Source organism: Aquarana catesbeiana, linkage group LG01 (assembly GCF_042186555.1).
Source record: "Aquarana catesbeiana isolate 2022-GZ linkage group LG01, ASM4218655v1, whole genome shotgun sequence".
NCBI lineage: Eukaryota > Metazoa > Chordata > Amphibia > Anura > Ranidae > Aquarana > Aquarana catesbeiana.
In genome coordinates, this window is record NC_133324.1 from 952,249,007 (window position 1) to 952,321,095 (window position 72,089).

Below are 72,089 nucleotides of genomic sequence, written 5' to 3' on the forward strand. Positions count from 1 at the left end.
GCCGCTAGGATTGCTTTTACATGAAAGCCGACCGCTGGCTGAAAAGAATGATACCAAGATGATACCTAAACCTGCAGGCATCATTCGTGTATAACCACTAAAATTCGTGAATGGCATACCTGAAGACAAAAAAATGGTTAACAATAAAACACAGTAAATGGTAAAGTATAAAAAATTGCATACCTGAAAAGCAAACATGATAAAACATAATAACAATAAAACATTGCAGAATAGAATACAGTAAAAAAGAGCAGAACAATAGAGAGAGAATAGAGAGAGAGAGAGAACAATAAAACCACAACTATTTTTTTTATTTTATATATATTTTTCTTTTTTTTTACACTTTTTTTTGTAACTAACTTTTATAACTGTAACCAGTTATAGTTATAACCTGTAACTAACTGTAACTAACTGTAACAAACCTGTTCCAGGTTCGGGTCTCTCAAAATGCGATGGCATCTTGGGAGACCCTGTGAAAGTGTGCCTAGTCTGTGCAATGCTGTACCCTACGCTAATACTCAACTAGTGTATGGTAGCGTTCAAAACATTCACCAAATGCAAAGACCAGGATTATCAGGACAGAAGGGACAATAATAGCGGGTGTCACGCCTATATCCGCGCTTGCTGCAGACAAGACATCTTTTTTGAGGGGGTTTGTTGGGTAGGGGTACTCGGGAGGACATAAAGAAAATGCCTCCCATGCAGCTAACTGCATTTGGTTGGGGATGTGAATGGGGGAAGTACGGGCGCTGCAGAAGTGGTGGGTTCCCAATTAGGATTGGCGAATGCAGCAGGAAGGGCATTATGGGCATGACGGGCCTGTTTGTCTTCTTCTTGGTGGCAGCGGGACACTACTTGTGCTTGCCACCTCACCAGCTTGAACTGCACTTATGGGACTCGCCACGTCACCAAGTGTTACTGCAGTGCTGGTTTGACTACGACCGGGGTGTACTAGGCCGCTGGTGCTTGCCAGTTCACCAAAACGCTACCAAAAAAACTGTTAGCAATTGCAGGGATCAGGCCTGACTCTGCGAACGCTGCAGTTATGTGTTTAGTGTTTTGTAAGTGACAGTGATTGATTGATACTGCACTTGGGTGGGCTGGGCCGGGCGGAGGGGCAAAACGCAGGTGCTAGCAGGTATCTGGGCTGATCCCGCTAACACTGCATTTTTGGGAACCCTAAACTGGTGGGGACGCTAGTATAGATCTGATTGGATCAGATATTGATCCGTTCAGATACTATACCACTAAGGGAGGCGTATGCTGCGTGCGTGGGTGTTAGCGGTACTGGCGCTAATCTGCCGCTGCCTGGGGTGACGCATATCACCGCCGGGCGATCAGGGGGCTAAACCTTTATTCGGTAATAAACTGCGGGTGCCCTGACACTGTAAAAAATAAACGAACTAACCAGCGTCACCCGTAACGGTTATATGGTGATCAGTGGTGAAAGGGTTAACTAGGGGGCAATCAAGGGGTTATTAGGTAGTATATGGGGGTCCCTGACGCTATAAAACGCTGACGGCGTACCTAAGTATTTACCTCATTAACTAGCGTCACCAGCGACACTAATACAGCGATCAGAAAAACGATCGCTTAGTGACACTGGCGACAGGGGGTGATCAAGGGGTTAAAACTTTATTAGGGGGGGTTAGTGGGGTACCCTAGACCTAAAGGGGGCTAACACTAACTGCCCTACCACACTAACTGTCACAAACTGACACCATGCAGTAATCAGAAAAAAAAACTGCTTGGTGTCAGTGTGACGGGGGGGGGGAGGGGTGCTCGGGGGGGGGGGATCGGGGTGTAAAGTGGGGTGTTTTGTGTGCCTGGCATGTTCTACTGTGTGTGTATGTGTTGTGCACTCACTCGGATGTCTTCTCTCCTCGGCGCCGGAACGGAAAATGCCGAGCTGAGGAGAGATGACATCATTTCCTTTGCCGCTGTTTAGCTGGCCTCCCACTCACCTCCGACCGCCTCGGGCACCGGGGGGGTCTGATTGGACCCCCCGCCCACGGGAGGCAGATCACGTACAGGTACCTGATTCTGCCTGCCCGTGCCATTCTGCTGACGTATATCGTCGTGTGGCGGTCGGCAAGTGGTTAACAACCAGCTAATCTTCACACAGAATTCTAATCGGTCAATCATTTTTCGACCAATCTGAATTAGAATCGTTCCGAACATTAGAAATCCGTTAGAGAATGAACATACAAAATTAAATTAAAAGAATTTCAACAACATTCATTCCTATTTCATTTATATAAACAGAATCCACCCTCCAATGGTGCAGATGGATAGCGGCGCTAACTATAACAATGATGCAAAAAAAAAAAAAATTGCTTGTAACCCCACCGTCCTTAGTACCTTGGGGTGAGTTAGAGATGTGCTGAATCTCAAAGGTGGTGCATCATAACTTAGCACTCACTCTTATAACACATATAGTATTAGTGATCTAAATAAATAGAACACTCCCGTGTGTACAACAAAATAAATGCCCCCCAATATTCCAACTAATATGTGATTAATATATATTACCATAAACCACATGAAAAAATACAAATAATTCCTACAATATATAATCACTTGAAAAATATATAAAAAAATATAAAAATATATAAAAACTGAAAATAAAATAGTATATGAAACCTAAAAATAAAAATAAAATAATATAATAAATAAATAAAGTCCAAAGTTAAATCAAAAAAATTCAAAAATAGTCCACAAAAACAGTGATGATAATGTGTGACAAGAAAACACCACTCCAAGAAGAAAGTGCAGGTGTCCTCAAAATTGTTCTGCTGTGATCCGCAAATTTCACCACACCTCAGTGACGTGATTCCACTCCCTCCTGAAATTCAAACTCACCAGCTATTAAGGCCTCCCACTCTCGTGTTTGGCCGAACAGAGCCTCAACCCGCTCTCATGGGGGTTCGCATGCGTTCCAGATCTCCACTGCTACACACTGGCTTTCCTCTTCATAATCGTCAATTCATATATGAGATAAAAGAAATGCTCCAATAGTGTAGTATCGTTAAAAAGATCAATTTATTCACACTAAAACTGCGTCAAATGAACTCACGTTCAAATAAAAACTGGTAGGCAAAACACACTTCACAGTAGTATGGAAAACAGCCCGGCACACTGAACAGGATACAAAGCGAAACCACAACACACGGCCACGGCGGACCCAGGGGGTATGGAAGCTGGAGTGCGTCTCACCCGCCTGCAGCGACCCGTCCCTCAGCCGATCCCCGCTCCGTCACACGTCACTCCTTCCTCTAATCCAGTGGTTCTCAACTCCGGTCCTCAGGACCCACGAACAGGCCAGGTTTGCAAGATAACTGAAATACATCACAGGTGATATAATTTGCTGCTCAGTGATTGCAGTATTCTAGTCTGCATCTCCCCAAGGCAATACTTAAAATCTGGCCTGTTAGTGGGTCCTGAGGACTGGAGTTGAGAACCACTGCTCTAATCTAAGTGTTAGATTGCCAGACAGCTACGCCCCGACATGTTTCGTGACCAGCACTTATTCATGGGTTTGGCTTTCTGGCAAGGCAATCACTACTTTATGCAAATTGAATGGGCTCAGATTACTCTGCGTCCACACCCTTCCTGTGTCCCCGTGACCGAGATATATGCAATTTCTCCCCATAGAACATGACTAATACAAGGTGAATACATTTAGATCGCATTCCAAAAGTAGAAAAAAAAGGTCACCATCCATGTTCACCTTCTATAACATGGAGCACAATCTCTCTTATGGCCCATACACACGGTCGGACATTGATCGGACAATACCGACAACAAAATCCTAGGTGAGGTAGAAAGAAATCCTGGATAGCCGCACTCTGGGGTAAGGACATCTTTATTTCAATAAAATCCAAACATACAGTCAATTGCAGAGACGTACAGGGTGGTAGACTGCTAACGCGTTTCACATCATTTGGATGCTTATGCGTAGGATTTCTAGGATTTTTTCTAGGATTTCTAGGATTTTTTCCGACTGATGTTGTCTCAAACTTGTGTTGCATACGCACGGTCACACACACATTGTCGGAAAATCCGATCATTCTGAACGCGGTGACGTAAAACACGTATGTCGGGACTATAAACGGGGCAGTAGCCAATAGCTTTCATCTCTTTATTTGTTCTGAGCATGCGTGGCACTTTGTGCGTCGGATTTGTGTACACACGATCGGAAATTCCGACAATTTTGTTGTCGGATTTTGTTGTCGGAAAGTTTTATAGCCTGCTCTCAAACTTTGTGTGTCGGAAAATCCGATGGAAAATGTGAGATGGAGCCCACACACGGTCGGAATTTCCGATAACAAGGTCCTATCACACATTTTCCATGTGAAATCCGACCGTGTGTACAGGGCATTAAAGTGCTTTATAACTTATATTAATACCTTGTGACAAAAATATAAAATAATACATCAACATATATAATTTTACTCAAACTAAATGAATTAAATATAACATTACCTCCTAGCGTCCACAAAAGAATTACATAAATACTACAAATATTATATAGTGCCAAAAAAAATTTTTTTCATTTTTTATGTGCACATATAACAAATAATAAGTGATAATTGACTAAATGTGAAAAATACCAGTAATCAAACATATTCCAATCTTACAGTGCTACTAAGTGTATTTAATAATGTCCCAATATCTTAATATAAAGCGCTCAATGCGCCAAAATAATATATATAAAAAATATATAAAAATTATATATATAAAAAAACTCCACTGTTATTACTCCAATGACTTGAGATAAAAAACTTGAATTACTGAACAAATCACTAATGTGGAGGGAGAGACGTTTGAGATCAGAGATTTTATCACATGTAACTCCTCCTTTGTAGTTTACCTATTGTGGTGCCCATGTGGGCTATTCTATGTAGGGCGCACCAAGAGGTTATTAAAGGTGCGGATTGCTGAACATCTAGCGAACATTAAGAAAGGCTTCCAATATCACAGTGTGTCTCTCCATTTCAAGGAGAAACACAACCAGGACCCAAGTCTGTTACAGTTTTATGGTTTGGATGTGGTCTATTAGACTTGGAGAGGGTCCAATCGGGTCAGGGATCTCTCTCAGAGAGAAACCTGATGGATCTTCCTGCTGAAATGTTTATTCCCTGGAGGAATGAACATTGAGCTGGATTTGAACTGCTTTATCAGTAACTCCTAGGGATTATCCATTATCAGTAATACATCTGGTTACCAATATCTTGAGGATATATGTATACAGGTTCTAGTTCCCTCCATGGATGGTTTACACACATACGTATATAGGATCTAATAAAAGAATTGTTGAAATAATAACTCATTTTGTACACCACGTAAGATCTGTTCCAGCAGATTTGTTCAGTAATTCAAGTTTTTTATCTCAAGTCACTGGAGTAATAACAGTGGAGTTTTTTATATATATAATTTTTATATTTTTTTTATATATATTTTTATATATATTATTTTGGCGCATTGAGCGCTTTATATTAAGATATTGGGACATTATTAAATACACTTAATAGCACTGTAAGATTGGAATATGTTTGATTACTGGTATTTTTCACATTTAGTCAATTATCACTTATTATTTGTTATATGTGCACATAAAAAAATGAACATTTTTTTTGCCACTATATAATATTTGTAGTATTTATGTAATTCTTTTGTGGACAGTAGGAGGTAATATTATATTTAATACATTTAGTTTGAGTAAAATTATATATGTTGATGTATTATTTTATATTTTTGTCATAATATAAGTTATAAAGCACTTTAAGAGAGATTGCGCTCCATGTTATAGAAGGTGAACATGGATGGTGACTCTTTTTTTGCTACTTTTAGAATGCGATCTAAATGTATTCACCTTGTATTAGTCATGTTCTATGGGTAGAAATTGCATATATCTCGGTCACGGGGACACAGGAAGGGTGTGGACGCAGAGTAATCTGCGCCCCACCCATTCGATTTGCATAAAGTAGTGATTGCCTTGCCAGAAAGCCAAGCCCATGAATAAGTGCTGGTCACGAAACATGTCGGGGCGTAGCTGTCTGGCAATCTAACACTTAGATTAGAGGAAAGAGTGACGGGTAACGGAGCGGGGATCGGCCGAGGGGCGGGTGGCTGCAGGCGGGTGAGACGCACTCCAGCTTCCATACTCCCTGGGTCCGCCGTGGCCGTGTGTTGTGGTTTCGCTTTGTATCCTGTTCAGTGTGCCGGGCTGTTTTCCATACCACTGTGAAGTGTGTTTTGCCTACCAGTTTTTATTTGAATGTGAGTTCATTTGACGCAGTTTTAGTGTGAATAAATTGATCTTTTTAACTATACTACACTATTGGAGCATTTCTTTTATCTCATATATGAATTCACGATTATGAGGAGGAAAGCCAGTGTGTAGCAGTGGAGATCTGGAACGCATGTTAACCCCCATGAGAGTGGGTTGAGGCTCTGTTCAGCCAAACACGAGAGTGGGAGGCCTTAATAGCTGGTGAGTTTGAATTTCAGGAGGGAGTGGAATCACGTCACTGAGGTGTGGTGAAATTTGCGGATCACAGCAGAACGATTTTGAGGACACCTGCACTTTCTTCTTGGAGTGGTGTTTTCTTGTCACACATTATCATCACTGTTTTTGTGGACTATTTTTGAATTTTTTTGATTTCACTTTGGACTTTATTTATTTATTATATTATTTTATTTTTAGTTTTAGTTTTCATATACTATTTTATTTTCAGTTTTTATATATTTTTATATATTTTTCAAGTGATTATATATTGTAGGAACTATTTGTATTTTTTCACGTGGTTTATGGTAATATATATTAATCACATATTAGTTGGAATATTGGGGGGCATTTATTTTGTTGTACACACGGGAGTGTTCTATTCATTTAGATCATTAATACTATATGTGTTATAAGAGTGAGTGCTAAGTTATGATGCACCACCTTTGAGATTCAGCACATCTCTAACTCACCCCAAGGTACTAAGGACGGTGGGGTTTCAAGCTATTTTTTTTTTTTCCATCATTGTTATAGTTAGCGCCGCTATCCATCTGCACCATTGGAGGGTGGATTCTGTTTATATATGATTTGATATTTAAGTGGCAGCTCTATTTTGTGCTCTCTATTTCATCTAGCGCAGAGGTGGTAGTGCAGGTTTAGGCGGACTCTCCTGGTTACCTTTCAGTTTACACTATTTCATTTATACTTGGACCGAAACGCATTGCACAGCTCTACTTTAGCCCGCTGTCAGCTGAATCTGAGTCACAGGAGGTCAGAACTAAGCGCACCCAAAGAGCTTTGGCCAGGGCCGCTGATAGAAATCATGGGCCCCCCTACAGCCTATCTGATGGGGCCCTCTTCAGCCCCACCCTCAACCGCACCCCTGGCCCCGCCCCCAGACTCCGCCTATCTTTCTTCCGCCTGTTATAAATTTGATTATTCAAAATGAATATTTATGTATATGTGCAGGGGTGGGTGGCGCTGCCTGTCACCTGGATATTAACCTCCATTGATAAATTACAATTGAAAGTGCACATGCTAAAAAAACACTGTGTGGTATATATTGGGATTAATTACAGTGGTACCTTGGATTACATACCCTTGGTGAGGATGGACGGAGGTGCGTGTGGCTACCGGTTCCTGGGTCATCGCCTGCTTCGTAACGCTTCAAGCCCGTGGGGTGTCCTCGTATGAATCTGTTGGTCAACCTGTTGGTAATCCCATTTCCCAGGAGATCATTATGATTTATTGTTTCTAGGAAATTTGCGAACAATTCCACTGTGCCATCCCATAGGATAATCAAGTCATCTATATACCTCCATAGGATCCATAGGATAATCAAGTCATCTATATACCTCCATAGGAGCCATAGGATAATCAAGTCATCTACATACCTCCATAGGATCCATAGGATAATCAAGTAATCTATATACCTCCATAGGAGCCATAGGATAATCAAGTCATCTATATACCTCCATAGGATCCATAGGATAATCAAGTCATCTATATACCTCCATAGGAGCCATAGGATAATCAAGTCATCTATATACCTCCAGTATAACTTAATCTGGGGTATTCTTTTACCATAGATGTGTCTTTCCTCCCATAACCATGTGAGGAGAGACTCACATGGATGTGGCCTTTATTACCAGCTTTAATACCCAATACCAATCTATGGAACGTATCATTAAGAAGTACTGGCCCATCCTGAAAGAGGATAAGGGGGTTATCCAAGATCCTGCCAAAAAAGCCAAGATTTGTGTACAGGAGGGCAACGGCCCTGAGGAACCACCTAGTCCATGTCATTGACCCCCCTAAAACCGTCAAACTTTTTTCAGATATGAAGGAGTACTTCATACAGCCACTAGGGGTATGACCATTTACCTATAGGATTGGATGCAGGATACCATCCACCTAAATTAGCTGGATGAACCACTCCAAATTCGCCCTGGGATATATTCATACACGTGCGCCGGCACATGAGTCCCACCACCTAATTATGGAGGGCGGACCCTGCACAACCATCTAGTACTTATGACGTGAGGTGTACCAAGATGGCACTGCCTCAGGCGACGTCCTATGACGAAACGCGTAAAGCAGAGCCTAGTACGCACCCACGTCACTTCTGGTTTGCGGAGTTCAGATCGGTGGAACGCACGCTGAACAGGAACTCTTTTGTACTGTATTTTTGAAAACTTCTTTCTGGCCACAGGCTTTGCTGGATTTTATCTTATTTTATACAATAAATTTGGAAACTTTTTATGGAACTTCACTATGAGTGCCCGTCTCTTCCATTCATACAAGGACACCCCACAGGCTTGAAGCAGTACAATGCAGGTGGCGACCCAGGAATCGGTAGCCACAGGCACCTCCGCCCATCCTCACCAGGAGCATAATCGTTGGACACCCTTCGGTCGGATCAAACAGGGAGGAAGACCGGGACTTTCAGATCAGCGGTGTCCTAGGTTGCCATGGAATGGCTTGGTGGGTGGGGGGGAATGGAAAGACTCCTTCCGCTCCTCCCACCACCACCCAGCATATGCAGGAACATCTACCAGCAGCCGGTTCTGCATGTCACAGCCAGCTCTTCTTGTGCCCTATGGCCAGTCCGGGCCCCACCTAGGCTAGCAGGAGCGGCCGAGTGGGGGTGTAAATTAGAAAGAGGTTTTTTTTTTATCCCCTGAACTGTGTGAAGCTACACGGGCACCTCCCCTGCTGGCCGGGCCCGGTACAACAGGGCCGGTTGTACTGGATTATCAGCGGCCCTGTCTTTGGCCATACTTCTCTTTTAATGTTATTGTACTTGGAAAGTCAGACACTCATTGGTTAGTTACTCTTGTTAGACCAGATACTATGTTAGTAGTTATCATATAAATGTTTGAAGGCTCTAAGCCACACGGTTCTATCTAGACATCTGCGGTTCATTTCGTTCCAAATTTTTGTTTTTTGAAAATTCGGATGTATCCGAATTTCTGAATTACAATAGTACCAAATTTAAATGAATCCGAAATAACAAAAAAAAAATTGAATTTCTGTTTTACTCGATAATTTTCTATTCTTTTAATTTCTGTTCTATTCTTTTCTATTATGTTCTATTTTTTCCTATTCTGTTTTATTCTCTTTGGAAATTGGAAAACTTTTCAAATGCGAAAACGATTTGAAATTGATTCAAAAACGTATCCGAATTTCCGAATTACAATAGTACCGAGTTTAAATGAATCCGAAATAAGGAAAAAAAATTTTGCACGAAATTCTAATTTGAAACGTTTTCGAATCGTTTTCAAATACTTTTTAAAATCAAATTGTTTTTGAATTTCCAAAGAGGATAAAATGGAATAGAAAATAAAGGAATAGAATAGAAAAAAATAATAGAATAGAAAATAATATAACAGAAAATAGAAGAATAGAATATAATATCTTTTTTTCTATTCTATTCCATTATATTCTCTTCTTTTATTCTCTATCCTATTTTGTTCTATTTTACTCGATTCTATTCTATTCTTTTATTTTCTGTTGAAAAAAAAATTCGGACGAAATTCCAATTCGATTAGTTTTCGAATCGTTTTCAAATACTTTTTAAAATCGAATCGTTTTCGAATTCAAATCATTTTCAAATTTCCAAAGAGGATAAAATAGAATAGAAAATAAAGGAATAGAATAGAAAAAAAGAATAGAATAGAAAATAATATAACAGAAAATAAAAGAATAGAATATAATATATTTTTTCTATTCTATTCCATTATATTCTCTTCTTTTATTCTCTATCCTATTTTGTTCTGTTTTACTCAATTCTATTCTATTCTTTTATTTTCTGTTGGAAAAAAAAATTCGGACGAAATTCGAATTCGAATCGTTTTCAAATCGTTTTCAAACATTTTTTTAAATCAAATCGTTTTCGAATTCGAATCATTTTCGAATTTCCAAAGAAGATAAAATAGACTAGAAAATAAAGGAATAGAATAGGAAAAAAATAATAGAATAGAAAAGAATATAACAGAAAATAAAAGAATAGAATAGAATATATTTTTTCTATTCTATTCCATTCTATTCTTCTTCTTCTTCTTCTTCTATTTTCTATCCTATTTTGTTCTGTTTTACCTGTGTCTGTTCTATTCTTTTATTTCCTGTTATATTCTTTTCTATCCTATTAAATTTTTTTCTATTCTATTTCATTCTCTTTGGAAATTGAAAAACTTTTCTAATTCGAAAATGATTTGAAATTGATTCAAAAAACGTATCCAAATTTCCAAATTACAATAGTACTGAGTTTAAATTAATCCGAAATAACGAAAAAAAATAAAAAATTACACGAAATTCTAATTTGAAACATTTTCGAATAATTTTCAAATACTTTTTATAATAGAATAGAAAAGAATATAACAGAAAATAGAAGAATAGAATATAATATCTTTTTTCTATTCCATTCCATTCTATTCTCTTCTTTTATTTTCTATCCTATTTTGTTTTGTTTTACTCTATTATATTCTATTCTTTTATTTTCTGTTATATTCTTTTCTATTCTATTCAATTTTTTTCTATTCTATTTTATTCTTTTTGGAAATTGAAAACTTTTCGAATTCGAAAACGATTTGAAATTTGATTCGAAAACGTATCCGAATTTCTGAATTACAATAGTACCGAATTTAAATGAATCCGAAATAACTAAAAAAAATTTTGGACAAAATTCTAATTCGAAACGTTTTTGAATCGTTTTCAAATACATTTTAATTTGAATCATTTTCTATTTCAAATGATTTTCAAATTTCCAAAGAGGATAAAATAGAATAGAAAATAAAGAAATAGAATAGAAAAAAAATAATAGAATAGAAAAGAATATAACAGAAAATAAAAGAATAGAATATAATATCTTTTTTCCTTTCTATTCCATTATAGTCTCTTCTTTTATTTTCTATCCTATTTTGTTCTGTTTTACTCGATTCTATTCTATTCTTTTATTTTCTGTTGAAAAAAAAAATTCGGACGAAATTCGAATTCAAATCATTTTCTAATCGTTTTCAAATATTTTTTTAAATCAAATCGTTTTTGAATTTGAATCCTTTTCAAATTTCCAAAGAGGATAAAATAGGATAGAAAATAAAGTAATAGAATAGAAAAAAAAAATAATAGAATAGAAAAGAATATAACTATTCTATTCCATTCTATTCTCTTCTTTTATTCTCTATCCTGTTTTGTTCTGTACTCAATTCTATTCTATTCTTTTATTTTCTGTTATATTCTTTTCTGATCTATTTTATTCTCTTTGGAAATTGGAAAACTTTTCGAATTAGAAAACAATTCGAATTTGATTCGAAAACATATCCAAATTTCTGAATTACAATAGTACCGAATTTGAAAAAAAAAAATTGGATGAAATTCGAATTTGAATCGTTTTCAAGTAGTTTTTAAATACTTTTTAAAATCGAATCGTTTTCCAATTCAAATCATTTTCGAATTTCCAAAGAGGATAAAATAGAATAGAAAATAAAGGAATAGAAGAGAAAAAAAATAATAGAAGAGAAAAGAATATAACAGAAAATAAAAGAATAGAATATAATATATTTTTTCTATGCTATTCTGTTCTATTCTCTTCTTTTATTTTCTATCCTATTTTGTTCTGTTTTTCTCGATTTTATACTATTCTTTTATTTTCTTTTATATTCTTTTCTATTCTTTGTACTTTTTTCTATTCTATTTTATTTTCTTTTATTCTTTATAAATTGGAAAACTTTTCGAATTTGAAAACGATTCAAAATTGATTCAAAAACGTATCCGAATTTCCTAATTACAATAGTACCGAATTTAAACAAATCCGAAATAACAAAAAAAAATCCAGACCAAATTCGAATTTGAATTGTTTTCGAATACTTTTTAAAATCGAATTGTTTTCGAATTCAAATCAATTCAAAGAGGATAAAATAGAATAGAAAATAAAGGAATAGTATAGAAAAGAAATCCATGCTCCTACTCCAGCAATGTAATCCAATTCTCGATCTCCAGCAATGGATGATCTCCAGCGACTCCAGGGAGTCCAATGACGCAGCGCTAGCTTGACAGCTCTTATGTAGCTGAGGGCGGGGCCATCCGTCACAGGAAAACACGGGAAACATGCGCTACTTTACATAGGTTGGACTTGATGGACTTGTGTCTTTTTTCAACCTCACCTACTATGTAACTATGTAAGAATATAACAGGAAGTAAAAGAATAGAATAGAATATTTTTTTTTTCTATTCTATTCCATTCTTTTATTCTCTATCTTATTTTGTTCTGTTTTACTTGATTATACTCTATTCTTTTTTTTTCCGTGATATTCTTTTTTATTCTGTTCATTTTTTTTAATTCTATTTTATTCTCTTTGGAAATTCTAAAACTCTTGGCATCGATCCGAATTCGAAAAATTCTAATCGACTAGAATACGAAAAAATGAAACGAATTCCGAAAAACAAATTAAACAGATTTATCTAAATGAATTTATGTAAATGACGAATTGAAACGAAACAAAACTAATTTTTTTTTCCGTTCTGCACATGTCTAGTTCCATCTCGTTTACAATGTCGTGACGTTTCCGTTTCTCTCTGTGAAGATTATGGGGGGAAGATTTACTATAACTGGAGCGCTTAGACACTGGTGCAGCTGTGCTTGGCGGCCAATCAGCTTCTGACTTCAGCTTCTTCAATTAAGCTTTGGCAACAAAACCTGGAAGTGGATTCGTTTCTGATCTGATCTGGAGCTGCGCTGGATTTTGCACCCTCCAGTTTTAGTAAATCTCCCCCCATATATCTTTTAGAGCCCTTGCACACTGGGGCGGGGGGCGGCGTCGGCGGTAAAACGCCGCTATTATTAGCGTCGTTTTACCGTCGGTATGTGGCCGCTAGCGGGGCGGTTCTACCCCCCGCTAGCGGCCGAGAAAGGGTTAAATACCACCGCAAAGCGCCTCTGCAGAGGCGCTTTGCCGGCGGTATAGCCGCGCCGTCCCATTGATTTCAATGGGCAGGAGCAGTAAAGGAGTATATACACTCCGCTCCTTCACCACTCCGAAGATGCTGCTGGCAGGACTTTTTTTACCGTCCTGCCAGCGCATCGCTCCAGTGTGCAAGTCCTCGGGGCTTTCACACTGGAATGAAAGTAGCGGCACTTTCGGGGCGGTTTGCAGGCGCTATTATTAGCGCAATAGCGCCTGCAAACCGCCCCAGTGTGCAAGGGCTCTTACTTTGTTCCCCTTTGCTGGCAAATGACTCCTGATTCAAAAATTGCATCAGTTAGTACAAAAATATCTAAAAAAAAAAAAAAAAAAGAAAGAAAGTCAGACACGGATTCTTGTTCGCTAAGCTTCCTGAACATTCACTACTCTATTAATACATTGATCTTGCTGAGGTTGTTGCACAACTTAACCCAAAACGTGACATCTCATTGTAAAATAGTGTAATACTACGGAAGGGGAGGGGGGGTTGGGTTCTGCTTTGTTTGAACATCTGTGGTTGTATGAAGATAAAAGTCTGTATTGGAGAGCCATCTATCTGCGGACTGTGGACTCGGAGTTTGGAGATCTATCATGGATGATTATTATGACCTTCCTACATCTTGGAGGTCACACATACCTTCTGCTGAGCTTCTCCCCTCAGACGGAGGGCTACACTGGTGTCGAGTGACCACAATTTTAATGCAGTTCTGAGAAAGTTTTCCGCACTTTGCGTGATCCATTAAGTGCACTTCTATTCAATACTTTATACTTTACAGTTCATATGAATTAGACATGTGCACTGACCGAAAATGTGTTCATTTTCGTTCATTTTTTTTGCTTTTTTCGAATTTCCGAATTCCGAATCTTCGAACTTTGAATTTTCCCAATTTCCAAATTTTCGAATTTCCAAATTACCGAATTTCCCGAATTTCCAAATTTCCCAAATTTTCAGATTTTCGAATTTCCAAATTTCCCAAATTTTCAGATTTTCGAATTTCCCGAATTTTCAGATTTCCAAGTTTCGAATTTTTGAATTCCGAATTTACAAATTTTCGTATTCCGAATTTCCGAATTTTTGAATGCCAAATTTCCAAATTCCGAATTTCCGAATTTTTGAATTCCAGATTTCCTAATTTTCGTAAATCTGAAAAAAAGAAAGAAAATCAGTAAAATTTGAAATAATAACTAACTAATAATAACTAACTATTAAATTATAGGTATTGGAATTTCCTTTCAAATTTGGCTTTTTGTGAACGTAACGAATACAAATCATGAATTACTGGGTGGTGTGAGGGTAGTCCGATGCCAGTCCGTGCTGGCTATCAGTCCTGCCTATCAGTGCTGCCCATTAATGCCCATCACTGCTGTCCCTCAATGCCCATCAGTGTTGTCCATCAGTGCCACCCATCAATGCCCATCAGTGCCCATCAGTACCGCCTATCAGTGCCCACCAGTGCCACCTATCAGTGCCAATCAGTGCCACCTATTAGTGCCCATCAGTGCCACCTAACAGTGTCATTCAGTGCCACCTATCAGTGCTCATCAGTGCCACCTATCAGTGCCCAAAAGTGCAGCATATTAGTGCCTCCCCATCAGTGCCATCTAATCAGTGCCCATTAGTGCCACCTCATCAGTGCCCATCAGTTCAGCCTATCAGTGCCCATCAGTGAAGGAGAAAAATTACTTAATTACAAAATTTACTGACAGAAACTAAGCAAAAAACTTTTTTTTTTCAAAGTTTTTGGTCTTTTTTTTTTTTTTAGTAAAAAATAAAAAAACCCAGAAGTGATTAATTACCACCAAAATAAAGCTCTATTTGTGTGAAGAAAATGATAAAAATGTCATCTGGGTACAGTGTTGTATGACCGCGCAGTTGTCATTCAAAGTGCGACAGCGCTGAAAGCTGAAAAATGGCCTGGGCAGGAGGGGGGGGGGTGTAAGTGCCCGGTAGGCAAGTGGTTAAAGTCCCCATTTGGAGTTAATTTTCTCTCTAGGAGGCCACGATGTCCGCCGGCCACCCGCGATCGCTCCACGAGAGCCAGAACGGGGATCTGTCAATGTAAACAAACAGATCCCCGTTCTGACAGGAACGTTCAGTGAGATCGTCTGCTCCTAGAGATCAGGATCAGCGATCGGTCTCCTCCCCTAGTCCCCCCCCCCCACAGTTAGAATCACTCCCTAGGGAACACACTTAACCCCTTGATCGCCCCCTAGTGTTAATCTCTTCCCTGCCAGTGTAATTTAAACAGTAATCAGTGCATTTTTATAGCACTGATCGCTGTATAAATGTCACTGGTCCCAAAAATGTGTCAAAAGTGTCTGATTCGTCCACCGCAATGTCGCAGTCCCGATAAAAATCGCTGATCGCCGCTATGACTAGTAAAAATAAATAATAATAAAAGTGCCATAAAAATATCCCCTATTTTGTAGACGCCAAAACTTTTGCGCAATCCCAATCAATATACGCTTATTGGGATTTTTTTACCAAAAATATGTAGAAGAGTATATATCGGCCTAAACTGAGGAAGAAATTCGTTTTTTACATTTTTTGGGGGATATTTATTATAGCAAAAAAGTAAAAAAAATAATGTTTTTCTTTTCAAAATTGTCGCTCTTTTTTTGTTTATAACGCAAAAAATAAAAACCACAGAGATGATCAAATACCACCAAAAGAAAGTTCTATTTGTGGGGAAAAAAAGACATCAATTTTGTTTGGGTGCAGCGTCACACGACCGCGCAATTGTCAGTTAAATCGACGCAGTGCCGTGTCGCAAAAAATGGCCTGGTCATGAAGTGGGAAAATCCTTCCGGTCCTTAAGTGTTAACATAGGGAGCTCTGCTTTATGTATTATTTTGTAACTGATCGGCCTTTCTTGCTTGTAATTGCCCACTTGCATCTCAATTCCTTTCTCCGGTGTAAAGAGGGGGCTGTGAAGGGGACTGGGATACAAGGAGGGGGGCTGTGAAGGGGACTGGGATACAAGGAGGGGGGCTGTGAAGGGGACTGGGATACAAGGAGGGGGGCTGTGAAGGGGACTGGGATACAAGGAGGGGGGCTGTGAAGGGGACTGGGATGCAAGGAGGGGGGCTGTGAAGGGGACTGGGATACAAGGAGGGGGGCTATGAAGGGGACTGGGATACAAGGAGGGGGGCTGTGAAGGGAGATGAGATGCTAGTTAAGGGGGCGCTGTGAAGGGGACTGGGATACAAGGAGGGGGGCTGTGAAGGGGACTGGGATACAAGGAGGGGGCTGTGAAGGGGACTGGGATACAAGGAGGGGGGCTGTGAAGGGGACTGGGATACAAGGAGGGGGCTGTGAAGGGGACTGGGATACAAGGAGGGGGGCTGTGAAGGGGACTGGGATACAAGGAGGGGGGCTGTGAAGGGGACTGGGATGCAAGGAGGGGGGCTGTGAAGGGGACTGGGATACAAGGAGGGGGGCTATGAAGGGGACTGGGATACAAGGAGGGGGGCTGTGAAGGGAGATGAGATGCTAGTTAAGGGGGCGCTGTGAAGGGGACTGGGATACAAGGAGGGGGGCTGTGAAGGGGACTGGGATACAAGGAGGGGGCTGTGAAGGGGACTGGGATACAAGGAGGGGGGCTGTGAAGGGGACTGGGATACAAGGAGGGGGCTGTGAAGGGGACTGGGATACAAGGAGGGGGGCTGTGAAGGGGACTGGGATACAAGGAGGGGGGCTGTGAAGGGGACTGGGATACAAGGAGGGGGCTGTGAAGGGGACTGGGATACAAGGAGGGGGGCTGTGAAGGGGACTGGGATACAAGGAGGGGGGCTGTGAAGGGGACTGGGATGCAAGGAAGGGGGGGTGTGATGTAAAGGGTGAAGGTTTCTGATGTAAGGTGGGGTTCCTGTGATGTGAACGGGGACAGAGGGCATTTAAGTAAAGGAGGTGCTGTGATGTAAAGGGGGATGTGATGTAAAATGGGGGTACTTGGATGCAAAGGGGGGTTGTGATGTAAAGCAGGCACTGTAATGTGAAAGGGGCTGCTGTGGTGTAACGGTGGGCTGTGATGTAAAGGGGAGCACTGTAATGTAAAAGGGACCGCTGTGGTGTAAAGGGAGGGTTGTGATGTAAAGGGGGGGCACTGTAATGTAAAAGGGACCGCTGTGGTGTAAAGGGGAGCTTTGATGTAAAGGGGGGGGCACTGTAATGTGAAAGGGGCTGCTGTGGTGTAAAGGGAAGGACTGATGATGCTGATGTAAAAGGGAAAACTTTAATATTAGGAGGGGGTGGGGGTGGGCTGTGGTGTGACGAAACCAAGTCATTACACTGGCCGGACCTCCGTGAATTTTAATTAAATACCCCTGGCCTATATGAATAGCTACAGACTGAATGGATTGTTTTTGTACAACAGTTTCTAGTAGTGGCCGTGCCTAATCGACCTTCCAATCATATTTTTTTCCCGGGGGGGAAGTAAATTCAAGCGGTTTGTATACCGAACATGTGAAAAGATAAGAAAACCCTGTAAGGCAAAGGCATAATGTGCTAGTATTCACCGCATACTAGCTCATACTAGCTCATTATCCACGCTGAGGGAGCGGACATTCTTCCGGGTTCGCGGCTCCGGCGCTGTGAGTGGCCGGAGCCGTGATGACGTCTTCTTTCCGGCGAGATCCGGCAGCGTCTGCATGCAAAGTGATTATCACCTAAACCATACAGGAGATTAGGAGATATTAAGTTACCTAGAGATAAGCCTTATTTTAGGCTTACCTGTAGGTAAAAATGTAAAATAAAGGTATATACAGCCACTTTAATTGGTAACGTGGTTGTATAAAAAGTCTCTCCATGTATGGCCACCATAGGGAAGATTGCACAGGGATTGTACTATGAGTGGCCTTGCAGTATAAGGGATTGGACCGGATCCTATCACAGGGGGTATCTTCGGTTCTACCAGAACCAATACTCAGCAGAGGCTCTGATCCAGGGAGACTAGCTGGATGGATGGCGACATTCTCCTTGAATCCTCCGAGAGCACGAAGAAAGACGAGTCACAATAACAAATCTGCATTAGTAAAAAAAAAAAAAAAAAATTAAATAAAAAAATAAATAAATAAATAAGTGGCCGGGGGGGATTTCTGTAGCTGTGCTTTTCTCCTTCCTCCTGATAGTAAATGCAGGCGGGAGGGGAGGGGGATTTTTGGCAAGGCTCCCCTATGGAGTGGGAGGGGGAAGAAATGAAAATGAAACTTCTCCCAGGTTAATAAATAGGGAAACTCAGAGACAGGAGGAGATCAGAGCGGGCTGAGTGAGGCTGAGTGATACACAGAGTGGGGTAGTCACTTATCACAGCTGTGTTACATCGCGACCGCATCCTCCACCACCAACTATCATGGATACCCTGAGCTACAAGATCTTCATCATCCTCATCGTCGGGGTCATACTCAACATCTGCCAGGGTAAGGACTGCAACCTGAGCATGTTTTATATAATATATAAGGCAATAGACCATGATGTACTGTGTACTGCAATATAACATTAAACAACTTATTGTAGCATAATATAGCAAAGAATAATAGCTTATACTAGAATACAATGTAATATAATATATCAGCATACAATGTAATGTAATAAAATATAATAATGAAAAAATAACATATTTTTATATTATAACATATAAATAATATAACATAATGCTACTGTTGAAAATGTATTATCACTGCTGTAACGATATCAACAAAATAATAATAATAATAAAAAAGTGAAACTTAATTACATACTGAATATAATAATGATAATAGTAATAATAATTATACTTCTGAAAATTTCTGATCACTAACTGCAGTAACGATATCAACAAAATATATATATTTATATATATATTTAAAAAAATGATATAGCATAAATATATATATATATATATATATATATATATATATATATATATATATATATATATATATATATTATTGATAATAGTAATAAAAGTTATACTTCTGAAAATGTCTGATCACTAACTGCAGTAACGATATATAAAAAAAAATAAAATAAAAAAAAAATGATATAGCATGACTACATATATATTATTGATAATAGTAATAATAGTTATACTTCTGAAAATGTCTGATCAGTAACTGCAGTAACGATATATAAAAAATAAAAAATTTAAAAAATGATATAGCATAGCTACATATATATTATTGATAACAGTAATAATAGTTATTCTTCTGAAAATTTCTGATCACTAACTGCAGTAAAGATATCAACAAAATATATATATATATATATATATAAAAAAAATTATATAGCATAACTACATATATATTATTGATAATAGTAATAATAGTTATACTTCTGAAAATTTCTGATCACTAATTGCAGTAACGACATCAACAAAATATTAATAAAAAAATGATATAACATAACTACATACTGTATATTACAATGATAACAGTAATAATAATTATACTTCTGAAAATTTCTAATTGCTGACTGCAGTAACGATATCCACAAAATAAAAATAATATGACATAACTTCATGTATTTTACAATAATAATAAAAATATTTCTGGTATCTGTGGTACTTCTGGGACTATGGTGAGCGGGACTGTTGTGCTGGAGGGGAGGAGGGAGGATCAAGTGGTGGGTAATTTACCAAACCAGATTTCAGAGGTTCCTATGCAGCCAGTTAATATTCCTATGCAGCCAGTTAATGTGTCATCTGTCCCAGTTAGGAATTATGCTAAGGCTGTGTCAGGACAAAGTCATGCTGCTGCTGGTGGAAGGGAGCCAGTTGTGTGACTTTTACCCAAACGCACCTTCTCCCATTAAACGCAGGAATGTGGTACAGCTCAGGTGGGAAGGAGGAGATATTCCACCTATCAGGAGGGTGGTTGTGGATAAGATCCTAGCCATGGGATTCAAGGCGGAGGATATTTATGCTCTCATCAGTCCGGCTGGTTCCTTTGAATATGATTTGCCATTTGTGTGTCCAGAACCACTGGATCTGTTTTGGGAATGGTTAGAGCATGTATATGGGGGCCAGCCCGACTGGAAGGGGCTTGTCCCCAAAGTTGTCTCACGACAGCCCTTGATAGAAAATGTGACTATCCTGACAAGGTATGAGTCTATACCCCCCGAGGATTTATGGGTCTGATTGAGGAGGTTTGGTGAAATGTTGTGTCCCCTAAAAAAAGATTGTGGATGATAGAGGAATCTGGACGGGTGGGTGGTCAGTGTCAATGAGGTTGAGTGTGTGTGGGAATGTGGTCCAGCATTTGCCCTCCTCTGCCTTTATTGGTAAAGATAGGATTAAAGTCTTCTACCCTGATCAACCTAAGGTGTGCCATAAATGTGGAGTCAAGGGACATTTCTAGTCTAAATGTCAAGAACAGAAGTGTTCTTTGTGCCAGGAACTGGGGCATCTGCCAAGTGACTGTAACATCATTAAATGTAACCTATGTGATAAGGTTGGTCACCCTTATAGCCAGTGCCCTGAGTCTTTGCACAAAAAGCCATAGTTGGTGGAAGAATTTTGGAATTTCTGGATAGAGAAGAGTCTGGGTTGGTGAAGGTTGTACCAGGGGATCCTAATGTCTCTGTCCCATCAGAATCTGTGTCTGTGCGGCCAGCTGTGGTGTCAGTGTCCCCCCTGTCAGTGTCAGAAAGTGTGGTTGTTAAGTCTGTTTCTGCACCTATTGTTTCTCCTAGTGTAGTGAAGGCAGTGGAGGGTGCTGGACCAGTGTGTATGGTGGTGCCAACCCCTCCTGCTCGGCGTAGCAGAAGTGTGGCTGGAGATCGGCCGACACCGAGGGGTGAGGTGAGGGATGGATTGGATGATGGTGGGGGGGGGGGGGTGGGAAGGGAATGAGAGTGACTGGTGCAGAATGCAAGGTGAATGATGTGGAAGTCGAGGTGAATGATGTGGGGGGAGAGGTTAATGGGGGGCTTTTGGAAGCACATCCTGATGGCGATTAAATCTCAAAATGTTTCTTAGCCTGGATTGTGTTTAAGTTGAGGTTCGGGGTTTGTAGTTGTGATTAAAATATGTTTCTTTCTATGTTATCTGGTCAGGAAACAGTTTTCTTTACTTGCTGATGTAAGCACGCTTGTTTTTGTTTAGTTGTTGTTTATTTTTGTGTAAATATGTTTTTATTAATAAGCTGTATGTTTGTATGATTTTTTTAATAATCAAAAATTTACACTCTAATATCCCCCCCCCCACAGTCACACAGTATTTTATACATTTATATAGCTCTGACATATACCACAGTGCTCTACAGAGAACACTGAGCCAGTCACATCAGTCTCTGTACCAGAGGAGCTTACACTCTAATGTCTCCCCATAGTCATACACTATTATTATTATACATTGATATAGCTCTGACATATACCGCAGTGCTGTACAGAGAACACTGAGCCAGTCACATCAGTCTCTGTACCAGAAGAGCTTACACTCTAATGTCCCCCACAGTCACACACTATTTTATACATTTATATAGCTCTGACATATACCGCAGTGCTGTACAGAGAACACTGAGCCGGACACATCAGTCTCTGTACCAGAAGAGCTTACAATCTAATTTATACATTCTTTTTTCTCTCCTAGTGTCCGCCGCTAGCAGAAACCCCTCTGATTGTTGTTTGGCAACAAATGATAAGAAGATCCCCTACAGAATCATCACCACCTACAAGCATCAGGGCCTGTTCTCCGGCTGCAACATTCCTGCTATTGTGTAAGTATCTGAAAATGATAAGAGTCCATAACTAATAAGGGATTAGACCATTGGGGGTCAGCTTTCATGATATGGGGGGCCTCAACTGAAGCCACCAACATCACTGCAGGGCCACATATAAAATTCACCGAATATCATTATCAGAGACACACAATAGGATAAAGTCAATGACAATGGGCATACTACAGGAGATGGTCAGAGACTGCAGACATAATACAGGAGATGATCAGAGACTGCAGCAGAATACATTTTGGCCATTATTAAATTATTAAGAAATTATTTTTTTATTATTTTTTTTTTTATTGGATATGTTTTATAACACAAAGTAGAAAATATTGTTTATTTTTTTCCCAATATGTTTTATTTTTTGTTTATATAATAAAAAAATAAAAAAATATATGATAAATAGATTCTAAAAATCGTATTTGGGTACAGTGATGCATGGCCACACAATATTCAGTTAAAGTAGCAAAAAATGGTCTGGTCATGAAGGGGGGTAAAACCTTCTGGAGGTCAAGTGGTTAAAAACCTCTTAAAGGGCCAAACAGAGCTTGCTGGAGGGATTAAAAAAAAACGTTGACATGCTTGCACCAAAAAAAACCTTATTTTGGTAGAACAGGAGCACTAAAAAAATAAAATGATCACTGTTTATATATATATATATATATATATATATATATATATATATATATATATATATATATATATATATGTTAACATAATTGTTTTAAAATTACACTGGTCTGGGACAAATTATATATGTATTTTTTATTTTTTTATTTTATATTTTTGCTTTTAGATATACAGAAAATAAAAAAAAATGATTGTAAAAAAATAGAACCAAATGAAAGTTAAAAAAAAAAAACAACAAAAAACAAACATCTATTTCTGTAACTTTGTGATAACTGTCTGTCTTCTCTCCTCTAGATTCACAACACACAAGAACAGACACCTCTGTGCCTCCACAGATTCAGACTGGGTGAAGAAGTATATGCGCTGCCTAGACCTAAAATTGGTGAGTAACACTGATTTAATATAGAAAACTGAGATTACGCTGATCAGTAGTCGTTTATATAGCTCTGACATATACCGCAGTGCTTCACAGAGAACACTGAGCCAGTCTCACCAGTCTCTGTGCCAGAGGAGCTTACACTCTAATGTCTCCCCATAGTCATACACTATTATTATTATACATTTAAATTGATTTAAAGATTTTTTACAGGTTACCAGTTTAGAGTTACAGAGAAGCGCTAGAATTTTCGTTCTCGCTATAACATTTGCAGAGATACCCCACATGTGACTGCCGTTCAGAGAGCTTTAACAAAGCCTGTCTGAAGCCTTGTTTTGAAACAAGTGTAAACTAGCCGTTAATGTGTGTTGAAGCCGAAGCAAGTGTAAATGAGCCCCTTTTGATGTGTTTTTGATGCTTCAGTGGTGCTTTGATGGTGCTTCGGTGGTGTTTCGATGATGCTTCAGTGGTACTTTGGTGGTGCTTCAAGCCAGCTTTATCATAGACTTCTATGGAGGCTTTGAAGATGCTTTGAAGATGCTTTGAAGCACCACTAAACCAAGTTGGGATATAATTTTTGAAGCAAAGCCAAAGCAAAGCAAAGCAAAAGCAAGGTGTAAACAGGACTGTAAGCTAACCATTTTATTTAGTGACAGGGGCATTGACTGGTGTTCAGAGAGCTTTAAGAAAGCCTATCTGAAGCCTTGTTTTGATGCTTCGGTGAAGCTTCAATGACACTTCGGTGAAGCTTCGGTGATGCTCTTTTGAAACTTTGTTGATGTCCTGTGTGTGTGTGTGTTTATATCTCATACCTGCAATTTACTCAGAACAAAGCAAAGCCTCTCAAAAGCTGCAGGTGCTTCAAGCGAGCTTTACCATATACTTATACATAGACTTCTATGGAGGCTTTGAAGACACTTTAAAGCACCACTAAAGCAGCATGGGATATAGTTTTTGAAGAGAAGGCGAAGCAAAGCAAACACAAGGTGTAAACAGGACTGTAAGCCAACCATTTTATAAGGGCTAATTTTTAAGGGCTAATTTTTAATTTACACTTGCTTCAAAACAAGGCTTCGGACAGGCTTTGTTAAAGCTCTCTGAACGCCAGTCAAAGCCCCTGTCACTAAATAAAATGGTTAGCTTAGTCCTGTTTACACCTTGTGTTTGCTTTGCTTTGCTTCAGCTTCGTTTAAAAAAATTATACCCCATGACGCTTTATTGGGGCTTCAAAGCGTCTTCAAAGCCTCCATAAAACTCTACGGGCAAAGCTCCCTTGAAGCTCGCTTGAAGCACCTGCAGCTTTTGAGAGGCTTTAATTCAGCTTTAACTGTGCTTTGTTCTGGAGAAATTGTAGGTATGAGATATCAACACACACAGACACACACAGGACATTTGCCAAGCTTCAACAAAGCTCCAACTGAAGCATCACTAAAGCTTCACTGAAGCCTCACCAAAGCTTCATCGAAGCACCACCGAAGCATCACTAAAACTTAATCAAAGCACCACCGAAGCATCAAAACCACATCTTAAAAAGCGCGTTGAATCGGTAGGCGCTTCATTGTGTGTTGAAGCCGAAGCAAGTGTAAATGAACTCTCAGTCTGGTTGAAAAAAGACCATCCAGTCCAACCAATAAAAGGAAAAAAAAAGAAAAAGAAAAAAAAAATGCATGTTAACAACATTTGCATTTTGAAATCCTAACTATTGTTGTTTTTTTTTTCTTTTCTAGAAAAAATGTTGAAGCGGCAAAGACGGATCCGGTGGAGGATCCCATGGCTGTGTCCGGGGTGGTGCCACCTTACTGCTTCTAGAGTCACCATGGCTGATACACTGAATTCTGATCTGTCCTTCTCTGCTATCACCGGGTGTGGTTTCTATCATTGATATGTATCTGTCTCCGTAGGTTGTTACATTGTAGGGAGTTTTCTTCTCATAAAATGTTGCAATTTGATCGAATTTGTAACGTCTACCTGTCTGTAGCACAAGGGGAAGGTGTCCAAGAGGTGGACCTGGCTTGTATCTCTGAGAATGTTGATGGTCATCTTCCCCTAAGTAAATCGCCAGGGGGGTGTACACTATTCCACACCGGCCATGGCTGCTTCCTTTGCACCGGCTATCCGGCACACTTTAGGGCCCCGCCGTGCCATTTCACTTTCTGGTGTTTCGCTTCTGTTTTTCGTGTGTTATGATTTGGGTTTGCTTAAGTTGACCGTCACGGGGAGGAAACCACTTTTTTGAGAAGTTTAAACATTTGCTTAACGGCATTGAACTTCTTTTTTTTTTTTTTTTAAAGGAAGTAGAACTTTTTAATTCATTTGGTTTGGGGGTGGAAAAGTTTTCAAGCTGCTCTTAATGTCTATGGCCGGTTTTGATTTTGTAGCTCTCCTTCAACTCAATAAACCCTATATTAGCACTGTGGGGTGTATTTATTTAAAATAAAAATCATCCTATGAAACTGCATATTCGTTTGCTATTTTCTCTCCAGGTTGAATGTTATTCTTCACACAGGAAACAACTCATATTGGCCACTAGATGGAGCTGATGATCTTAGTAAGTACGTTTTTAGCATAATCATCGGCTCCATCTAGTGGTCATAATGCTGTATTTGCCTAAATCATTCTATGAAGGACATTCAACCTGGAGAGAAAATAGCCTCGTTTTGCCCCCCAATTCACACAGAACGAATGAATGACAGGGATCAGTTTGTCCAACTTCAACATGTACTAAGGCTCCCTTTTTTTTTTGTAAGCTTGCTGAATAAAAAAAAAAAAAAAATAATAAAATAAAATATATGTAAGAATGTCTAGCAGTGTGCAGGGGGTTCATTGAATCCCATTAAGGAGGTTTCCCCGAACTTCCTGCGAGGTCTTAAGAACAGGAAGTCAGAGTTTTTTTACATTTTTTCTTACCAACTTCCCAAATGGTTTTTTTATTAAAATCCTAAAAAAACAAATCTGAGACACTGAGTCACTTTATTTTATTATCTTAATCCGTCAGTCCGCCCAAAACATGACTTTTTATCTCTCTCTCTGGTGCTTCTCTGAGGTATGAAGTCTCTTTCCTTCTACTGAATTCCTTCCTCGTCCAAATGATCTAACAGGGAGAGGTGGGGCCTATGTCCAATGGGGGGGGACCTATGTCCAGTGGGTGGAGCTGGGAACTCCCACGCAGAGCTAAAATCCACCTTTTTGGGAATGAGTAATAGCTAGGGGGTCTTGGTTTTGGGTGGAGTGACCTTTTAAGATGTAGCATGCTATTCTCGTCTTTGACAAAAGACGCGATTTTTTATTTTTTTTTAATATATAAATATATATTTCAGATCTATATTTTACATTTAAACATCTGATTTATTATTGCGTGTGAAAAAAATATTTTCAGTACTGTTAATGAAATGAATAAATATAATCTTTCTGCGTGATATCAAGGTTTATAAATTGTTCGTTTTCTTTTTCAAGCTTATAGAAGCCCTGTCATAGAGCAGAACTCCTGTGTGGACAGGCTCGATGGAAGCAGACAATCCCTTTCCTCATAATATCGGAGCAGAGGGGAACTTGGCACACAAGTCTAGGACTTGCAGCTTCCATCATTGCCTGTTCACACAGGGATTTTGCTTCCTGGCATGGTGGACACCATGGTAACTTTGCTCTATGAAATTATTTGGCATGTACTACTCTTTAGAAACTGGGCTTCCACTTGTTGAGTTTGTACACTACTAGTAGTTGGTAACATTGAACTAGACTTGTGCCTTGGTTAGTCAACTACTAGTAGGGGTTAGTGACATTCAGCTACACTTGTCCCTTATTTGGTGTATACTAGCAGTGGTTAGTAGCATTGAACTGAACTTGTCCCTTGTTGATACTAGTAGTAGTGGGTAACACTGGACTGGACTTCCACTTGTTTAGCCCGTATACTACTAGCAATTTAGAACCATGGGACTGGGCCTGTGCATTGTGAAGCCCCTATGCTACTAATAGTTACTAACATTGAACTGGACTTGTTTCTTGTTTAGCCCATACACTACCAGTAGTAGTTAGAAACATTGAACTAGATTTGTCCTTTGTGTGGCCCGTACACTACTAGTAGTTGTTAGTAACAGTGAATAGGATTTGTCCTTTGTGTAGCCTATACACTACTAGTAGTAGTTAGAAACATTGAACTAGATGTGTCCTTTGTGTAGCCCATACACTACCAGTAGTAGTTAGTAACAGTGAACTGGATTTGTCCCTTGTGTAGCCCATACACTACTAGTAATTGTTAGTAACAGTGAACTGGATTTGTCTTTTGTGTAGCCCGTACACTACTAGTAGTAGTTAGAAACATTGAACTAGCTGTGTCCTTTGTGTAGCCCTACATTACTAGTAGTTGTTAGTAACAGTGAACAGGATGTGTCCTTTGTGTAGCCCATACACTACTAGTAGTAGTTAGAAACATTGAACTAGATGTGTCCTTTGTGTAGCCTGTACACTACTAGAAATTGTCAGTAACAGTGAATAGGATTTGTCTTTTGTGAAGCTCATACACTACTAGTAGTAGTTAGAAACATTGAACTAGATGTGTCCATTGTGTAGCCCATACACTACTAGTAGTAGTTAGAAACATTGAACTAGATGTGTCCTTTGTGTAGCCCGTACACTACTAGTAGTTGTTAGTAACAGTGAACTGGATTTGTCCTTTGTGTAGCCTGCTCTGTACACTACTAGGGATTAGTGACATTCAACTTGACTTGTTGCTTCTTTAGCCAATACACTACTACCTGTAGTAGTAGTTAGTAACATTCAAATCAACGTTTTCTTTGTTCATCCTGTACTAGTAGTGCTTACTAAAACTGAACCGGAGTTGTCTTTTGCTAACATGGAGCTAAATGTGTCCCTTTGCAAGCCTGTGCACTGCTAATAGTAGTTAGAACAATGAAGTAGACATGTCCCTTGTTTCGTCCATAACCTACTAATAGTGTTTAATATGTTTAATCTCTCTGTACCCTAGTAGAAGGAATTAGACACATTCTGCTGGACTTGTCATTTCTTCAGCCTGTACACTAGTAGTAGGAGTTATTCACTTCCAGCTGCACTTATACCTTTTTAAGCCTGTGCACTGCTAATAGTAGTTAGTAGTACATTGAACTAGACATATTCCTTGTTTAGTCCATATGCTACTAATAGTGCTTAATATGTTTAACCTGTACATGAATAGAATTATTTAGTCACATACTACTGGACTTGTCACTTCTTTAGCTCATATACTACCAGTAGTAGGAATAAGTCACATTCTGATGGACTTGTCACTTCCTTAGCTCCTGTACTACAAGTAGTAGGAATTAGTCACATTCCATTGGGCCTGTCACTTCTTTAGCCCGTCTACTAGTAGTAGTAGAAATAAGTCATATTCTGCTGGACTTGTCACTTATTGAGCCCATATACTACCAGTAGTAGGAATAAATCACATCCTGCTGGACTTGTCACTTCTTTAGCCCATCTACTATCAATAGTAGGATTAAGTCACATTCTGCTGGACTTTTTTAGCCTGTATACTAGTAGTAGGAATGTCACAATCCACTAGACTTGTGACTTCTATAGCCAGTATACTACTAGTAGTAGGAATAAGTCATATTCTGCTAGACTTCTCACTTTTGTAGTCTGTAAACTACTAGTAGTAGGAATAAGTCACATTAAGCTGGACTTGTCACTTCTTTCGCCTGTACATTAGTAGTAGGAGTTAGTCACATTTAGCTGCGCATATCCCTTTCTAAGCCTGTGCACTGCTAATAGTAGTTAGTAGATTGAACTAGACGTGTCCCTTGTCTAGTCCATAAGCCATTAAGAGTGCTTAGTATGTTTAACTTGTACACTAATAGGAGGAAATAGTCACATTTCACTGGACTTCTCACTACTTTATCCCGTATACTACTTATTTAGCCTATATACTACTAGTAGTAGGGATAAGTTACATTCCACTGGACCTCTACCTTCTTTAGCCTGTATACTACTAGTAGTAGAAATAAGTTACATTCCGATGAACTTCTCACCTTTTTATCCTGTATACAGTAGCATGAGTTCCACTAGACTTTTTTTTAGCCTATATACTGTATCTAATCTGTATGCATTAGATACACATTAAATGTCCTGTGTCCTATTAGAGTAGCATCTGTGATTACATGCCAGTCATTTCAGAGAGCAAAGTAATATTACAGCTTGCTGAGAACTCCACAGAAGGAGGAATTGTGGAATTGTATGGGGGTCTGAGTCTACCCAAAAGTGTTGTTTTGATTATGGGAGGATTTTATAGGAATTTGTTACTTACTGGCTTCCTATATCTCTCAAGGACCATAGGGAGTTCCCGTCATACCTACAAACGCTGTTCCTGCCCATCTGGGAGATTGGGTTTTCCCATCCACCTCATAATCTCCATTACAATAGAAAATCTTGGGATGGTGGGAACCCCTCATAATGGGCACAGCAGGTGTGCAGACCTTGGAACTCAACACAGGGATGGTGGGAACCCCTTGTGATGGGCACAGCAGGTGTGCAGACCCGGGAACTCAGCACAGGGATGGTGGGAACCCCTCATAATGGGCACAGAAGGTGTGCAGACCCGGGAACTCAGCACAGGGATGGTGGGAACCCCTCATAATGGGCACAGCAGGTGTGCAGATCCGGGAACTCAGCACAGGGATGGTGGGAACCCCTCATAATGGGCACAGCAGGTGTACAGACCCAAGAACTCAGCACAGGGATGGTGGGAACCCCTTGTGATGGGCACAGAAGGTGTTTAGACCTGGGACCTCAGACCATAGATCCCACTATCTCACCAACACAGACCTGGAGAAGATAGAAGCAGTTCGATTTAACTCCCTCATGTTCACTAAACACTGATATATCAGTTCTGGGTGGAGCAGTTATGAAAATGATAATGTTGCATCTCACAAGCTCTAGGCAGCTCATCCATGTGTATCCAGGGCTATTATTACATTTATGTATAATATATTGATTTGTGGTGGATTATAAGGTTTGTAATGTTAAATATAATTTTTAATAAAGTTTTTTTTGTATAAGTCTCTGTGTCCGGTCTCATGTGCCTTCTGCTACCAAAAAATAAAAGATGTGGTGTGTGGATCTGCATTTTCCCCCAACAACAACGTTGTTAAATATCGTGTGGCGCTACCCACTAAGGGCTGCTGTTATTAAACTGGTTCTTCCCCAACATATACAGAGGCTGCCCTGTCCACCCAAGCAACAGTCCATTCATACCAGCTGCAATTAACAGTCTAGGGCAATGGTCTCCGAACTGTGACCCGGGGGGCGGGGGGACGGCTGGATGTGGCCCTTTGCTTGAATGTATCTTGCTCTTGGGGCACTGCTCCACCAACTGGCACCAATGATGGAACACCGTTCCCCGACTGACACCATCAATGGGACACTATTCTTCTCATTGATATCAACAACGAAACACTATTCCTCCCATTAAAACCCAAGATGTTCTGGGGCATTTTCTACTCCCACTGGCCACAGTCCGGCCCCTCTAATGCCTGAAGGACAGTTAACTAGCCCTTTGTTTAGAAAGTTTGGAGACCCCTGGTCTAGGGTATGTCTTTTTTAAGGTTTATTGCAGAACTTCAGCAGGAGAGGGGAATTTGGGCGTGTGATATTCCAAAACACTCAACAGTATTTAGTGATCAGAGTTTGCTTGATGTGGCCCTTTGCTTGAATGTATCTTGCTCTTGGGGCACTGCTCCACCAACTGGCACCAATGATGGAACACCGTTCCCCGACTGACACCATCAATGGGACACTATTCTTCTCATTGATATCAACAACGAAACACTATTCCTCCCATTAAAACCCAAGATGTTCTGGGGCATTTTCTACTCCCACTGGCCACAGTCCGGCCCCTCTAATGCCTGAAGGACAGTTAACTAGCCCTTTGTTTAGAAAGTTTGGAGACCCCTGGTCTAGGGTATGTCTTTTTTAAGGTTTATTGCAGAACTTCAGCAGGAGAGGGGAATTTGGGCGTGTGATATTCCAAAACACTCAACAGTATTTAGTGATCAGAGGACAGTCTTTCTAGCAGTAGTAGTAGTAGCTAATGGTGAACAGTGTAGGACCCTACAGCTGAAGACCATGGGGCAAATGTTTGGGAATCTGGTTGCCCTGCACCTGTGCGCATTTATGGGTACCCAGTGCAGCATCCAGCACTCAATCTCGAGGATCAACTCAAGTTCGCTACTCACAAGTCTCCACGACAGCTGCCTCCTTCCAACTTCCTCCAGACACAACCCAGTAAGTGAGATGGTGCTTTTCAGGACTGGGTCTCTTTCATGGTGTGGATCTCCAGTCAGCTCTGAGCAAAGTCTATGTAAGGCCTTGATCCTAGCACCTCAGACGCCTCCTTGAGCCGATGTTCAGTCCATGGGCTGCCAAACAACATCAGCCCTTGCACCTCTGGAACCCTCCTTGGGAGAAGGAACCCAGCTTTCCAGTGTCTCAGACTATTTATTGTGATTCCAGCCTCCCCCCTCCCCTACTGGACACCCCTCTCCAGGCATTGGCTGGAACCCGATAAATATTCAAGCTGGTTGATTTGAATCCCTTGCCCTAATCTCTAGAACAGTGATGGCGAACCTTGGCACCCCAAATGTTTTGGAGCTACATTTCCCATGATGCTCATGCACTCTGCAGTGTAGTTGAGCATCATGGGAAATGTAGGTCCAAAACATCTGGGGTGCCAAGGTTTGCCATCACTGCTCTAGAAGCTTCTTCTGGAAGCAGGGGGAAGCAATCAAACTCCCAGCCTGTGAGACCCTGAACAGGCCTGAACAAACAATTACTGCTTCCCTGATTACAGAAGGAGCCAAAGCTAAATTTGCTTAGCAACCTACGCTAGGAGGGTTCTACATCTATTTATAGTTGAGACAATCATTAACATATCTCCTATGAATATATCCCTTGAGGTGTACGTGGCCACTCCAACAGCCATAGACATGCAAGTGAATTTTAAAACAATCGGAGCTGCTTGAGACCACTCGTCCTCAGCCAATCATAGTTATTAAGGTGGGAATGGGCACATATGTAACACATCTCACTGTTCTTAAAGAGACCCTGTCACCATCCTAAAACATTGCCGGTAGAAGCACAAAAAATAAAGTATTTTAAATCCCAACATGTGTTTGATTTCCATAAACTAGCATTTACTTAGATGCAATTTGACCTTTCCAGGAAGAGTCAGTTCCCTAGCACAGCCAACTACTGTTCTGGGAGTTTCTAATTACTGTCTGTGCTGGTCCAGCTCCTCCACCCCTCCCCCCTCAAGCTTAGGAAGAAGTAAAGGGGAATACTTGATTGACAGCTCCGGGTCTACTGGGGCTGCAGACATCCCATCCAAGGTGGGGGCACCCAGTAGCAATCTCAGGGAAGTACTCCTATACCTAGCCTGGGCTCCACCTGGTCAGCAGGTATTCCCGGGCCTAGCAGGTGTTGCTTTGGATCCTCCACATAACACCACATCACTGTTTAAAGGGAATATATTGTGACAGAATAATGGAAGCCACCATTGATGTCCTTTTTTTTTGAGAATTCTAGTTCCCACGGGTTGATTTACTAAAACTGGCGAGTGCAAAACCTGGTGCAGCTCTGCATGGTCGCCTATCAGCTTCCAGGTGATTTTGTCAAAGCTTAATTAAACAAGCTGAAGTTAGAAGCTGATTGGCTACCATGCACAGCTGCACCAGATTTTGTACTCCCAAGTTTTAGTAAATCAACCCCTCTTTAAGCCACTCCAGCTAGTTTTGAGGCTCTATCTAGTAGAGAGATAAGAAATTCTGACACCCATTATTATCACGCTTCTCCATGTCTATGACTGGCACAGCCAAGCTTCTAGAATTTCCAGGAGGGCAGAAATGGAGACATATAAAGCAACCAAAATAACAGAATAAAAATGAATCGCCCATTAGAAAATAAAATAAAAAAAACAGCCTTTTGCTGCAATATTAACCTTCTACTCAGAGATGTTCCCTGCAGTACTTTTTTTCTGCCACTAGATGTCCTCGGTCTAATGGACAGCATTATTCAAGCCACTTCCTTTAAAGCGGGGGTTCACCCACACCACCAAAAAAAAAAAATATTAAAAGCCAGCAGCTACAAATACTGCAGCTGCTGACTTTTAATACATGGCCACTTACCTGTCCCAGGGTCCAGCGATGTCGGCAGGGGACGCCGAGAACCCGCTCGGTTCTCGGCAGCTGCCGCCGCCATCCTAGGTGAGGGAATCAGGAAGTGAAGCGTTGCGGCTTCACTTCCCGGTTCCCTACTGCGCATGCGCGAGTCGTGCTGTGCGTCCCTAGTGGTCCCCGCTCTCTCCTGGGAGCTGTGTGTTCCCAGCAGACAGCGCGGTGGGGACGAGAAGAGGCATAGACTCCCATGGGAGTCTATGCCGGAAGTGGGTGCAAATACCTGTCTTAGACAGGTATCTGCACCCCCCTCCCCCCTGAAAGGTGCCAAATGTGACACCGGAGGGGGGGAGGGTTCCGAAAAGTGGAAGTTCCATTTTTGTGTGGAACTCCGCTTTAAGCTCAATTTGTTCTGGGTCCAACCCTCCCCCAGCCTGTGATTGGACAGTGAAAGAAAAAGCAGCACAGGGATTATTATTATTATTATAATACAGGATTTATATAGCGTCAGTTTGCACCCCCTAATCTCCATGCGGGGCGCCGGATGCATGGATTTCAATGTTTTGTTTTTTTTCAGAGCACATGATTAGAGCCTGAGGCTCTAATTGGCTTCAAAATTGGTGGGCTCTGGGCGCTGAGCACTGCGCCCCGAGCCCACCCACTTGTGTGACATTAGCGATTTACTATTCGCTAGTGTCTTCCTGCTTCTCCTCCCGGCCAATCGGGTGAGCGGGTCCTTAGAGCCATAAAACCCGATTGGCCGGGAGGAGAAGTAACCGCTGGGACTCGGGAGGAGATGCAGGGAGGAAGCCGCCGAAGCCGTGACCTGGATGGGGGTAACGGCGGGGCTGGTGGGCGAGCAGGTGATCAATAGAGAGATGGAGGAGGGGGGGGGGGCAGGTTTGTTTGTCGCCCCCTTAAAAAAAATTGAGCACCAGCCGCTGGTTAGGAGGGTCCTGCTCCTACCTGCTTACAATCTAATAATGAGCTTATCTCCCTGTCACTCTGCTCTCTCCTTCCATCAGCATGCTCCTTGTCAGCACATGATCTGATTGGCTCCTTGTGTTGCCTCTTCATCTTGTACTTTAGCCCTGCTCATACCCGGTCACATTTATGTACTTACACGTCTTGCATTTAAAATTGCATTAATGATGTATTGATGATGCCAGAGCTGCATTAATCACGCCTGGAGTTCAACTTCAACAAAATTCCAAAGGAAGACAAAACAAACACCATAAATGTTGGGGGGGGGGAGGGGGGACCTTGCTGACCCCAGAATGGTAGTAATTCCTGACATCAAAGCTTTTCCTTCCTCTGTTATTCAGTAATAAATACCACGTTTGTCACTTTCATGTGTCCAGTCTGGGTGTCCATTACCAACAAGTTGATTCATTTTATAGGCACAGCGCTGTGGGATCACCATCCCGACCCCAATGTCTACTTTATAACTCAGATATATTATAAACCACTTGCATTCCGGGCACTATTACCCGCCCCTTCCTGCCCAGGCCAATTTTTAGCTTTCAGCGCTGTCACACTTTGAATGACAATTGCGCGGTCATGCTACACTGTGCCAAATTAATTTTTCATCATCTTTTTGAGACAGATAGAGGTTTCTTTTTGTGGTATTTTCATACCACTTCCATACCACGCGAATTCCAGCACTTCTCTCCTACATGTAAAAATCATTTCTTTGCTAGAAAACTAGCAAGAACCCCCCAAACATTATTTTATATATATATATATATATATATATTTTAGCAGGGAATAAAATGGCTGTCATGTCAACTTTTTCTGTCACACAGTATTTGCGCAGCAATTTTTTTAAACACGATTTTTTGAAAAAAAAAAAAACACTTTCCTGAATAATAAAAAAAAATAGTAAAGTTAGCCCAATTGTTTTGTTTTTTTGTGACAGATGATGTTACGCCGAGTAAATAGATACCTAACACGTCACGCTTTAAAACTGCGCACACGCATGGAATGGCGCCAAACTTCTGTGCCTAAAAATCTCCATAGGCTACACTTTAAAAAATTGTAAAATTGAAAAATGAAAAGAATGAAAAATTAATCGCCCATTATATATATTTAGCAGAGACCCTAGGGAATAAAATGGCGGTCATGTCAACTTTTTCTGTCACATGGTATTTGCGCAGCAATTTTTCAAACACGATCTTTTGAAAAAAAAAAAACACTTTCCTGATTAATAAAAAAAAAAAAAAAAAAAAACAGCCCAATTGTTTTGTTTATTGTGACAGATGATGTTACGCCAAGTAAATAGATACCTAACATGTCACACTTTAAAATTGTGCACACGCGTGAATGGCGCCAAACTTCGGTACTTAAAAATCTCCATAGGCGACACTTTAAAAAAATGTAAAATTGAAAAAGTGAAAAAAATGAAAAATGAATCTCCCATTAGAAAATAAAATGACAAGCTTTTGCTGCAATATTAACCTTCTACCCAGAGATGTTCCCTGCAGTACTTTTTTCTGTCATTAGATGTCCTCAGTCTAATGGACAGCATCATTCAAGCCACTTCCTTTAAGCTCAATCTGTTCTGGGTCCACCCCCCCCAGCCTGTGATTGGACAGTGAAAGAAAAAGCAGCACAGGGATTATTATTATTATACAGGATTTATATATCGTCAACAGTTTGCACAGTGCTTTACAATATAAAGGGAGACAGTATAGCAACAATACAATTCAATGCAAGAGGGTTAGAAGCAGTGGCAGCCGCTCATAGATACCTAACATGTCACACTTTAAAATTGCGCACATGCGTGGAATGGCGCCAAACTTCGGTACTTAAAAATCTCCATAGGAGACACTTTACATTTTTTTACAGGTTACCTGTTTAGAGTTACAGAGGAGGTCTTGGGCTACAATTATTGCTCTCGCTCTAACGTTCACAGTGATACCTCACATGTGTGGTTTGAACGTTGTTTACATATGCGGACGCGACCTACGTATGCGTTTGCTTCTGCTTGTGATAACGCAGGGAGGGGGCACCTTTAATTTTTTTTTTTTTTTTTGTTTCTTTTATTTGACTTTTTTTATTTTTACACTCTCCCTTTAAAAAAAAAATCACTTTCACTTCTGTGAACATCCCTTGTAATATGAATAGTGCGTGACAGGTCCTCTTTATGGAGAGATGTGGGGTCTACAAGACCCCACATCTCTCCTCCAGGCTGAAAAGCCGGAGATCCCCCCAAAAAATTAATGATCTCACACTTTCCAGCTGATTCTCCAGCATTGTTTACTTCCGCCGGCCCGGACGTGACGTCATAACGTGGCGCACGGGCCTCTGAGGGTCATAGAGACTGCTGGGGACCATCTGTCCCTCAAAAATCTCTATGGCTAACTTCCACCAGTGGTGGATTCCTTCTCTGGCTCAGGAGAAGCACCGGAGGGCGGCGGGAGGGGGGGGGGGGTGTCCCCGTCCCGCTGCCTGTAAGAACGATCAAGCTGCTGAACTGCTACTATGATTGTTCTTACGGGCAGCACTGATGGGCACAAACATGCTGTGACAGCTGTGAGGAGAGGAATGCCAAAAACCAACAATCCTGTTTCCACTGTGATCAGCTTTGATTGGACACAGCTGATCATGTGGTAAAGAGCCGCTGTGATAGGGGGTGCATGAGGAGCCTGGTTCTGGGAAAACATCCATGGACGCCCTCCCAGAACAACAGAGCTGCGCTGTAGCCATCTTTCTTCTATGGCGTGGTAAGGAAGTGGTTAATAGTGGACTCTTGTACCCTGTTAGCTATGGATTATTGCAGAACCTTCAAACTATCTGATACAATGTTACAATAGGGTTATGGTGGGAAGGGACTAAAGGAATTAAAAAACCCTCCAACCAAATCAGTCTCTTCTCACCATAACCCATACGGTTATATTGTGCCATTGGGTCTCAAGTTCTACTCCATACAAACCATGGTTTCCACTGATGATGGACAAAAGCTTGAAACAGCATGTTGCCCTTTAGGTAAAGATCAAATGTAGTTCTTATATAACTGTACAGTAGGGGTGCTTCCCCATCATTCTGGCCTACTGGTAGTAGGGGCTCGCTGTATGGTATTCCTGCTGGTATGATTGGGGTCCTGAGGGACCTTCCCCATGGGAAGCAATCCAGATTAGGGCACTGTCCAGGTAAGGTGGAGGTTGGTAGTACTTCCCCGGTGTGAAGGGTTCCGAGGGCCCAGTGTCGCCTGATTTGAGTGGTGCTACCTGGTCTGGCTGAAGACTGGGAAGACAGAGAGCCTGCAGTGTTAAGCGCTCCCTGGGAGTGGTGACCCGGGGTTGTTCCTTGTATCACCATGCGTTTAAAACCACACTGTGAGAACGGCACTAAGCCACAATAACACTTTCTGCATATTGCCTCAAGGGCAGCACAGTGGTGTAGTGGGTAGCACTCTTGCCTAGCAGTAAAAAAGGTCACTGGTTCAAATTCCAACCCTGACACTACCTGCCTGGAGTTTGCATGTTCTCCCTGTACCTCCATGGGTTTCCTTCGGGTACTCTGGTTTCCTCCCACACTCCAAAGACATGCTGGTAGGTTAATTGGCTTCTTTCCAAAAAAATTGGCCCTAGTATATGAATATGAGTTGGGGACCTTGGATTGTCGGCTCCTCGAGGGTAGGGACCAATGTGAATGTGCAATGTATGTGTTCACACTCACTCAGGATGGACTGGTGTCCTTATTCAACCTTACTAACTAATTATGTGGCTAGGCCTTTTGGCCAAGACAAGGCCATTTTTGTTACCAGGCTGAAGGGTCTAGCCATTGTTTTGCACATTGGCACTTCTATTTATTATGTATGTTTTGTCAATGCACGTTTTAGATATGTCCCTTTTCACTCACCGAGATTGGTAGGGTGTGGATCTTCAGGCCAGCCTTAAAGTCTAGGGGGAGAATTTGTGGCTTTAAAGTTCCTACCTCCTCTGCCTGAGGGCCTCTCTTTGGCAGAGCTGCAAACCTGGTATTTGATGGTTGGCTTCGACTAGTCATGCGAAGAGGGGAAGTGGACCAGAGTGCCTTGTTCCCATTAGGAGTCTTGTTGTACCCCAGGGTAGGGTTGCCACCTCATCCCTTTAAACCCAAATACATATGAATTACACAGGTTCTGAGGCTAATTTAATGCAGATAAGGCACAAAGTGAGTTTAATTACCACCTTAATCAGCCACAGAACCTGTGTAATTAATGTGTTTGGGTTTAAAGGGATGAGGTGGCAACCTTACCTCAGGGGGGTCAGGGAGGTCCTTCTTATTTTGGAAATAACCAGCAACCCACTGTCTGCGTGTTCACATACACTTTTTCGGTTCACATTTTGTTTAATTTTTGTCCACCGCAGGCTCGAAAAAATACCAAAAAGCCTGAAATAGCTGTATGGAACAAAGAAAATATGGCTCTATAAAATTAGGTTATATTAGCAATATACACCCACGGTTCTGGATGTGCATCTAGCTGATGGGGCATAAAGGAACAATTAGCATGTGTACACAAAATGTCCTGAAATGAGGAATAGTCCTTTTATTTCTGGGATATGTTATGGAATAAAGCATGTGAATACAGCAAAGTGAAGCAGAATTGATGGGTCAGAGGTATGTCATATAGAGCAGTGGTTCTCAACTCCAGTCCTCAAGTACCCCCAACTGACCATGTTCTGGGAACTTCCCTTAGATAAAATAGCTCTTATCAATGCCTTGTCATTGATATTGATTTAAAGCAGCTGGGCAAAGTAAAGGAAAACCTGAAAACATGGCCCGTTGGGGGTACTTGAGGACTGAGGTTGAGAACCACGGATGTAGAGGGTGCAGAGGTCAGCACAAAGGAGCATTGCATTGAGCCGAACCTTTCAGGGCCCAAACAGAAGAAAGCCAGCAGCAGGATCTGAGGATCCATAGACCAAGAAGAAGGAGGTAATCCAGACACATCTCCATTGTGAGATGAATAGGTGGTCCCTATTTTTTTTTTTTTTTGCACAAAGTAGTCTTGTACCTCCTCTTCTCGGGTCCCCTTCCTGGCCCTTCCCCCTGCTGAGTGCCCTCATAGCAAGCCACTTGCTATGGGGGGGCTCTCATATGTGCTCACTCCCGAACTGGCTCTGTGTGTCCATAGACACACACAGCGGTAGAGAGTGACTAGGTGTCGAAACATCAAGTCAAGACCTGCTGTATGATACTGAAGTCTCAGCCTGGACCCCCGCCAGGCCACGCCCCCAACGCGTTTCACTCCGCCAACTGGAGCTTACTCATGGGGCTCAGCCCCGCTCCCCTGCTACCTCCTTACTGGCTGTGATTGACAGCCAATGGCGCCCACTGCTGTCTCTGAGCCAATGAGGTGTCAGGGCTGGGCTCAGGCCTTTCTTGTTTGAGCTGGCCGCTCAGATGTCAGCTAATTGCCAGCTCCTATCTCTCCACAGGTACTCAGCTGTTGATGATATCCTGCTTGTCAGTCCTGCCTACTTAAGTCGTCCAGCCCAGAGGATCTCTGCCTTCACCTTGGTCAACATCACAGAGACGCTCTCCTGCATTCCTGTTAAAAGACTTGCTTGGCTGACATCCCTTCTGGCTCCAGATCCTGCTTGCTGTTTTACTACTCTCATCTCTGGCTCCCTGACGTTTGGCTTGTTTGACTATCCGTTCCAGTTCCTAAACTCTGGCTATGTTTTGACTACGTTAGTTCTTTCTACTTTTATTATTAAATAAGTGTGATTTAACTGTACTTCTGTCTCAGTCTGCTTTCATAGTTTCTGACAAGAGAGAGAGAGAGAGAGAGAGAGAGAGAGAGAGAGAGAGAGAGAGAGAGAGAGAGAGAGAGAAGAGAGAGAGAGAGAGAGAGAGAGAGAGAGAGAGAAAGAGAGAGAGAGAGCTGCTCTCTTGCACATCGCTGGATCAAGATCGGGCTCAGGTAAGTATACGTGGGGGGTCCTGGAGCTGCATACTGAAGGTTTTTCACCTTCATGCATCTAACGCATAAGCACTTTCAGCCTTTAGAACCGCTTTAAAAGAAAATCAAGCAATATTTGGTTGCGAAATTAGAAAAATGTGTCCAAATGAAATCAATTCTTAAAAATCATACTGTACCAATTAAATTATATTACATTTTATGAACAACCCACACTATTATCCTGAACTGACCCAGTCAAATAAGGTCAATTTTTTTATACTGTGCTATATTTAACCCCTTCAATACCGGGCACTTTCGCACCTTCCTGCCCAAGCCAGTTTTCAGCTTTCAGCGCTGTTACTTTTTAAATGACAATTGCGCAGTCATGCTACACTGTACCCAAACTATATTTTTATCATTTTGTTCCCACAAATAGAGCTTTCTTTTGGTTGTATTTGATCACCTCTGTGGTTTTTTTTTTTTGCTAAACGAATAATAAAAGACAGACATTTAAAAAAAAAAAAAAAAAGGTTTTCTTTGTTTTTGTTATACCAATTTGTAAATAAGTACGTTTTCTCCTTCACTGATGGGCACTGATAAGCTGCACTGATGGGCACTGATAAGGTGGCACCGATGAGGTGGCACCAACCAGATGGCACTGATTGGCACTGATAGGCAGCACTGATGGGCACTGATAGGTGGCACTGATGGGCATAGATAGGCAGCACTAATGGGCACTCATAGGTCGCACTGGTGGGCACTGATGGGCCCTGATAGGCGACACTGATGGGCACGGAAAGGCTGCACTGATGGTTACTTATTGGTGGCACTGATAGACGGCACTGATGAGCACTGATAGGCGGCACTGATGGGCATTGATAGGCACTGATGACTGGCACTGGCACTGAATTTCACTGATAGGCATCACTGGTGGCACTGGTAGGCATTTTTCACTAGCACTGATTGGTAGCTGCCTGGGCACTGATTGGCATTTCCTTGGTGGTCTAGGGTGGCATACCCGGTGGTCCAGTGTGGTGGCCATCCCTGGTGGTCCTGGCGGCATCCTGGTGGTCCTGGGCGGGCATTCGAGGGCGGGCTGCGCTGATAAACAATCAGCACAGACCCCCCCTGTCAGGAGAGCAGCCGATTGGCTCTCCTCTACTGACGTCTGTCAGACTCGAGTGAAGAAAAGCCGATCAATGGCTCTTCCTGTTTACATAGTGATCAACCGTGATTGGACACGACTGATCACGTGGTAAAGAGTCTCTGTCAGAGACTCTTTACCTAGATCGGAGTTGCAGGGTGTCAGGCTGACATGCCGCAAAAACGATCACCGTGAAGCGCGCCCCCGGGAGCGCGCAGCTGCTTGATATCCTGAGAACGTCATATAATGTCCGGTCAGGAAATCACAACTACTTTGCCGACGTCATTTTTCTATATGGCGGGCGCCAAGTGGTTAAGAGAAAAAAATATACAGAAAATGAATCAATCCAATAATAAAGGATACATTGTTTTCGTTGGTTTTATATGTTTTTTTTTTAGGCTGCTTCTTCGTTTGGCTCAAGTGCACAACCATTCTTGGCGAGACGGTCACAATATTACAAAGGTAATCCCTTTGAGCCCCTTATGAGAGCAGAAGGCAAAAAAAAAAAATCAGGATTATTTGGATGTTCAAAGAATGCAGCAAACTAGGAGCACTCCATATGCACTGAACATCAAAGGACAATTTGCTGGAAATTTTCAGGGATGGTGATCGCTGTACGTACGTTCCTTGGTGACTTCATGCAGGAGTACCATAGCAATGTACACTCGATGGCCACTTTCTTATGTACACCTGTTCAATTGCTTGATAAATTGCTAATCAGCCAATCACATGGCAACAACTCAATGCATTTAAGCATCTGGACATGGTGAAGACGATTTGCTGAAGTTCAAAATGAGCATCATCATGGGGAAGAAGGGAATTTGAGTGACTTTGAACGTGGCATGGTTGTTGGTGCCAGACGGGCTGCTCCCAGTATTTCAAAAACTGCTGATCTACTGGCATTTTCACACACAACCATCTCTCAGGTTTATGGAGAATGGTGGGAAAAAGAGAAAATATCCAATGAGCGGCAGTTGGGTGGGGGGAAAATGCCTTGTTGATGTAGCAGAATCTCTAACCTCTTCCAGTCTAATGAGATCCTTTGAGGCCACAGACCGCTGATATCCTTCAATATGTAGTGGGCTGTGAGGCGAAGTGGGTGCAATGGTGGTAATAGTCATTGGGCGCCAGACACTTCTTGGATGCAAAAGAAGTTTTATTTCTTTTAACAGTCCTTTTATATTCTGCAAGGGAAAGAGAGTTAGGGCCAGTAAGTAGTTGCAATTTCAATAGGCAGACTCCGAGGCTTCAACAGGAGGACAGCCGTACAGGGAAAGGCCCCAGCAAGGTGCCACTTCTGCACGTGCAGGTTTGCTGTCCCCTATGGCTACAGTACTTAACAGTTCCTAATTCAAACATAACAGTTCTCTCAGCTTTACTACAACTTCTTCTTGTAGTTCTTCAGCCCCTTGAGCTCCTAGTCTCTCACCGGACTCTCTGATTCAGTGACTCTGAATCCCATGAGCTCCTCAAGGCTTTTGTGGTGGTATCTCCCTCAAGCGTCACCCACGCATCCCTGCTGGGTCCCTAGCTTGGCACTTCAGATACCTTCAAGCTTCACCCCTGCTGACCGGCTCGGTCCCTGGCTTGACACACAAGGCTGCTCTGCAAGCGTCACCTCCGCTGGTTGGGTCCCTGACTTGATAACCGCCTGAAGTTTCCCGATTCTCCACCGTGCCCATTCGGTGAGAATACTGCCCAGGTGCTTGCTTCAGTTACTCACTGTGGTCCCTGGTAGAAGTGGTTGATCCCTTACTGGTGACAGCTCCCCTTCTACCTCCGACCACGGCAGGTTCTCTGGCTGGCAGAACCGTCACTTTTGGTTGGACTGCAAGCCGCAGTCCCAACCCTGCGCTGCCCTCTTACTTCAGGATAGGCCCTCACACAGCCTGGCAGCCAAAGGCCCCCGGGATAGGGCCAATCTCTGGCCTAGCAGCCCGGGGCAAACGACACATGTCCACCCAGATGGCAGTTTGGGTGGCACAGAACATAGATCACCTGACTTCACCCAAATATATAGGTGCTCCCAGCAGTCCAAGGGATTCAGGAAAACCCCTGCCCATTGGCTGAGATACCCCACATACCCATAACCTGACCTTGGGTTGTCCTTCTCATATCTAATACCACCAAGTGCCCAGCCACCTAGTGGTAGAAGAGAAAAGAACAACAAGGCCAAACTTAGGAAGAAATCATTGGATTTCTAATAATTTAACTATGGTAGCTACCCCTGACAAGATATTTGGTGAGGAGCTCCCTGACTAAGGGTGCTACATCAATGTCAGATGTCAGAGGAGAATGGGCAGACTGGTTCCAGATGATAGAAAGGCAAACAGTATCTGAAATAACCACTCGTTACACCCAAAATATGCAGAATATCATCTCTGAACGCACAACACATCCAATCTTGAAGCAGATCGGCTACAGCAGCAGAAGACCACACCGGGTACCACTCCTGTCACCTAAGAACAGGAAACTGAGACTATAATTTGCACAGGCTCACCAAAATTGGACAATAGAAGATTGGAAAAATGTTGCCTAGTCTGGATTTCAGCTGTGACATTCAGATGGTGGGGTCAGAATTTGGTGTACACAACATGAAAGCATGGATCCATCCTGCCTTGTATGAACGCTTCAGGCTGGTGGTGGTGGTGTAATGGTGGGGGAGATATTTTCTTGGCACACTTTGGGCACCTTAGTACCAACTGAGCATCGTTTAAACCAGTGGTCATCAACTCCTGTCCTCAGGGCCCACTAACAGGTCAGGTTTGCAAGATAACTGAAATACATCACAGGTGATATCATTTTGCAGTATTCTAGTCTGCATCTCCCCAAGGTAATACATAAAACCTGGCCTGTTAGTGGGCCCTGAGGACAGGGTTGATGACCACTGGTTTAAACACCACAACCTACCTGAGTATTGTTGCTGACCATGTCCATCCCTTTATGACTACAGTGTCCCCATCTTCTGATGGCTTCTTCCAGCAGGATAATGCACCATGTCACAAAGCTCCAATCATATCACCACTGGACAATGAGGTCCCTGTACTCCAATGGCCTCCACACTCACCACATCTCATCCAATAGAGGACCTTTGGGATGTGGTGGAACAGGAGATTGGCATCATGGATGTGCAACCGACAAATCTGCAGCAACTGCGTAATGCTATCATGTCACTATGGACCATAATCTCTGAAAGAACGTTTCCAACACCTTGCTGAATCTATGCCACCAAGAATGAAGGCAGTTCTGAAGGTAAAAGGGGGTCCAACCTGGTACAAGCATGGTGTGCGTAATAAAGTGGCCGGTGAGTGTAAATCTTGGTTTTCCTTTTAGTCCTTCATCTCTATGGCCCATAAATAATGTAATAAGATGTAGGAGTTAAGGCTGTTTCTTTAGAATTATGAGATTGATGGTTTCCTTCCTGTGCTGGACATGCATTAAGGCAGATTTGGATTTTGACCAGAAGGTTCTTCCGGGCAGCCAATCAGCACTTCCTGTTTATGAGATTCTCGCTCAATTCTCAGTCTGCTGATTCCTCATTCCCCTTTTTATCTGACCTCAAGTGTCACAAGAGAACCCTTTTACTAGGTCTGAAAACACTCAAAGAGGAACTGTACTCATTTAAAAAAATTTGAAAGTTTTGTAGGTTTTCATAGCTTCCTAAAGCTAAACTTTGACAATAATGATAATAATAATAATGATAATGATAATAATAATAATATAAAAAAAAAAAAATATATATATATATATATATATATATATATATATATATATATATATATATATATATATATATATATTATATAAAATTATATATTATGTAAAAAAATATAAGTATTATTATTTTTAATACTAATAATAATAATAATCCATTAAAAGATAAAAAAAGTAGCTTTTACTGCAATATTTACATCAATTTGGAGTTTACGCCTGCAGTACTTCCTCCACGCCCCTAGATGCCCTTAGTCATCTTAGATTAGATGACAGCCAGCATCGCTCAAAGCATTTCCTTTGAGCCCAGGTCATCCTGGACCTACTCCAGCCTGTGCCTGGACAATAAATATGAAGCCGCATGGTGATGAGCTCATCTCGCTCTCTCCTCCAATCAGAATACATGCCCCCCCCCCCCCCTTTCCCCCCGAGGTTTGCTGTACGGGGACAACAAGAGGCTGATACCAAGTCAAATCCACATACTCACAATGCTGTTGTATCAAAAAAAATAATAATAGTTATGTATTGATGGATATAGAACTACTTTAATCTGTATTTAAATAATTTTATATCTGCCTAGGTTTCAGCTTTAAAGCGAAACTCGCATGAAAATACAAGGTTTGCATAAAAAAAGAATGAGCTTCGTCCTCCATATACTGTCCGCAACCTGACACATTGAATTTTTTTTAATTGGTTTGTATTTAAAGGATATGTTCACCATTTGTAGCATGTTACACGTTTCACTCATATTCAGGGTGTAACATGTTACAAATACATTGGCTCCGTTTTGACAGCAAGCAGGGGATGAAAGAATTGAAGAAGGAAATTGCTGAATGCCTGAGAATCATCCGCACCTCATCCCTTGTTTGAAAAGTACATAACAAAGACCCAAGATATGGGATTTTTCAGGTGCCAAAACACAACACATAATAAAAATATATATCAGTTTTATTTAGAAACATCTAAAAACCAACATACTGTTGTCAAAAATAACCATACAATACATGGAACAGATGCGACTGATTATATTCTCGACATGTTTCGCCAAACAGTGGCTTCTTCAGGACAACATTTATCATGCACTGCATGTATGATCACTGGGTGTTGTTAAGTATTTTCTTTAAAATCCAATAAATATTTGGCTCCAGAACCACAGGGAAAGACAGATATGGATAATTGGCCCATCTGTATGAAGAATCCCGATGTTTAGGCAGGGTTGCTCCTAAATTTATTTGCCAAGTGATATTTGCGGTGGCCAATTGCTAGGAGTCCTCTCTTCTGATAAGACAAGGGCACTGCAAGGACAGATTAGGAGTATATGGGGTATTTCAGCCAATGGGCAGGAGTTTTCTTGAATCCCTTGGCCTGCTGAGAGAACCTATATTTTTTGGGTGAGGTCAGGAGATCCAGGTTCTGTGCCACCTGGACGGCTGTCTGGGTGGACGTGTGTTGTGCTGCCCCGGGCTGCTAGGCCAGAGCCTAAGGCCTTTCCCGGGGGCATCTGGCTGCTAGGCTGTCTGAGGGCCTATCCAGAAGCAAGAGAGCAGTGTAGGGTTGGGACTGCGGCTTGCAGTCCAATCAGAAGTGATGGTTCTGCCGGCCAGAGAACCTGTCGTGGTTGGAGGTAGAGGGGTATCTGTCATCACGAAGGGACCATCCACCTTATTACCAGGGATCACAGTAAGTAGCTGAAGCAAGTACTGGAGCAGTATTCTCACCAACTGGGGACGGTGAAGAATTGGGAAACTTCAGCAGGTGTCAAGCCAGGGACCACGACAGTGGAGGTGACGCTTGCAGAGCAGCCTTGTGTGCCAAGCCAGGGACCGAGCAGGCCAGTGGAGTGACAATTCAGGAGTATCTGTGAATGCCAAGCTAGGGACCCAGCAGGGAAGCGGGGTTGACGCTTGAGGAAGATTCTGAGTAAGAAGGTTGGAAGAGCTCGGGAGATCCAGTGGCAGTGGATCAGTAAGTCTAGTGAGAGAGACTGGGAGCATAGTTGAGTGAAGATCTACAAGAAGTGATTGTAGAGGAAGTTAAGAAGTTTGTTACAACTTGTGTTAGAAACTGTTACAAGATTAGTGCCATAGGAGACAGCGATCCTACTCATGCAGATGTGGTGTCTTGCTGGATGCTTTTCCTGCATGGCTGTCTACCTATAGAAGTCTCGGAGTCTGCCAACTAACATTTCAACTACTAAAGGGTGTCTTGGCCCTAACCTGCTCTCCCACAGTTCTGTTCAAGAGAAAATACATCTCTTTGCATTCAAGAAGTGTCTGGCGCCCATGAATCTACCTTGCATTACACCCACCATGCCTTGTAACCCACTCTTCATAGAAGGATGTCAGCTGTCTCTAACTATAGAGGTCACCATTAGGCCTCTGGGGACCCAGGACCTTGCTACATGCAAAAATAGCGGGCAACAATGAATCCTAATTGGAAGGTAACAAATCCCAAAATATTTTTTCCAAAAGTTTCGCAGTTGTTTTGCTTTCTCAGAATGAGGAAAAGGAACAAGGGGCAGTTTTCAACAAAACTTATGGTCCGAGAAAACCACCATGGACCTTGCAGGATACCATGCAAAGATTCCTCTACCTCCTCTATGCTGAGCCTTCTTTGCATGGGATCCTGCAAGGTCCATGGTGGTTTTTTAAGACCATAAGTTTTGTTGAAAACTACCTCTGTTAAAAACCACAAGTACCGACAAGTACAGCCACAAGTGTTGGCTTGTAGCTCTCAAGGAACTACCCCAGCGCAGTTGATCGCTCTTGGTAGTTCATTGAGGCTTCCAGTCAGAGTCCGTATTGGTCCGTATCAGAGGTTCGGGCAGGCAGATACACAGAAAGTCTGCAGGACCGTGGCATTACACCCACCATCTGCTGATCATGGGTGCAATGCTTTCCAGGTCCCTAAAAAAAAAAAAATATATTAAATGCGTTTTTTTTTTTTAACTGCAAAAAAGGTGCATTATTTTTTTTGTAAAAGTGAACTTATCCTTTAACCCATTATTAATCCTTTGTTTGTCCTAATCAGCCCCAATAACCCCTCCTTCCCCTTCCCTCCTCAACTTTTATTTTCCTGCTAGTTTTTCTAATTTTCCATCCATTAATATTGAAACTTTTTTTTTTTTTTTGCATTTCATTTATACTGTTTAATCAATTTTATAATATTGCTGTACAAAAATGATAAACTAAATTAAAAATGAAATGCAAAATTTTAATAAAGGCTTTATTTAATCGCTTTGCAATGTCTACCTGAATCATAATTTTAGTGCGAATGATAGAATACAATTAATATTTTTATATCCAGTAATTTTTTTAATTATTATTAACACTGCTTAAAATAGAAAAAAATGAATTTTTTAAAATGTTGTTACTTTTTTCTATGGATTGGAAAATAATAATAATAACAATACTTGTTGCTATTATTATTATTAGTAGAATAATAATAATAGCAATAATAATAATAGCAACAATTACTAATATTAATATTATTATTACTACCACTACTACTATTAAAAATAATATTTTTTGAAAGATAATAACAGCAAAAAAATAAATATATATAAATATTAAATATATATATATATATATATAAATATATATATATATATTACTTTGTTATAATTAATTACAAGGTTGTTGCCAACTCAAAAGACCTAGAGTAAAAATATAAAAAGGTGTCAGAAATGGTAAACAATAATGTACTTATACAGACAACATATGAAAGTCTTTTTTTTAATTTTATCCTGACATTTTTCCACACATCCCTAAGAAAACATTGCTAATGGGAGTCATATGTGTTTTTTTTTTATTTAAGGAATGCTTCGTATGCTTTAATCCTAATTTTCTACCCTTTAATCTCAGTGTCAATTAACCCCAAAGATTTTGGTATTGTACTTTAGACACATCTGCTGTGAATTGCTTCCAGCGAAGTGCAACTCTTCAAAACTAATCAGCGTTTTTCCACTGGGTTTGTTTAAAGTGGCAATAAACCCAAAACCAAAAGTGTGTATTATTGCAGGTTACCAATTTATAAATGTGGTGGCTGCATTAGTGCCCATAGACACACTCCTAAACCTTGTGGACAGCCTTCCCAGAAGAGGTGAAGCTGTTATAGCTACAAAAGGTGGGCCAACTCAATATTGAACCCTACGGACTAAGATGGATGCCATCAAAGTTCATGTGTGTGTAAAGGCACGTGTCCCAATACTTTTGGTAATATAGTGTACACCGCCCAATGTTGTTTCCAGTGTTGTTCTTAAGGCAGTCAATATTGTCAGTGCTCGTTGATACCCGATGCCTCCTCTGTAGTTCCGGCTCCTGAGAACTCAGAGGGAGGCGCTGGGAGTAGTGCAGAGAGCGAACTAGTGTAGAGAAGAAGGAGGGGACTTCCAATGGCAGCGCTGATTACAGACTGTGGGAGGGAGCATGGGTCTCGAGCACAAGGCTGGATAAGGAGGTAAGATCCAATGAATTTGTGTAAGGCAGCAGTATGATGCAGAGTGGGGGGGGGGGGGCAGAGCGCCAGAGCATTGTGTGTATAAGGCAGTAGTGTGATTGGGGGGGTAGAGAGCTGGAGCATTGTGAGTAAATGGCAGCAGTGTGATCCAGGGGGAAAGGGGCAAAGATCTGGAGCATTGTGTGTAAAAGGCAGCAGTGTGATCCAGGGGGAGGGGGGCAGAGAGCCGGAGCAGTGTGTGTATAAGGCAGCAGTGTGATCCAGGGGGAGAGGGGCAAAGATCTGGAACATTGTATGTATAAGGCAGCAGTGTGATCCAGAGAGAGAGGGGAAAAGATCTGGAGCATTGTGTGTAAAAGGCAGCAGTGTGTTCCACAGGGAGAGGGGCAGAGAGCTGGAGCATTGTGAGTGAATGGCAGCAGTGTGTTCCAGGGGGAGGGGAGCAGAGAGCTGCAGCATTGTGTGATTAAGGCAGCAATGTGATCCAGGGGAGGGGGGCAGAGAGCTGGAGCATTGTGTGTAAAGGGGCAGCAGTGTGATCCAGGGGGAGGGGGGCAGAGAGACGTAGCATTGTGTGTATAAGACAGAAATGTGATCCAGGGGGAGAGGAGCAAAGATCTGGAGCATTGTGTGTATAAGGCAGCAGTATGATCCAGGGGGAGGGGGGCAGAGAGCCGGAGCATTGTGTGTATAAGGCAGCAGTGTAATCCAGAGGGAGAGGAGCAAAGATCTGGAGCATTGTGTGTATAAGGCAGCAGTATGATCCAGGGGGAGGGGGGCTGAGAGTCAGAGCATTGTGTGTATAGGGCAGCAGTGTGATCCAGCGGGAGAGGGACAAAGATCTGGAGCATTGTGTGTATAAGGCAGCAGTGTGATCCAGGGGGAGAGGAGCAAAGATCTGGAGCATTGTGTGTATAAGGCAGCAGTGTGATCCAGGGGGAGAGGGGCAAAGATCTGGAGCATTTTGTGTAAAAGACAGCAGTGTGTTCCACAGGGAGAGGAGCAGAGAGGTGGAGCATTGTGTGTATATGGCAGCAGTGTAATCCAGGGGAAGGGGGGCAGAGAGCCAATGCATTGTGCGTATATGGCAGCAGTGTGATCCAGGGGGAGGGGAACAGAGAGCCGAAGCATTGTGTGTATATGGCAGCAGTAAGGTCCAGGGGGAGGGGGCAAAGAGCCAGAGCATTGTGTGTATATGGCAGCAGTGTGATTGGGGAGGGGGGCAGAGAGTCGGAATGTTGTGTGTATAAGGTAGCAGAGTGATCGGGGAGGGGGCAGACAAAGAGCCTGATCATTGTGTGTATAAGGCAGCAGTGTGATCCAGGGGGAGAGAGGCACAGAGGCAGAGCTTTGTGTGTAAATGGCAGAAGTGTGATCCAGGGGGGGAGAGGGGGAGGGAGCCTGAGCATTGTGTGCATAAGGTAGCAGTGTGATCCGGGGGGGGGGGGGGGCAGAGAGATGGATCATCATGTGTATAAGGCAGCAGTGTGATCCAGGGGGGCAGAGTGCCGGGGCATTGTTTGTATAAGGCAGCAGTGTGATCCAGGGGGAGGGGGAAAGAGCCGGAGCATTGTGTGTATAAGGCAGCACTGTGATCCGAGGGGGGCAGACTGTCGAAGCATTGTGTGCAGGGCTTTTTTCAGCAGGAACGCGGGGGGAACGCAGTTCCGGCACCTACAGCACTGAATGTATGTAATAGCATGGGGTGTGGGGTGTGCTGGAGGGTCTATTGATGTTGGCTGCTGGGGGATCTAATGTAACTGGTGGGGATCTGATTTTGTGTGAGGGTCTATCGTTGTTGATGGGGAATCTATTGTTGCTGGGGGGGGTCTTATGTTGCTGGAAGGGATCTACTGTTGAGGGAGAGGTCTATTTTTACTGGCTGCTGGAGGATTTATTTATGCTGGCTGCTGGGAGATCTGTTGTTGCTGCTGGGGGGTATAATGTTGCTTGGGTGGATATTTTGTTGTGGGTGGTTCACTGTTGCTGCAGGGAATCTATTGTTGTTGGGGTGGAGTCCATTGTTGCTGGGGGAGTCTATTGTTGTGTGGGGGATCTATTGCTGGGATTCTATTGTTGCTGGCTGCAGGGGATCTATTTTACTGCGTTTCTTTTTATCATTAATATGTTCCATACAAATGATTTAGCACCACAAAAGGATACTTGGTTCTGTATTCTCTAAAAGGGGCAGTACTGGTAGGTGGGTAGGGGGTGGAATCAAGGGACAGTGGTCAAAGGTGGGTAGGGGGCAGAAACAAGGGGTGACTCAGACGGGGGGAGTTCCTGCACCTATTCTCCAAGAAAAAAAGCCCTTATTGTGTGTATAAGGTAGCAGTGTGATCAGGGGGAGGAGGGCAGAGAGCCAGAGCATTGTTTGTATAAGGCACCAGTGTGATCGGGGGGGGAGCCAGAGTATTGTGTATATAAGGCACCAGTGTGATCGGGGGGGAGCCAGAGTATTGTGTGTATAAGGCAGCAGTGTGATCAGGGGGGAGCCAGAGTATTGTGTGTATAAGGCAGCAGTGTGATCAGGGGGGAGCCAGAGTATTGTGTGTATAAGGCACCAGTGTGATCGGGGGGGAGCCAGAGTATTGTGTGTATAAGGCACCAGTGTGATCGGGGGGGAGCCAGAGTATTGTGTGTATAAGGCACCAGTGTGATCCAGGGGGAGGGGGGCAGAAGAGCCAGAGCATTGTGTGTATAAGGCAGCAGTGTGATCCAGGGGGAGGGGGCAGAGAGCTGGAGCATTGTGTGCATAAGGCATGTAAAATTCATAGTAGTGGAAATCAGAGGAAGCCATTTCAGTCCTGGAGAGGAGCCGCTACAACAACTGGAGGCTGGAGGTCAGATTTAGGCTGTTTCTGTTGCTGGGAAAGTCTGTTCACCTGTGTTGTCTCCCAGGTGACATTACTAGTTTATCATTGACTTATATATGCTGTATTTTTTTTTCCTTTGGAAAGTCCACAAAAGATAAAACCAGATTAGAGCCCATCCCTGCCCTGATTAAATGTTACCTGTCAGAGGTTATTATTGGCATAAAAAACATACTGTATCTCACAAAAGTGAGTAGTACAAATCTGAAATAACAAAATGAAATTCGGCCTAAATAGAATATTAGAAGAATAGAAAATAAGAATAGAAAATGAAGGAAGAGCGTATAAAATAATAGAATAGAAAAGCATATAAAAGAACAGAATAGAATAGAAAAAAGAAAAGGAATGGAAAGGAAAGAATAGAATAGAAAAAAATAGAGCAAAACAGAACATAATAGAATAGAAAATAAAATAATAGAATAAAAAAATAATAAAAAATAAAGGAATGGTATATAAAATAATAGAATAGAAAAGAATAGAATAGAAAAAAGAAAATAAAAGAAAAAGAATAGTAAAAAAATAGAGCAAAGCAGAACAAAATAGAATAGAAAATAAAATAATAGAATAACATATAATAGAAAAAAAAAAAAAAGGAATAGTATATAAAATAATAGAATAGAAAGGAATATTAAAGAATAGAATAGAAAAGAAAAAGAAAGAAAAAAGAAAAGAATAGATAAAACAGAGCAAAATAGAATAGAAAATAAAATAATAGAATAAAATATAATAAAAATAAAGGAACAGTATATAAAATAAAAGAATAGAAAATAACATAAACAAATAGAATAGAAAAGAATAAAATAGAATAGAACAGAATAGAAAAGAAATAAAAAAAAAAGAAAAGAAAAGAAAAAGAAAATAATGGAATAGAAAAAAATATAAACAGAACAAAATAGAATAGAAAACACAATACTAGAATAAAATAGAATAGAAATTAAACAAATTGAATACGAAAGAATATAATAGATTAGAATAGAACAGAAAATAAAAGAATAAAAAAGAATAGAATAAAATAGAAGAGAAAGAATATGTCTGTCTTAGGAAATTTGGATTTCAAATAGAATAGATTAAAATAGAAAAAGAACAGAATAGAATAGAATAGAACAAAGCAATAGAATAGACTACAATAAAATAAAATAGAAAGAATATAACCATCTTCGGAATGTTTGAATAGAATATATTAGAATAGAAAAGAACAGAATAGAATAGAACAAAGCAATAGAATAGATTAGAATAAAATAAAATAGAAAGAATATAACCATCTTCTGAATATTTGAATAGAATAGATTAGAATAGAAAAAACAATAGAATAGAGTAAAATAAAATAAATTAAACATCTTCTGAAATTCTCATTTCGAATAGAATAGTTTAGAATGAAATAGAAAAGAATAGAGTAGAAGAGAATAAAATAGAAATGAACAGAATAGACTACTGTAGAATAGAAAAGAATAGAAAGAAAATGAAAAACAATAGAATAGAATAGAATAGAATAGAATAGAGGAGAAAAAAAACAATAGAATAGAATAAAATTAAAAAAAAACTAAAATAGAAAGAATATGAGCATCTTCCGAAATTCGAATTTCGAATAGAATAAATTAGAATGTGAAAAGAATAGATTAGAGTAGAATAGAAAAGAATAGAATAGAATAGAACAGAAAATAAGAGAATCAAAAGTATATAACCAACATTCAAATTTAAAATAGAATAAAATGAAATTTGAATAGAATAAATTAAGGCAGAATAGAACAAAGTAGAATAGAAAAGAATAGAAGAAAATAGAAAATAAGAGAATAAAATAAAATAGAATAGAAAGAAGATAACCAAAAATTCAAATTTTGAATAGAATCAATTTGAATGGCAATTCAAATTTGAATGCTGATTTGAATCAAATTAGAAAACAAATAAACTAAACAAAATTATTGAAATAATTTGAAACTTTTCGTTCTGCACATGTCTAAAAAGGACCGCAGGGTTCGGGGGGGGGGGGTGGGGGTGTTCAGTTATTTTTTGCCCAGACGTTTTTATTCCGCATATTCTCATACAGAGCCTGTAAACCAATAAGCAGAATATCATTGTCTGTGGCACCGCCGGTACAAATGTCCTCAGGCACATCGTATGAGATCTACCATCAGTTGTTTTGTTCCCGGACAGGAAAAATCAATCGTTGCTTCACAAAAAATAAAGATCCAATTCTGGTGAAGCTGACATTTCCCTAATCCTTGTGACGTTTTAATGACAGGTCCTCTTTAAGGTAAATTCCCCTTCTACAGATTATCACGAATAGAAGTGATCAGGTTGCGGTAAATAGGAGTGATCAAACCCCCATCAGGATCAGTCACCTGAAGCCATCACACCCCAACGTTTCTTTCCCGTATATAATAATATATCTCCGTCCTTTCATCTCGGAGATGACGGCAAATCACCTCCATGAAGTGACAGTTCTCGGCTGATCGCCTCCAGATGGTTTTGTATAAACTTGTCCTGTGAGTTCTTCTTACTCTGCGCTCGTTGTTTGTGTTGTGCAAATGATCGCATTAGAGTGATGTACTGAAAATAATAATACCGTGAAGGGAACGGTTTTCCCCTAAAAAAGAAGAGACCCCCCTACAAATTCCAACACAACCACGTCTGCTTATAGAGGCCTGGCGGGTGGAATGGAGCTTCTGCTGTATAAATATTTAAATGCGGATGAAAAATTACCATCAAATGGCCGTTTATGAAAAACATCAGTCTGCTCTAGGAGTAAATTCAAGTGGTTGTAAACCTCAGACATGAAATAAGAAAAAAAAATATATCCCTCTATAGCACATATGTCAAACACAAGGCCAGTAGGCTGAATCCGACCCTCCAGGCCTTGTTATGTGGCCCTCGCACCCAGTTTTGCAGCCGGAATGTGGCGAAACTCTATTCACCCTCCGCCCCCTGCAATGTAAGGCAAAGCCGCCCACACAGGGAGGTACTAGAGCCAGGCAAGGTAGGAGAGAGAAGCAAGGAAGCTTCTGGAAGGGGGGTTGGGGTTGCACACTGTGCATAGTGCACCCCCAAGCCCTGCACACAGCACACCTTTGAATTCTGTACGTAACGCACTCCTGTACCCTGCACTCTATGCATAGCGCACTCCTGAACCCTGCACTGTGTACACAGTGCACTCCTGAACTGTGCACTCTATGCATAGCGCACTCCTGAACCCTGCACCATGTACACAGCACACTCCTGAGCTCTGCACTCTATGCATAGCGCACTTCTGAACCCTGCACTGTGTACACAGCGCACTCCTCAGTTCTGCACTCTATGCATAGCACACTCCTGGACCCTGCATCGTGTACACAGCGCACTCCTGAGCTCTGCACTCTATGTATAGTGTACTCCTGAACCCTGCACCATGTACACAGCACACTGCTGAACTCTGCACTCTATGCATAGCGCACTCCTGATCCCTGCACCGTGTACACAGTGCACTCCTGAGCTCTGCACTCTATGCATAGCGCACTCCTGAACACTGCACTGTGTACACAGCGCACTCCTGAACTCTGCACTCTATGCATAGCGCACTCCTGAACCCTGCACCGTGTACACAGCGCACTCCTGAACTCTGCACCCTATGCATAGCGTACTCCTGAACCCTGCACTGTGTACACAGCGCACTCCTGAACTCTGCACTCTATGCATAGCGGACTTCTGAACTCTGCACTATATGCATAGCGGACTTCTGAACCCTGCACTGTGTACACAGTGCACAACTGAGCTCTGCACTCTATGCATAGTGCACTCCTGAACCCTGCACTGTGTACACAGTGCACTCCTGAGCTCTGCACTCTATGCATAGCGGACTTCTGAACCCTGCACTGTGTACACAGCACACAACTGAGCTCTGCACTCTATGCATAGCGGACTCCTGAACCCTGCACTGTGTACACAGTGCATTCCTGAGCTCTGCATTCTATGCATAGCGGACTTCTGAACCCTGCACTGTGTACACAGCACACAACTGAGCTCTGCACTCTATGCATAGCGCACTCCTGAACCCTGCACTGTGTACACAGCACACAACTGAGCTCTGCACTCTATGCATAGCACACTCCTGAACCCTGCACTGTGTACACAGCGCACTCCTGAGCTCTGCACTCTATGCATAGCGGACTTCTGAACCCTGCACTGTGTACACAGTGCACTCCTGAGCTCGGAACTCTATGCATAGTGCACTCCTGAACCCTGCACTGTATACTCAGTGCACTCCTGAGCTCTGCACTCTATGCATAGCGCACTCCTGAACCCTGCACTGTGTACACAGTGCACGCCTGAGCTCTGCACTCTATGCATAGCGCACTCCTGAACCCTGCACCATGTACTCAGTGCACTCCTGAGCTCTGCACTCTATGCATAGCGCACTCCTGAACCCTGCACTGTGTACACAGTGCACTCCTGAGCTCTGAACTCTATGCATAGTGCACTCCTGAACCCAGTAGTGTGTACAGAGCGCTCAACAAAGCTCTGCACTCTATGCATAGCGGACTCCTAAACCCTGAACCGTTTACAGAGCGCACGACTAAGCTCTGCACTCTATGCATAGCGGACTCCTGAACCATGCACTGTGTACACAGTGCATTCCTGAGCTCTGAACTCTATGCATAGCACACTCCTGAACCCTGCACCGTGTACACAGCACACAGCTGAGCTCTGCAGTCTATGCACAGATGCACTTTATTTATGAATTATATTTATTTGAGATTATGGCAATTTTTACACTGGTGGCGTTTTTCAGACGCTAAAGGGCTAAAAATAGCACCTGTAAAGCGCCTGAAAAATGCCTCCCCAGTCACCCCAACGTGAAAGTCCGAGTGCTTTCACACTGGAGCGGTGCACTTGCAGGACGGGAAAAAAATTCTTTGGGGCGTTACAAGAGCTGTGAACACACCGCTCCTAAAACTCCCCTGCCATTGAAATCAATGGCCAGCGCTGCCGAAGCGCCCGCAAACCGATTTGGCAGCGGGCACTTTTAACCCTTTTTCGGCCTCTAGGGGGGGTTAAAAGCTTCCCGATAAAAAGCGCAGCTAAAACGAGAGTAAAGCATCACTAAAAATAGCAGCGCTTTACCTGCCGACGCCCCCCCACCCAGTGTGAAAGTGCCCTTAGAGTTTATATATATATAGATATATATATAGATCTATATATATATCTAGATAGATATATATATAGATCTATATATATATCTATCTAGATATATATATAGATCTATATATATATATGATTTTAGATGTGGATTCACGTTTAAGATATTTGTTTGCACAAAAGTGTATGTTTTCACATAATATTGTGTTGACACTACACTTGTTTATATAGATGATATACACATTGTTACATGTTAGGAGAATATTGCTAGCAATAGCATAATATTCACAGGGTGTATCGATTTGTTTCACGTGTGTTAATTGCAGGCCATTTATTATTACTAGGTTGCAGGATTAGATTTGCACTGCTCATTTCCCTTTTATCTGCATCATCTAGGGTTTCCCTAGTACCAAGTGGCAGCATTTCTAGTTAAAATCCTCCATCATCCATCAATATTTTTGGCACTGTTCCTTGTTTTATGTTTAATATTCACTATTGTCTTCCTCATTCTCCTCCCAGCCAATCAGGAAGCCCCGATTGGCTGGGGAGTCTTAGACGGGTGGATGGGTGAGCGCCGCCGTCCATCACGCTGCAGCCATCATTCGGGTTATAACACAGGCAGGAAGGGGTTAATTAAACAAGCTGACAAGTTAGAAGCTGATTGGCTACCATGCACAGCTACACCAGATTTTTTGCTCTCCAGTTTTAGCAAATCTCCCCCCACTGTGTGCAGGAAGCATCTAGAACCACCAATGAGATTCTACTAATTTTCACTAATGGCCATCCCTATGTGTGTGCAAATGTAGCCTTAAAATGGTTGTACTGTAAACCTCAGACATGAAATATGAACAAAGCATATCCCTCTATAGAGTCACTTTTGACAAGTTTTCCTGACACCAAGAGACAAGTGGTGACAGGGGAGGGGCTTCCAGTGGATTGACAGCCTCATTTCTGTTTCTGTGTGCCGTGTGAAGGGGGCTGTGTCCCTTCGCTCCAATCAGCTTTCAGAGTTCTCCTCAATGAGCTCTGCAGAGTGTAACTTCAGCTCTCTGCCCCCTTTTTTTTCTGAACTCTCAAACAAGCTTATTAAATGCAGCACTTTGAACGGATGTAAACAATGGAAGAGAGCAGATAATAAGGTACAACTTATGTAGGAGGATTTGTTTAATCTCTGAGTATCACCTGAGGCCAGTCACTTCACTGGGTATATGTGAGGGCTCACATCCACTTTAACCACTTCAGACCCGTGCTATAGCCGAAAGACGGCAAAACAGTGCGACTCTCTCTCCTTCTGGGTGCTCCTGCATGCCCATCTAGCATGCTCTGATCACGGTAAAGGGCCTATTACAGCCACCCTTTACCATGTGATTAGCTGTGCCCAATCACAGCTGATCACATGTAAATAAACTTGCCGGTTATCATCATTTCAGAGGAGAGCCGGTAACAGGAAAGTGTGACAGGAGACATGCACGTCGATAATTAGGGCACTGATTATCAGTGCAGCCCCATCAGTGCCCATCAGTGCTGCCTACCAGTGCCAGCTATCAGTGCCCATCAGTGCTACCTCATCAGTGCCCATCAGTGCTGCCTATCAGTGCCCATCAGTGCTGCCTATTAGTGCCCATCAGTGCTACCTCTTCCGTGCCCATCAGTGCTGCCTATCAGTGCCCATCAGTGCTACCTCATCAGTGCCTATCAGCGCTGCCTATCAGTGCCACCTCATCATTGCCCATCAGTGCTGCCTCTAAGTGCCCATCAGTGCTACCTCATCAGTGTCTATCAGTGCTGCCTATCAGTGCTGCCTGTCAGTGCTGCCTACCAGTGCCACCTATCAGTGCCCATCAGTGCTGCCTATCAGTGCAGCCTCATCAGTGCCCATCAGTGCTGCCTATCAGTGCCCATCAGTCCAGCCTCATCAGTGCCCATCAGTGACACCTATCAGTGCCCATCAGTGCTACCTCTTCAGTGCCCATCAGTGCTTCTTATCAGTTCCCATCAGTGCTACCTCTTGAGTGCCCATCAGTGCTGCCTATTAATGCCCATCAGTGCTACCTCATCAGTACCCATCAGTGCTGCCTATCAGTGCTGCCTATCAGTGCTGCTTACCAGTGCCACCTATCAGTGCCCATCAGTGCTGCCTATCAGTGCTACCTCTTGAGTGCCCATCAGTGCTGCCTATCAGTGCCCATCAGTGCTACCTCTTGTGTGCCCATCAGTGCTGCCTATCAGTGCCCATCAGTGCTACCTCTTGTGTGCCCATCAGTGCTGCCTATCAGTGCCCATCAGTGCTACCTCATCAGTGCCCATCAGTGCTGCCTATTAGTGCCTATCAGTGCTACCTCATCAGTGCCCATCAGTGCTGCCTATCAGTGCCCATCAGTGCTACCTCATCAGTGCTGCCTATCAGTGCTGCTTACCAGTGCCATCTATCAGTGCCCATCAGTGCTGCCTATCAGTGCAGTCTCATCAGTGCCCATCAGTGCTCCTATCAATGCCCATTAGTGGTACCTCATCAGTGCCCATCAGTGCCGCCTCATCAGTGCCCTTCAGTGTCGCCAAGTGCCCAAATCCCCCCTCCTAGCACAAATGTGGGCTGTGTGTTAACTCCCACACATTGCGACTCTGTGAGGAGAGAGAGAGCACAGTCCATACTGCTCTCCCCCTCCTCCTCCTCCCTGCAGCTATGTGTACTATTGCCGGCATAACAGAAAGCTGATGATCATTGGTTGGTAGGGCGCAGGCAGCTGGCCCTATTTTTTTTTTTTTTGCTATAAGATGGTCTAGAGCAATAGTCACTTTTAAAGTGAAGTTGTGCTTAAAAAAAATAAATAAATAAAAGTCAGCAGCTACACATACTGCAGCTGCTGACTTTTAATAATCGGACACTTACCTGTCCAGGGTCCAGTGATGCGGGGAATCGAAGCCCCGCTCGTCTCCCCCTCCTCTTTGCAGCGCTGGCATTGTCAATGTGGGCGCCCGGCTGTGGCTTCACAGCCGGGCACGCACTGCGCACGCGCGAGTCGCGCGGTACACTGTGACTGGCCGGGCAATCATCTGGGACCAGTGACGTGTCCCAGATGATTGCCGAGAGAGAGGGGGGGAGAGGTGAACTGACTTCCGGTGCCGCGGTGCCCCGGGAGGAAGTGGGAGGTGGAACTACACATGTGTAATTCGTTTCGTTCCGAATTCGTTTTTTTAACGAATTTCAACAAATTCAGAGATATACGAATTAACAAAAACCTTAACAAATATTTACGAATATTCAAAAATTTGTAAATTCGTGCATTCGTAAATTCGTACATTCGTAAATTCGTAAATTCGTAAATTCGCACAATCGTAAATTTGTATATTCGTACATTCGTAAATTTGTAAATTTGTAAATTCGTAAATCTGAAATGATAATTACCCAATAATAACTTAACTATTACTAACTAGGTATTGTAATTTCCTTTCAAATTTGGCTGTTAGTGAACGCAACGAATACGAATTTATCCGAAGTTATGAATTATCCGAAATAACGAATGCCGTATCTAAACGAATGAAACCTAACAAATTAATAATAATAAATAACAATAATAATAATAATAAAAACGTTTTATTATTATTAATTATTAATTTGTTCCGTTCCATTTGTTTAGATGCGGCATTCTTTATTTCGGATAATTCATAACTTCGGATAAATTCGTATTCGTTACGTTCACTAACAGTCAAATTTGAAAGGAAATTACAATACCTATACCTAATTTAATAGTTACCATTTCAGATTTTCAAATTTTCAGGTTTTCTCATTTCAAATTTCCAAATTTACGAATTTTCTAATTTACGAATGTACGAATGTGTGATTATACAAAGTTTCTAATTTACAAATGTACGAATTTATGAATTTACGAATTTCCAGATTTAGGAATTTCCAAATTTATGAATTTACGAATTTACGAATGTACAAATTTATGAATTTACCAATGTACAAATGTACGAATGTACGAATTTATGAATTTAAGAATTTACAAATTTACAAATGTACGAATTTACGAATTTACGAATTTACAAATTTACGAATTTACGAATGTACGAATTTACAAATTTACGAATTTACGAATGTACAAATTTACGAATTTATGAATTTACGAATGTACAAATGTACGAATTTAAGAATTGCAATCATAACAAATGACCTGAAAAACGAAAAAAAAAAAAAAAATGAATGCAATGAAAACGAAAACGAACACATTTTTTGGCAGTCCACATGTCTAGCTGGAGGGTTTCCGCTCCCCCCCCCACCCCCCAAAAAAAAATGACATGCCAAACGTGGTATGTCAGGGGGTCACCTTCCCTTAAAGCGGAAGTTTCAATTTTGGGTGGAACTCCGCTTTAACAAGAAAAAGAAAGTTCACAAAAATCTATAATGAATCCTTGTGTTCAGGAGGGAAATGTAAAAATAAAAAAATCACTGCTCCTAGGGGAACGGAATTTTTAAAAACGTTTTTTGGCATTTGTGCATGTTTCCAAGGGCAGTGCTAAGCCCCCCATGCTATATTTTGACACCCCCCCTGCCTATTAACCCATAATGGGCATTTTTAATATTTAATTAAATGATTTAATATTTTTAATATGATAGATTCAGCTCAGCAAATTTAGTGAACGCTGCTTGAATCGGACCCGGTGTGGTACAGCTCATCCCTTTCTGTTGATTTTTGGAGGTGGTAATCCTTGGAGAAGACCCTCCGAGAAGGTTGTAAACATTTCAAGGGAAGTATCAGAAGGGGACATTTCTTCCTTACAGTAAGTTGCTGTGTTCCCTCCATTTATCATGATTGACGGCAAACATCCTCAGGGCTCGGTGACACCATAGATGGGGGATGCTATCCCGGCACCGCGCTCTGTGTCCTTCGTGTTGTCGACCACCAACCGGAGGAGAACTCTGCTTTCCAGAAAGAACATGCTGGTGACCTCTGTACAGACATCATGGAAAGTCCCCAACTTCCCTCTGAACTGCACACTGCTGGCGTTCCGTCAAACCTAACTTACTATCCATGTGAATTAACCATATCGTTTGCCTTAAAGGAAAACTCCACGTTTTTTTAATATATCATATGCAATTTCTAACACAATTTTTGTCATTTAAATCTGACCTCCAGTCTCCAAAAAAAAAAAAAAATATTTTCTCAAAAAATACACTAAAACCATTACTAGCTGACACAAACATTACGCAACTTACAGAATTCCTGCTAAATCTAAAAGAAAAAAACTGATTTGAGTTAATGAATAAAGTTGTGTGTGTGTGTGAATGAGGTCTGTGGCCTGTACGGTGTTTTTTTTAAGGGGCTGAAGCTGTGTGCAGGCAGTCTAATTATCACAGCAACACAGCCGCAGGTCCTAATTTGACAGGCGTGTGGATGCAGGTGTATGGCCGCCAAACAATGACAGTGTTCATACAGCAGCTGCACCGCACAAACAAATCACTCATTCATACTTTATTGGCCAGGGAAACCCGTGTGAACAAGCTATTCATTTTATCATTTATTTTTTACATTTTTAAAAATAGAGTTTTTAAATGTTTTACTTTTTTTTTTAATTGAGTTTTTATTTTTTTTTAAGTATTTTTACATACTTTTTTTTGATTGTAGCCGTATTAGTATATTGAGTACTGCTTGGACCTTGAAGAAGAGGATATACCCCGAAAGCTTATCCTGAAAAATTGTATGTTAGTGCAAATTAAAAAAGTATCACGGACAGTACTCAATTTTCTCGACATACTTTTTATAATTTACTTTTTACTTTTTTTAAATTGATTTAAAAAAAAATATAAAATGTATTTTTTTATTTTTTTAACTTATTTTTTTTAATTAAAATGTATTTTTTTTTTTACTTTTTTTTTACATTTACTTTTTAAAATTATTTTTACATTTAAATTGTTTTTTTTTTTTTAATTTTTGTTTAGAATTGATTTTTATTTTATTTTAAATGGATTTTTTAATTTTTTTTTTTAATTTACATTTTAAATGTTTTTCTTTTTTTTTTTTATCTCACCTTTGAGACAGAGAAAGGAAATGAGGACACATGTTCTTCAATTCCTTTCTCTGCAGTCTCAGCTGAACTGAAGATGAATGAACAGGAGGCAGAGGTTCCTGTTCATTCATAAACTGAAGCATAGTAAACACAGTTTACTATGCTTTAGTTATGAATGGACACAGTCAGACCTTACTTACTGTGTTCATTTACTAAAGGCAGGGGCCAGCAAAAGACATATTTACTGGCCCCTTCCCCCGGCTCTCCATCCTGAACATCACCCTGAGTACCCGCAGCAGCTGGTGGGAGAGGGAAGCAGGCAGCGCTCCGGGAAAGGGGGATGGGGGCAGAGGGGTCCTAGGAACACAGGGGGGCACACAGCAGGGGAAATCAGATGTAGGCAGGACAGGGAGGGGATTGGTGCATCGGGGGCCAATTACAGGAACAATGCTCTGTGTGTCTCTCCCTGCAGCTTCTGAAAGCTGGCAGGAGGGAAAGGGTGAGAAATCAGCTTACAGCTGCTGCAGAGAGCCGCACAGAGCAATATTCGTGTAACTGCCCCCCCCTCCGCTGCACCAATCATCCTCACATCTGCATCTGGGCCCCCCTGTGTACCCAAGACCCCTACAAGAGGGCCAGTGGTACCCCTCTATCGGTCTCCCTGGTCTTCAGAGCCCCCCCCTTATATCAGAGTCCAGAGCGTTCCCCTTTACATCAGAATTCTTACTAACATTAGAGTTCACAGCGTTCCCCTTTACATCAGAATTCTTACTTACATCAGAGTCCAGAGCGTTCCCCTTTACATCAGAATTCTTACTTACATCAGAGTCCACAGCGTTCCCCTTTACATCAGAATTCTTACTTACATCAGAGTCCACAGCGTTCCCCTTTACATATGACCTCTTACTAACAGAGTCCACAGCGTTCCCCTTTACATCAGAATTCTTACTAACTTTAGAGTCCACAGCGTTCCCCTTTACATCAGAATTAATACTAACATCAGAGTCCAGAGCGTTCCCCTTTACATCAGAATTCTTACTAACATCAGAGTCCACAGCGTTCCCCTTTACATCAGAATTCTTACTTACATCAGAGTCCAGAGCGTTCCCCCTTACATCAGAATTCTTACTTACATCAGAGTCCAGAGCATTCCCCTTAACATCAGAATTCTTACTTACATCAGAGTCCGCAGTGTTCCCCTTTACATCAGAATTCTTACTTACATCAGAGTCCACAGCGTTCCCCTTTACATCAGAATTCTTACTTACATCAGAGTCCACAGCGTTCCCCTTTACATATGACCTCTTACTAACAGAGTACACAGCGTTCCCCCTTACATCAGAATTCTTACTTACATCAGAGTCCAGAGCATTCCCCTTTAAATCAGAATTCTTAATTACATCAGAGTCCACAGCGTTCTCCTTTACATCAGAATTGTTACTTACATCAGAGTCCACAGCGTTCCCCTTTACATCAGAATTCTTACTTTCATCAGAGTCCACAGCATTCCCCTTCACATCAGAATTCTTACTTACATCAGAGTCCACAGCATTCCCCTTTACATCAGAATTCTTACTAACATCAGAGTCCACAGCGTTCCCCTTTACATCAGAATTCTTACTTACATCAGAGTCCAGAGCGTTCCCCCTTACATCGGAATTCTTACTTACATCAGAGTCCAGAGCATTCCCCTTTACATCAGAATTCTTACTTACATCAGAGTCCACAGCGTTCCCCTTTACATCAGAATTCTTACTTACATCAGAGTCCACAGCGTTCCCCTTTACATCAGAATTTTTACTTACATCAGAGTCCACAGCGTTCCCCTTTACATCAGAATTCTTACTTACATCAGAGTCCAGAGCGTTCCCCTTTACATATGACCTCTTACTAACAGAGTACACAGCGTTCCCCCTTACATCAGAATTCTTACTTACATCAGAGTCCAGAGCATTCCCCTTTACATCAGAATTCTTACTAACTTTAGAGTCCACAGCATTCCTCTTTACATCAGAATTAATACTAACATCAGAGTCCAGAGCGTTCCCCTTTACATCAGAATTCTTACTAACATCAGAGTCCACAGCGTTCCCCTTTACATCAGAATTCTTACTTACATCAGAGTCCAGAGCGTTCCCCCTTACATCAGAATTCTTACTTACATCAGAGTCCAGAGCATTCCCCTTTACATCAGAATTCTTACTTACATCAGAGTCCACAGTGTTCCCCTTTACATCAGAATTCTTACTTACATCAGAGTCCACAGCGTTCCCCTTTACATCAGAATTCTTACTTACATCAGAGTCCACAGCGTTCCCCTTTAAATGAGAATTCTTACTTTCATCAGAGTCCACAGCATTCCCCTTCACATCAGAATTCTTACTTACATCAGAGTCCACAGCATTCCCCTTTACATCAGAATTCTTACTAACATCAGAGTCCACAGAGTTCCCCTTTACATCAGAATTCTTACTTACATCAGAGTCCAGAGCGTTCCCCCTTACATCAGAATTCTTACTTAGATCAGAGTCCAGAGCATTCCCCTTTACATCAGAATTCTTACTTACATCAGAGTCCACAGTGTTCCCCTTTACATCAGAATTCTTACTTACATCAGAGTCCACAGCGTTCCCCTTTACATCAGAATTCTTACTTACATCAGAGTCCACAGCGTTCCCCTTTAAATGAGAATTCTTACTTTCATCAGAGTCCACAGCATTCCCCTTCACATCAGAATTCTTACTTACATCAGAGTCCACAGCATTCCCCTTTACATCAGAATTCTTACTAACATCAGAGTCCACAGCGTTCCCCTTTACATCAGAATTCATACTTACATCAGAGTCCAGAGCGTTCCCCCTTACATCGGAATTCTTACTTACATCAGAGTCCAGAGCGTTCCCCCTTACATCAGAATTCTTACTTACATCAGAGTGCACAGCATTTCCCTTTACATCAGAATTCTTACTTACATCAGAGTCCAGAGCGTTCCCCTTTACATCAGAATTCTTACTTACATCAGAGTCCACAGCGTTCCCCTTTACATCAGAATTCTTACTTACATCAGAGTCCACAGTGTTCCCCTTTACATCAGAATTCTTACATCAGAGTCCAGAGCGTTCCCCTTTACATATGACCTCTTTCTAACAGAGTACACAGCATTCCCCCTTACATCAGAATTCTTACTTACATCAGAGTCCAGAGCATTCCCCTTTACATCAGAATTCTTACTAACTTTAGAGTCCACAGCATTCCCCTTTACATCAGAATTAATACTAACATCAGAGTCCAGAGCGTTCCCCTTTACATCAGAATTCTTACTAACATCAGAGTCCACAGCGTTCCCCTTTACATCAGAATTCTTACTTACATCAGAGTCCAGAGCGTTCCCCCTTACATCGGAATTCTTACTTACATCAGAGTCCAGAGCATTCCCCTTTACATCAGAATTCTTACTTACATCAGAGTCCACAGCGTTCCCCTTAACATCAGAATTCTTACTAACATCAGAGTCCACAGTGTTCCCCCTTACATCAGAATTCTTACTAATATCAGAGTCCACAGCGTTCCTCTATACATCAGAATTCTTACTAACATCAGAGTCCACAGCGTTCCCCTTTACATCAGAATTCTTACTTACATCAGAGTCCAGAGCATTCCCCTTTACATCAGAATTCTTACTTACATCAGAGTCCACAGCGTTCCCCTTTACATCAGAATTCTTACTTACATCAGAGTCCACAGCGTTCCCCTTTACATCAGAATTTTTACTTACATCAGAGTCCACAGCGTTCCCCTTTACATCAGAATTCTTACTTACATCAGAGTCCAGAGCGTTCCCCTTTACATATGACCTCTTACTAACAGAGTACACAGCGTTCCCCCTTACATCAGAATTCTTACTTACATCAGAGTCCAGAGCATTCCCCTTTACATCAGAATTCTTACTAACTTTAGAGTCCACAGCATTCCCCTTTACATCAGAATTAATACTAACATCAGAGTCCAGAGCGTTCCCCTTTACATCAGAATTCTTACTAACATCAGAGTCCACAGCGTTCCCCTTTACATCAGAATTCTTACTTACATCAGAGTCCAGAGCGTTCCCCCTTACATCAGAATTCTTACTTACATCAGAGTCCAGAGCATTCCCCTTTACATCAGAATTCTTACTTACATCAGAGTCCACAGTGTTCCCCTTTACATCAGAATTCTTACTTACATCAGAGTCCACAGCGTTCCCCTTTACATCAGAATTCTTACTTACATCAGAGTCCACAGCGTTCCCCTTTACATATGATCTCTTACTAACAGAGTACACAGCGTTCCCCCTTACATCAGAATTCTTACTTACAGCAGAGTCCAGAGCATTCCCCTTTAAATCAGAATTCTTAATTACATCAGAGTCCACAGTGTTCTCCTTTACATCAGAATTCTTACTTACATCAGAGTCCACAGCGTTCCCCTTTAAATGAGAATTCTTACTTTCATCAGAGTCCACAGCATTCCCCTTCACATCAGAATTCTTACTTACATCAGAGTCCACAGCATTCCCCTTTACATCAGAATTCTTACTAACATCAGAGTCCACAGCGTTCCCCTTTACATCAGAATTCATACTTACATCAGAGTCCAGAGCGTTCCCCCTTACATCGGAATTCTTACTTACATCAGAGTCCAGAGCATTCCCCTTTACATCAGAATTCTTACTTACATCAGAGTGCACAGCATTTCCCTTTACATCAGAATTCTTACTTACATCAGAGTCCAGAGCGTTCCCCTTTACATCAGAATTCTTACTTACATCAGAGTCCACAGCGTTCCCCTTTACATCAGAATTCTTACTTACATCAGAGTCCACAGTGTTCCCCTTTACATCAGAATTCTTACATCAGAGTCCAGAGCGTTCCCCTTTACATATGACCTCTTACTAACAGAGTACACAGCATTCCCCCTTACATCAGAATTCTTACTTACATCAGAGTCCAGAGCATTCCCCTTTACATCAGAATTCTTACTTACATCAGAGTCCACAGCGTTCCCCTTTACATCAGAATTCTTACTTACATCAGAGTCCACAGCGTTCCCCTTTACATCAGAATTTTTACTTACATCAGAGTCCACAGCGTTCCCCTTTACATCAGAATTCTTACTTACATCAGAGTCCAGAGCGTTCCCCTTTACATATGACCTCTTACTAACAGAGTACACAGCGTTCCCCCTTACATCAGAATTCTTACTTACATCAGAGTCCAGAGCATTCCCCTTTACATCAGAATTCTTACTAACTTTAGAGTCCACAGCATTCCTCTTTACATCAGAATTAATACTAACATCAGAGTCCAGAGCGTTCCCCTTTACATCAGAATTCTTACTAACATCAGAGTCCACAGCGTTCCCCTTTACATCAGAATTCTTACTTACATCAGAGTCCAGAGCGTTCCCCCTTACATCAGAATTCTTACTTACATCAGAGTCCAGAGCATTCCCCTTTACATCAGAATTCTTACTTACATCAGAGTCCACAGTGTTCCCCTTTACATCAGAATTCTTACTTACATCAGAGTCCACAGCGTTCCCCTTTACATCAGAATTCTTACTTACATCAGAGTCCACAGCGTTCCCCTTTAAATGAGAATTCTTACTTTCATCAGAGTCCACAGCATTCCCCTTCACATCAGAATTCTTACTTACATCAGAGTCCACAGCATTCCCCTTTACATCAGAATTCTTACTAACATCAGAGTCCACAGAGTTCCCCTTTACATCAGAATTCTTACTTACATCAGAGTCCAGAGCGTTCCCCCTTACATCAGAATTCTTACTTAGATCAGAGTCCAGAGCATTCCCCTTTACATCAGAATTCTTACTTACATCAGAGTCCACAGTGTTCCCCTTTACATCAGAATTCTTACTTACATCAGAGTCCACAGCGTTCCCCTTTACATCAGAATTCTTACTTACATCAGAGTCCACAGCGTTCCCCTTTAAATGAGAATTCTTACTTTCATCAGAGTCCACAGCATTCCCCTTCACATCAGAATTCTTACTTACATCAGAGTCCACAGCATTCCCCTTTACATCAGAATTCTTACTAACATCAGAGTCCACAGCGTTCCCCTTTACATCAGAATTCATACTTACATCAGAGTCCAGAGCGTTCCCCCTTACATCGGAATTCTTACTTACATCAGAGTCCAGAGCGTTCCCCCTTACATCAGAATTCTTACTTACATCAGAGTGCACAGCATTTCCCTTTACATCAGAATTCTTACTTACATCAGAGTCCAGAGCGTTCCCCTTTACATCAGAATTCTTACTTACATCAGAGTCCACAGCGTTCCCCTTTACATCAGAATTCTTACTTACATCAGAGTCCACAGTGTTCCCCTTTACATCAGAATTCTTACATCAGAGTCCAGAGCGTTCCCCTTTACATATGACCTCTTTCTAACAGAGTACACAGCATTCCCCCTTACATCAGAATTCTTACTTACATCAGAGTCCAGAGCATTCCCCTTTACATCAGAATTCTTACTAACTTTAGAGTCCACAGCATTCCCCTTTACATCAGAATTAATACTAACATCAGAGTCCAGAGCGTTCCCCTTTACATCAGAATTCTTACTAACATCAGAGTCCACAGCGTTCCCCTTTACATCAGAATTCTTACTTACATCAGAGTCCAGAGCGTTCCCCCTTACATCGGAATTCTTACTTACATCAGAGTCCAGAGCATTCCCCTTTACATCAGAATTCTTACTTACATCAGAGTCCACAGCGTTCCCCTTAACATCAGAATTCTTACTAACATCAGAGTCCACAGTGTTCCCCCTTACATCAGAATTCTTACTAATATCAGAGTCCACAGCGTTCCTCTATACATCAGAATTCTTACTAACATCAGAGTCCACAGCGTTCCCCTTTACATCAGAATTCTTACTTACATCAGAGTCCAGAGCATTCCCCTTTACATCAGAATTCTTACTTACATCAGAGTCCACAGCGTTCCCCTTTACATCAGAATTCTTACTTACATCAGAGTCCACAGCGTTCCCCTTTACATCAGAATTTTTACTTACATCAGAGTCCACAGCGTTCCCCTTTACATCAGAATTCTTACTTACATCAGAGTCCAGAGCGTTCCCCTTTACATATGACCTCTTACTAACAGAGTACACAGCGTTCCCCCTTACATCAGAATTCTTACTTACATCAGAGTCCAGAGCATTCCCCTTTACATCAGAATTCTTACTAACTTTAGAGTCCACAGCATTCCCCTTTACATCAGAATTAATACTAACATCAGAGTCCAGAGCGTTCCCCTTTACATCAGAATTCTTACTAACATCAGAGTCCACAGCGTTCCCCTTTACATCAGAATTCTTACTTACATCAGAGTCCAGAGCGTTCCCCCTTACATCAGAATTCTTACTTACATCAGAGTCCAGAGCATTCCCCTTTACATCAGAATTCTTACTTACATCAGAGTCCACAGTGTTCCCCTTTACATCAGAATTCTTACTTACATCAGAGTCCACAGCGTTCCCCTTTACATCAGAATTCTTACTTACATCAGAGTCCACAGCGTTCCCCTTTACATATGATCTCTTACTAACAGAGTACACAGCGTTCCCCCTTACATCAGAATTCTTACTTACAGCAGAGTCCAGAGCATTCCCCTTTAAATCAGAATTCTTAATTACATCAGAGTCCACAGTGTTCTCCTTTACATCAGAATTCTTACTTACATCAGAGTCCACAGCGTTCCCCTTTAAATGAGAATTCTTACTTTCATCAGAGTCCACAGCATTCCCCTTCACATCAGAATTCTTACTTACATCAGAGTCCACAGCATTCCCCTTTACATCAGAATTCTTACTAACATCAGAGTCCACAGCGTTCCCCTTTACATCAGAATTCATACTTACATCAGAGTCCAGAGCGTTCCCCCTTACATCGGAATTCTTACTTACATCAGAGTCCAGAGCATTCCCCTTTACATCAGAATTCTTACTTACATCAGAGTGCACAGCATTTCCCTTTACATCAGAATTCTTACTTACATCAGAGTCCAGAGCGTTCCCCTTTACATCAGAATTCTTACTTACATCAGAGTCCACAGCGTTCCCCTTTACATCAGAATTCTTACTTACATCAGAGTCCACAGTGTTCCCCTTTACATCAGAATTCTTACATCAGAGTCCAGAGCGTTCCCCTTTACATATGACCTCTTACTAACAGAGTACACAGCATTCCCCCTTACATCAGAATTCTTACTTACATCAGAGTCCAGAGCATTCCCCTTTACATCAGAATTCTTACTTACATCAGAGTCCACAGCGTTCCCCTTTACATCAGAATTCTTACTTACATCAGAGTCCACAGCGTTCCCCTTTACATCAGAATTTTTACTTACATCAGAGTCCACAGCGTTCCCCTTTACATCAGAATTCTTACTTACATCAGAGTCCAGAGCGTTCCCCTTTACATATGACCTCTTACTAACAGAGTACACAGCGTTCCCCCTTACATCAGAATTCTTACTTACATCAGAGTCCAGAGC

At 41.6% G+C, this 72,089-nt stretch overlaps 1 protein-coding gene across 1 annotated transcript; it reads left to right on the forward strand.

The window, feature by feature from the left end:
- The first annotated feature begins 18,523 nt into the window (after positions 1-18,523).
- On the forward strand, positions 18,524-30,216 carry LOC141121840 (C-C motif chemokine 16-like). The gene is made up of 4 exons (XM_073611572.1): positions 18,524-18,885; positions 22,035-22,161; positions 23,089-23,176; positions 24,898-30,216. The coding sequence occupies exons 1-4, from the start codon at positions 18,819-18,821 to the stop codon at positions 24,907-24,909; spliced, it is 294 nt and encodes a 97-aa protein (XP_073467673.1). The 5' UTR covers positions 18,524-18,818; the 3' UTR covers positions 24,910-30,216.
- Positions 30,217-72,089: the final 41,873 nt, after the last annotated feature.

Coding starts and splice junctions, on each gene's coding strand:
- LOC141121840 (XM_073611572.1), top strand. CDS start 18,819: ATGGATACCCTGAGCTACAAGATCTTCATCATCCTCATCGTCGGGGTC. Junction 18,886..22,034: donor CATACTCAACATCTGCCAGG/GTAAGGACTGCA, acceptor TTTCTCTCCTAG/TGTCCGCCGCTAGCAGAAAC. Junction 22,162..23,088: donor TGCAACATTCCTGCTATTGT/GTAAGTATCTGA, acceptor TCTCTCCTCTAG/ATTCACAACACACAAGAACA.